The 71,428-nt window shown below is 46.7% G+C and overlaps 2 protein-coding genes across 3 annotated transcripts; one reads left to right on the forward strand and one right to left on the reverse strand.

The window, feature by feature from the left end:
- Positions 1-10,918: 10,918 nt before the first annotated feature.
- Positions 10,919-15,219, forward strand: MNX1 (motor neuron and pancreas homeobox 1; the record flags this gene model as incomplete). The annotated part of the gene is made up of 3 exons (XM_080936067.1): positions 10,919-11,609; positions 14,161-14,321; positions 14,854-15,219. 3 exons carry the CDS (start codon positions 10,919-10,921, stop codon positions 15,217-15,219), a joined length of 1,218 nt encoding a protein of 405 aa, XP_080792193.1.
- A 19,224-nt stretch (positions 15,220-34,443) lies between these two features.
- Positions 34,444-50,941, reverse strand: NOM1 (nucleolar protein with MIF4G domain 1). Of its 2 annotated transcripts, XM_080936473.1 has the most exons (11): positions 49,994-50,941; positions 49,577-49,704; positions 48,057-48,252; positions 45,841-46,164; positions 44,591-44,701; positions 43,404-43,571; positions 42,591-42,712; positions 40,524-40,656; positions 39,962-40,093; positions 37,455-37,564; positions 34,444-36,444 (listed from the first exon to the last, which is right to left on the reverse strand). In XM_080936473.1, the coding sequence occupies exons 1-11, from the start codon at positions 50,915-50,917 to the stop codon at positions 36,270-36,272; spliced, it is 2,523 nt and encodes an 840-aa protein (XP_080792599.1). In that variant the 5' UTR covers positions 50,918-50,941; the 3' UTR covers positions 34,444-36,269. The 2 variants fall into 2 exon arrangements, with proteins under 2 accessions (XP_080792599.1, XP_080792600.1); XM_080936474.1 differs by lacking the exons at positions 34,444-36,444; positions 37,455-37,564 and having other exon boundaries at positions 39,973-40,093; positions 42,581-42,712.
- Between the last annotated feature and the right edge of the window lie 20,487 nt (positions 50,942-71,428).

A 71,428-nucleotide genomic window follows, 5' to 3' on the forward strand; every position in this document is an offset into this window, starting at 1 on the left:
ATCACCTGGGGCTATTTTGATGTCTGGGGTCAGGGCAACCTCAGAGAGCCTTGTCTGGGTCTCTACGGACTGAGATAGTGGTCAGTACTGTTGCCAGAACCTGTGTGGAGGTCTGCGCTCGGTACTCCTGCAGACTGTGAAGAACAGAGAGGTTGTTTGCTGTAATATGGGTGACTGAAGATACACAGCTCCGAGAGACAGGGAAGGCTTCTGTGACACCCCCTACCCCCACCTCCACCCCCACCCCTAAGAAGGTAACAGTATAGACTGGAAGCCACTGAACAGAACAACTGTGTTGGGGTGTGAGGTGTAGCTGTCCACATTGATGCCTTCTGGAGGGAAGCACCCAGTTCTATTTAAGGGGCAGGCCACTGAGACTTTTACCATGTCCCAGTGAGTAAAGAGATAACACAAAATGGACTTGGTTTCATTTTTTAGTTTTTCTTATTTTTATTTTTTACATTTTGAGGGGTTGGGGGATATGTCACAAGAGAATGCACACATAAAAGTACTGGGGAGGGACTCTCTGGAAACTCCCCGAGAATCAGCAAAAATATTATTCAGGAAAAAATGTGATTGTAGAAAGTTGCCAGTACACAGGCACACACACACACACACACACACACACACACACACACACACACACACACACATACACACATACACACATACACACATACACACATACACACACATACACACACATACACACACACACACACACACACACACACACACACCTACTGTTTGTAGAAGGAGCACCCAGGGGCCTCAGGAAAGAGGTCTAAGTCTGGGGAGTTCACTAACCTCATTGTCTACTGCCAAGATGCTTGGAATGTGCAGATTTTGAATAGTCAGTGGGCCTGTGACAGCAACTAAGGACAGATGTCTTCTGGCCTAGCGCTGTTGAGGGAGAGGGGGCATCTTCCTGGATCCACAGTAGGTCTTTTGGGACATAGGCCTTAGAAGGAAGCCTAGCCTTTGCCGAAGTAAATTCAGGTAAAATGACAAACCACACTGCTTGGGCATGGTCCTTTCTACCCTAGGAAGATAAAGAAGCTGAGGACCTGTGAGATGTGAGAGGTGATTCTAACCCAAAGTAGACATTTTCTTAACTTCGTGATCCTCGGGATGCGGAGAAAAGAGGCTTTTGGCCTCTGGTTTGACAGATGCCATACTCCAAGCCCCTCCCCCCACGGGCACCTGAACTAAAGGAGAGCAAATAAGGAAAATGTGACACCCCCTACCCCCCTCCCCACAACGTCTCCCCGCCCCAGCCCCCCACTCCCACCCCCTCAGTCTGACAAACAGCCGGCTGTAGGGCCCGGGAGGGGTGTTGAGGAGGCCACCTGCTGCGGGCAGGTAGTCAGCGGGCCCCCTCCTCCTAAATCACCCTGCAGCCCCGCACAGGTGGAACTGTGCAGCACAGGAAGCAGCCCTTGGGCTCAGGAGGAAGGCAGGGATTGGTGGCTGGTAGCTAGCCTGTGCTTGCGAGCCCCGTCGAGGCTCTAAAGCACGTGTATGCCCCACCACAGCAAAAGCAAGGGGACAAGATAGGAAAAGGCGGCGCGGGGTGGGAGACCTAAAGCCATATATTTAAAAGTAAGTTTATGAGAAGTGATGGCACGTGCTTCTAACCCCAGGGCAAAAAGAGAAGAAACACAACTTTTGAGGCAAACCTGGGTTATGTAGTCCAGGTTGGAAACTACCCAGGGATATAAAGTGGAAAAAAAGGACCAAAGAGGACAGGAATCACCGCCACCAGCATCCTCGTGTTTCTCCACGTTGGGGGAACATAACCCTTCAGATATTGAACTGCTGGTACCTTCGGCACATCTGTTTGTCCCGGACTCAATAAGATGGACGCGTTTAAAATAAAAATTTCCAAAGGCTCTGGCAGCTGGCCTTTCGGACTGAACTGTGCATTTAGGATCAGGGAAGCAAAGAGGAGCCATGGGGGCCCACCGACCCCAGGAAGGAGACCCAAGAAGGCCAGGTGTTTAAGACAAATGGGGAGGAGTAGTTAAAACCCACATTATATAGTTCTGTCGAGTATAAAACGGAATGCGTTGACCCATATATTCTAACTGGAAACGGACTCCAGTCGCTTAAAATATTGCAACGTCGATAGGACTAATTAATTGGAAATAAGAAACGAAAGAATACAATTAAACGAGAAGAGAATCATTTTCTAATTTAATAGAGGGACATTTATAAAGATCACAAGCTAAAAGGCATCGAATGATTCTATCGACATTCTATTAAATCAGCCCCGCGACCTGCAGGGAGGAGGAGTCTGTGGGTCCGCTGCGGCCCGAATAGCTTGCTCGCTGAACCCCAGGGCTTGCTTGGGAGCGGACCTGCTGCTTGCAGAATCTTGCCTTCACTCCTGTGTCTCTGACCCGCCACTCTGACCGCCCTGGCCCTGGGGGATCCTGTCTCCCTGGCCAGGAGTCCGGGGTCCGCAGATATATTACAACAAAATTACTAATTGGAAAATGAAATTGTCAATAAAGCACAGCCCCACGCGTGTACTATATCTTTAAATATTATGATGGCTTATTAGTCCCATTTCCTTACAATAATTTATTGCAATAAAACAGACACTGCAGGTCCCCTTAAATTGTCTTTTCATAATGAATAAATTTAAGCAGGCTAATTAATATATAAACTAGCCCAATTTGTCAAGTTGATTTGTATTTTAGTTAATTGTGAAAGTAATTACCACATGGTCAAATTAACAGCTTTCTGGAAATGACCAAGCCTGAGGTTTTATTTCCTTCCTGGGTGAAGAAAATTCATTTTTCCAAGCTCTTGATGTGATGAATAAAAGTCATAAATCTGGGTGATTGGTGCAGGCAGAGTCTAAATGGCTTCATATTTCATTTTAGGTTTAATAGAAATATTCATGCTCTGTTTTAATGAAATTAAATTGAAGGGGGATGGGGCCCTGGAGGCAGCCCTGGCTGGGGGCTTAAAGGGACAGTACACGTTTTTCTTTCTTCACCCAAGGGCCAGGGCTGGAGGTCACTGGATTCAGCCAAGAAGCAGAGAGAGCTGAGGGCAGCCTGGAAGGTACTCCTTCTCTACCCAAGGAAGCACACCTGCAGCCCTGATTTAAGGAGGTGAGAGGACAATTCACACCCGGACCAGGTGTATTCTCACCAGGCTGAAGTTTCTGGTTTCTTTACACACCCCCGCCCCGCTGAAAAATCCTACCTTGGCCTGGAGAAGTGAGGTGGTCAGCCTGTCCTCCACCTGCCTAATGGGTCTGATGTCCTACACCAAGCCCTCCCTATTCCTTCTCGGGATGCATGGGAGATGAGAAACATTTTCAGAACCACAGTGGGACTCCCCTCTACTCCCCTGCAACCCTCCTCCCAGGCTCCGTCCTGCTTGAGGATGGCTCAGTCCAACCCTCCTCTCTCCAGATTGGAAAGAGCAGCCCCGGAACCAGTCCACCTGCAGACCTGGTTGAGGAAGGAAGACTCTAAAGGCCCCGTTTTACCTGCCACACTCATTTTAGAGTTCCCCGGGTCAGAGAATGCCTGACGGACCTCCCTAAAGCAGGTCCTGACCAGCCCGGCCCCTGAATGGTGCTGATCTGTGACTGTTGCTTCCGTTGAACAAACACAGCTTTGATGTGTTTCCAGCCAGAGTGGTTCGCTGATGAATTGACAAAAACTAATCAGCTTTATTGGGAAACAGGTTTAAGGGCACGGGCGTGTCAATAACGCTCAGCCTGACCCCCTCTTCCATTAGCTAGGCAGGCTGATTAGAGTAAGAAGACCCTCTCGCCGATCGCACCGAAATTGCTTTCATAAACTCACATTATTAGCAGTCGATGTGAGCAGCTAATTTAGAGAAGACATCCAGGCCCGTCACATCGATCATGGGGTTTATGTATCATTATCTCATTTACAGAATGTCGCAGTGTAATACGTGTTTTTGGCAATAGGCTTGGCCGCGCGCCGGAGCCAGGGCTGTTCTTTTTAGCTACACTGCTTTTAGCTACACTGCAGGGGACTTCCTCAACTCTATATGCCTGAACAAGGAGCCACTTTGCACACACGTGCACCCAGGCTCTCAGTGCGCGCTCACTCAGTGCACACACACACGTGGACACGTGTTCGGACCTGCTACCTGAGCTGCCTGTCCCCAGTCTCCAGCAGGGATGCTGAGAGTCTCAGCTGTGACCACCGGGACTCGCACCAACCTCGGAGTCAGATGAGGGCCCGAGGTTCTCGAGGTTCGATTCTGTCACCAGCATACAGAGACCCTGGGTAGCGGCGCAATCTGCCTCTTTCTCCCAAGGCCTTGGCCACCCAGTTGGCGGGTGTCCAGAAATCCACAGGCCTGCGGAGGCCCTTCTCCGCCCTCCTAGGCTCCAGCCTGACCTGCCCTCCCCTGGGCGGGCCTTTCTCTTTCCTTGGCCGAAGCAGTTCCAGGCCCAGCCAGATGCGTCTGGGCGTAGGGAGTGGGCCACCTGTTCCATTGGGTAATTATTTTAATGTAAGGGGCCTAGAGTCACCACTTCGGGCCTCTTGCAGTGACAGACGGCAGTGGAGCTGCAAAGCGCTCTCAGCCTTTCAGTGGAATTTCCCAGATGGGCCAAGGGAAGGCCAGGGCGGGTCACCAGGGGCCCTTTAACGAGTTCATTAGCCAAATTATCTTGCCCGCAGCACAGGGCCCCAGAGACTCTAGGTGGAGGGAGTAGGGGGGAAGGTGGGTCTTTCTTCCTCCCTGCTAGTCTGCAAGAACAGTTGTGGGGGAGGAAAAAGAAAGGATACCCTCCCCAAAGGGGCGTAGGAACACCAAAGAGAAAGATGGCATCTCTGGTGTGCCTGTAATGGGCCGGACCAGCGGGGTAGTGGGGTGGTGGGGAGGTATTATAATGTTTAGGAAACACGGGGGTTCTAACAGCCACTGACCCACATTGTGGTCCAAACCTAGTGCCCCTGAAACTTTATTCTGTGCTTCTTAAGCAAAAAGCCTAGACATCTTGGAGCCTTAATTTGTCCGTCTGTAGAGTAAGGAGTAGGTATGTTTCCTTCCATAAGTTTGTGAGATCATTGCCCTAAGAAAAATATCTCTTGGGAAAAGCTTCCGGAGTGACCCGGCTGGGTCCTTCTGGCAAAGGCACTGGGCCCTCGCTTATTCCTGTGGTAGGAGGCTTGTCAGGTTGAGATGAACCTGATCCTAGATGTAGGAGTCTGAGCTGGAAAATAAACCCAACTCCCACCTGTCGTCCCACCGGCTCCCAGCTCTGAGACGCTGCGCAGGAGGTGGCTCAGCATCCCGCTCAGCATCCTGCCCCTCCTCCTTGTCCTCACTCTGCCTCCTGCAGCCTTAGCTTCTGCCACCTCAGCAAGTAGTGAATAGACCAATTAGCCAGGACTTCCTGCTATTATCCGCTGTAGACTTGGGCATTAGTACGCCCTGATTCACCATAATTTCAAGTCAGAACACACTAAAAAATTCACTCACCGAGGCATTAAAATGTTCCCAGGCAACATCTGTGTTTGTGTATCTGGGTTTCTTCTCTTCGTGTTTGATGCACACAGGCATCACATAGGTCAGTGGTGGAGACTAGGCTGACACTGGCTAGGCAGACACTTTTTGTTGCTATTATTATTATTATTTAGTTTTGTATTTTTAAAGTATAAAGTGCATTGTTTCCAGGAGTTATAAACTTTGTTTCTAGGGCATTGATATTACCAGCTTCCAGCAGTGTAACTGTCTCCTTCTGCCGAGAAAGTTGTGGGAGTGCCCTAAGAACAGCGACCAGAGCCTTTACAGAGCCAGGCTTTGTTCCGTAACCTAGCATCGCCCAGAGATGAGAAGCTGGGTTATCACGAAGTTGCTCTCACTTCAAAGCAGAGCCTGTCTGTGGAAGACTTACCCAACCCTGCAGGTGGGCAGTCAAGGATATGACGTTCCAACACAATGAGTTTGCAGTAAAATGAAATAAGATCCTGGAGCAAAAGCACAGGTTTCCTGAGAACTCCTTCATTTCTTCAGAGGGGGCTGTTATACACACACACACACACACACACACACACACAAATGCACATGCACACATATGCACATGTACACACATGTACACACATGTACGCACATGCACATGCACACACATGAACACACTCTTCTCTGTGTTCTAAGTACACAGCAAAACAAACAGAAAAACAAGCCCTTGAATAAATTTTCAAACATAGGATACTGGTATGTTGCTGGGGTTTCCAAGTTTATATCTTTCTCCCTATATCCCTTATAGCCCAAGACTTTTATTATTTCTTTATTTATTTATTCATTCATTCATTCATTCATTCATTCATTCATTTGCTGGGAGGAATGGGGCTAGTGGGGAAAGACAGCCAGTGAGGATGCCCTAGGGAGGGTGGCAGGAAATCCAAGTGTGCTGAGAAAGGCGGAGAAGGGGGGCTGGCAAAGAAAAGAACTGGCTAGTAGTGTCCTTGGCAAGAGCAGTTCACCTCAGGTCGGAACACTGGGTCTTCAGGTCACCTGCCTTCTGAGCCACCTTTGCAAACCACCCCTTTAAAAGCTGAACTGGGAATGGAGGTCTGAGAAGAGCCTGGTAGATCAAAGGATGGTGATAAAGGGGTTGATGGTACTTTTGGGCTCAGAAGGGGCTATGATGAGTGGGGGGAACCCTCCTGATCTCACCTTCCTGTGACCCCAGGCTCCCCATTGGAGTCTGTGTGTCCTCCTACTGTGCTACTTATACAGCCTTGGAAAATACCAGCACCACCACCACCACCAGCAGCACCACCACCACCACCACTGCGGGCTTGTGTCCTGGCCCTCACTGGCTTCACTACATCCTCCAGCCTCATTTTCCTGAAGGGAAGCCTCATTGTTGATGTGGGTTAACTCTCATGGAGATTCAAAAGGTCTGAGAAGTCCGCCTTCATGAACCTTTCTCCATAGGCTGCTGGGAGCAGGGGGTTGCTTGTTTTAGTTTTGGAAAGAGCCAGACAAATAGCAGGTGTGTGGAGGGAGGTCCAGGGAATGCTGCCTCCGTCCAGTCACCCCGCCACGCCTACAGGCTCTTAGCCTTTTTGTTAATGGCTATTGTATATTGTACCTGCTGCATTCCACAGAAAGGGAAGCATTTGTAAGTGATGGGGGGAAAGATCAATGCTGGCCTGACTTCGGTGAACATGGGCACATGTAGGTTTGTATAATATAGCATGAGTTCTTATAAAATTCTAGGTGTAAAAGTTGTAGATCTTTATGTTTTAATTGTGTGTCTTTGTGTCCATTTATGGGAATGCAGGTACCCAAGGAGGCCATAAAAGGGAGTCCAATTTCCTGGTGCTGGAGTTACGGTGGTTATGAATATGAGTGGGTGGTGGAAACCCAAAGTGGGTCCTCTGCAAGAACCCTACTTACGCTTAAGCACTGAACTGCACTGCGGAAGCACCGCACCCCCACCCTCACCCCAACATCGGATTTCCTTGTGGTTGTTTGTATAAATCAACACGCCTTTCTCAGTAACAAGAGGAGGCTCAACTGCAAGTTATATCCAGTAACTAAATGCAAGACCCAAAAGAGAGATCCTGGCTAGACACAGAGAAAATGATTGGGAACCAGCTGATTAAATGTTCACCAGGTCTTAAATCCCAGCCTCTTTTGGGTAGGAGAGGTTTTCCTCTCTGCTCCCCAAGAGCCTCCTTTGGCCCCTGGGGTTGTGGGAGAAGGAAGTTACCAGGAGGCACAAGATTGGGAATGCTTCTGGGACCAGACCTTTGATCTCTTACAGAGCCCCTAGTAAGCCCCCAGCTCAGTGCTAGGCTGCCCAAAGCCAGCTGGGCTGGGTCAATAGACGTTGGGAACAGGAAGAATCCCAGCACGCTCACTTCACACATTGTAAACCACACAAAGATCCTAGTTCCAGATAACTCCCAGTCTCTCAACTCCTACCGCTCAGGATACAAGTCACTGGTCACCTCACATGTGTATTAATTTATGCTCAGACAGGGGCAGAATCATATTCAAGCCCTTCGACTTCAGAGACTCTATTGGCTCAAACCCCCCCCCCCCCACCTTGTCAGACAATGAAATTATCATCAAGTCTGGTATGCATAGTTTTCCCCTCACTGAAGGGGCTCTTGATATAAACTCACTTGGCCCACCAGAAGGGGACTGGTGTGGGTTAGGGCCTGGTGGATTCTCAAACTCCAGATAAAGTGGAAGAGTTTGAAAGATTTAAAGGCTTTTGGATCACATCCCCTACAAACAGGCAATGAATTCCTCTATTAGGAATACTTACTAAAGAAACCTGTACCTAAACTCAGTAAACCTAACACCCAAAACAACCCTGTAGTTTAGAGGGAATTTGGGTCCACTGAAGTCCACTCCAGGAAAATCTCATCTGCAGCTATCTTCCTCCTCCTCTTCCTCCTTCTCCTCCTCTTCCTCCTTCTCCTCCTCTTCTTTCTCCTCCTCCTCCTTTGTTTTGTTGTTGTTGTTTCAAGACAGGGTCTCTCTGTGTAGCTTTTTTGGTTGTTGTCCTGGACCAGGCTGGCCTCGAATTCACAGCAACCCACCTACCTCTACCTTCTGAGTGCTGGGATTAAAGGCTTGCACCACCACAGTTAGGTTCTCTTTCTTCTTTCTCATCTGAAAAAGACCCATGGGCCTAAAACCCAAACTTCTTATAAATGCAATGGGTTCAAGACTGTACCCTGGGGAGTGGGGGAACATCCCAGCACCCTTACTTGCCTTAGTTGGGCTTCTAAGGTGGGAGGAATGGCAAGGAACCCCAGCTCTCCTCTGCCATGCATCTTGCCCACAGAGTCAGATGAGATTAAGAACTAGGGCAAACACAGTTGAGAAGTTCTATGGGCAGCAGGTGGGATCTGTGTGGCCCTGAAAGCCAGACCTGGTTCTGGTTCCTTTGAACTTGTGTTTCACAAGAAGAGAAGACAAAAACCCTCCTTGTAGCATTGTAACAAAGATTTAGGACAGCACTTACAGAAAGCACATGGAACATAGTAGGTACTCATGGAACATAAGTGTTCCTTTAACCCACTTAGAGGCAGAGCTGCATTTTAATCACCCCAAAGAGACACCTAAAGACAACACCTATGTACTTGGACTATCCCCCCCCCCACTAGCTGTAGGCCTTTCCAAAGCTGTGGTCCATTTATTCCAAGGTGCTCCCTGCTTCATTCCTGACTTTCCAGCCAGGACCACCCTGTTATAGTAAAAAAAAAAAAAAAAAAAAAAAAAAAAACCCACCTATCCTAACAGAATCACTACTGTTAAATCTCTCCTGAACAAAATCTCTGGAGGAGAAAAGTATAGTCCTTATATTTATCTCTGCCCCCCCTCCGCCCCTGCCACCCAAACTCTTGAAACAGCTTTGCCTGCTACTTTAAAATTCACCCAACACGGATTGTCTTAGGGATCTCTAGTCCCTCCCTGACCCATCTTTTATTAACCTCTCACCTGGTTAGAAACCAAGCTTCAGAGACCTGAAACTCCCTCCCACTTTCCCCTCATGTTTGGGGAAGATACCTGACAATGGAACCAGCGAGAAAGCCCTGTTAGTGACTATTTGATTTCCCAACCTACTTATTGATTCGTTACATTAAAAAAAAAAAAAAAAAAACCCTGGAAGCGCCTTTACTGTCAATATTTGATGTGTGTACAGGGTGAGAACTGGATTCACACTCTAATACCTTTCTCTTGATTTTCCTGAACACGGCCGGCAGGAGGAGGCGAGAGCCTGCGGGACCGGCTTCGTCTGAGGGTTCAGCCCTTGGGCAATTCTCGCAAAGCCTTTTCCCCCCGCGGCCACAAGGCCAGGCTCCAATAGACCCTGGTCTTCACCCAGGTCCGACTCAGTGGCACCTTCAAGTCCATGTGCTACTCTCAGAATTGGAAAACTGCTCTCTCTCTCTCTCCACTCTGACTCAAGATTTGTGGGCCTCAAACTCTCACCAACATCGTACTTAATTCACACCGAAACCCTACAAACAAACATTTGTTGGATACTTTTGAGAGAGGAGCAGGTTTAAGAAGGTTCGACCTGCTGAGGGTCGATGGCAGGGACGCAAACCACTCTGAGTATTGATCAATACTCGGGATCGCCAGAGATTCTGGGAAACCGAACGGTCTTCCGCGTAAGCTCGGGATCCCGTTTTGGGCACCTAATGGGCTTTAGGGATGAGGAGCCACCTAGTTCCTCAGTGCAAAACATTCCATAACTCCTGCGTAGCTGGAGGAAGATAAGGCGTTGGCCTCTGGAGGAACAAGGTGTCAAAGGGACTCCGGGCCACTCACTGGGACCCGTCTACTGGCGCTCTCCACCATCTCATCAGCAAGAGAGCGGCGGCAAGCTTGTGTGCAGCCTCCAAACTCTCCAACCTGCCTCCTCCGGCCACCTCCGCAGTTCACCACCGGCTGCTTAGGACCTGGGGGCGCAGGGGCGGGGCGGCAGGATAACTAGACCGTGACAGGTGTGCCCCTCGGCCAATCGCCGAGCGGACACCCCTCCTCGGGCCCCCGCTGAACGCGCCAATCCCAGACCGCGCTGAGCTTCAAGTGTGCGGAGGGGCGCGGGTCCCCACCAGGCGCCAGTGGCCTCGATGCGGTCGCTTGAGCGCTTGAGAGCAGAGAGCCGGCCTCCCAAACCCAAACTCACAGGAGCGCTCGCGTGGAAGTTTATACCAGTGAGTGGAGCGCGGTCCCCACGAGGACGGCAAGGAGGAGGCGCCTGGACCATGGTCGCTCTCGGCTGAGTTTCCGGCTGCGACTTTGATTATTGGCAAAATAATCGCAGTAACAATACCGGCCCCAAGGCTGGCAACCGCCACGCTCAGTCTCGACAATCTCGCACACGACCGCATCGCCCACCCTTGGGCCCTGACCCTCAGCTCCAAACGAGCCGATGGAAAAATCCAAAAATTTCCGCATCGACGCCTTGCTGGCAGTGGATCCCCCGCGAGCCGCCTCCACGCAGAGCGCGCCTCTGGCCTTGGTCACTTCCCTCGCGGCTACAGCATCTGGTCCGGGCCGCGGCGGCAGCGGTGGCGGGGGGACCAGTAGCGGGGCGAGCCGCAGCTGCAGCCCCGCGTCCTCGGAAGCCACTGCAGCGCCCGGTGACCGGCTGAGGGCTGAGAGCCCGTCGCCCCCGCGCTTGCTGGCTGCACACTGCGCGCTGCTGCCCAAGCCCGGCTTCCTGGGCGCCGGAGGAGGCGGTGGCGCGGCGGGTGGGCCGGGCACTCCACACCACCACGCGCACCCCGGTGCCGCCGCCGCCGCGGCTGCCGCTGCGGCTGCCGCTGCTGCCGGCGGCCTGGCACTGGGGCTGCACCCGGGGGGCGCACAGGGCGGCGCGGGCCTCCCCGCACAGGCGGCTCTCTATGGACACCCGGTCTACAGTTACTCGGCGGCAGCTGCAGCGGCCGCGCTCGCGGGCCAGCACCCGGCGCTTTCCTACTCCTACCCTCAGGTGCAGGGCGCGCACCCCGCGCACCCTGCCGACCCCATCAAGCTCGGTGCCGGCACCTTCCAACTGGACCAGTGGCTGCGCGCTTCTACCGCGGGCATGATCCTGCCCAAGATGCCGGACTTCAGCTGTGAGTACCTGCGCCGCAACGGTCCAGTCCCACGCGCATCCTCCTCTCTCGCACCCTCTTCCTTTATGCCCTCACCTGCCAGCGAGCTGTGGAAGCGCAGCGAAGCTGCCGTGGCTCATTCCTGGGCCTGTGAGGCCTCCCGTGGGCCGCACGGCGTGAAAGGAGCCACGAATTATTAAGATGGCCACGAGCAGGCCTTGCCTTCTCTTTCTCTCTCAATGGGCAGGGGAAGTTGGAGGTGTGAGGCTGAAACCTAATGATTAACCTGCAAGCTGGAGAAGGAAGTGCACGGGAAGGTTAACCAAAGAAGGCCAATTGGGGAAGGTTTGGGGGGTCGCCGAAATAGGGGGACTTATCATGAGAACATGAACTCGGACAGCGGTTCCATTATAGGCTACGAAGAGACACATCACTGGGTCCAACAGTAGCTCTTCCCTGGTCCTTGTAAGAATTCTGCCTTCCTCTGAAGGGCAGGGCGTTTTTTTGTGGCGCGTGTGTGCGTGTGCGTGTGCATGTGTGTGTGTGTGTGTGTGTGTTGTTGGGATGGGGGGTCCCTCCATACAATGTCCAACTGGTCTGTTTTGAATACAGGGTCGCAGGGACTGTAAATAGAAAGTGTCTGGCTGAGATCTCCAGGTGCCTAACACCTTAGGGAGTTCCTATCTTAGGTGAGGGTATAAAGAAGGTCCAGCCTTCTGCATTCTCTCTTTCACCCAAGAGGGACAACCTTGCAGGGGCCATTTCAGACTTCCCTGGCATACGCAGCATCTGTGTAGGGTACTTTGGCTCTCACTCCTGCTCCGTGCCCCACGTGGATAGGCGCAAGCTGCCTTTCCATTCAGGATGGAACAGAAGACGTATATGGCTTTCTCCTGTCAGCCGCCCAACACCCAAACAAAGAGACCCCATTGTTTCCGTCTGAGTGGGTTTGTTTAGACTGGGGAGATGCAGGCACTGGAGGGGAGAAAAAGCAAAAGAGAAAACAGAAATAAACACTTGCCAGAATTCAGATCCCTCTGCTGGAAGCGGAGCGGTGGTCGCGACTAAACAGAGCTGCGGAAGTAACGAGGTGGTGCGAGAACCTCAGCCTCTGCGCTTGTTTGCTCGAAGCCACCCGGGTTCTTCCCAGCTGGGCTCCAAGAAGGCCAGCCTTGTTGATCTCAGCAGAGAGGAAAGGCTCCCATTAACCTCGGTTGGGCTGCAGCTCAGGCATCCCTGAAATCATTCCTGTCCACTAAGTAAATCCCCCGGCAGGATCCAGGTTTCAGATGGAAAGCTGCCCACGGATGTCCACCATGGCTGCACTTCCCAGGCCTGAGAAGCTTAGTGGTCCAGAGAAGAGCTGGTCAGTGGTCAACAACATGGCTGGCCTCTATGGCTCTAGATTTCCTAGTGGTCTCTGGGAGAGAAGAGGTGTTTTGTGGAGCCCATGGTCACTCAAAATCCATGCAAGTGGTACCCCTTTGCCAGCACCCCCAGCCCATGTCTGTGTCTGCATTTAAAGTGTGGCCAGGCCTACATTAGGAAAAGGAAGCTGAGCGCCAGAACCCAATGGATACTAAGGAATGCAGCAGAGGGTGGCTGGACATGTTCTGTTCCTGGGACTTCCTTCTCATCTGGGAAAACTAGCTTGGTTTTCTTTAATTGGTTGTTTCTACTGGATGGCATTTCCCAAATGATCCCTTCCAAGTCAGCATTTTAATTAGAGTTCTAATGTATTGTCAAGTTGGGAATTTGTAGCCTTGTTTAACTAAAGCAGGAGGCGTGGACCTTCCTATAAAGCAAATTACCCATCCCAGGGGAGCCTGAGCTCATCCCAGCCAGGGGCTGGCCTCTTTCTTCCCTTTGCTTTCTTTCTTTTATTGTCTAACACTCTTCAGACTCCTGGGAAATCAAGGGAAGTTTCATTTTGAGGTCATAAAATTCTCTGTGATGTAACCGTGCGAAATTATGTAAATAAAGCTGGACAGATCTCCCGGAACACACAGAAAGCCAGATCCACTCAACCTTTAATTTGAGTAATGAGAATCATCCCAACAGGCTTCCAGTCCCCAGCCTTTGCCCTTAGGAGCAGCAGGAGGAGGGAGCTTGCCGAGACAGACGTGGAGACGCCCCATGAATGCACGTTTAGACTCTAGCTTCAGTCCCTAGCCTTCCTTTTCTCCCTCCCCCACCGTTCCTGTGCCCCACGCCCCTTTACTCCTCTTCTGCTTTAAAGTGGTGGTGGGGCGCCTTGGTCTCTTGCTTGCTGGTCCAGCCCAGCTACCCAAGCCTTTAGGCCGACCCTCTTCCTACCAATGTTAATTCAAGTGGCCACTGAGTGCAGGCCCACTTTAATCACAATGAGATGATCTCTCCACTTCCACTTGGTGTCTTAGATGTGGGCCATGGGGAGTAGGCACTTATGCTGAAGATATCTGTAAGGTGGGTGCTGGAGGTTGAATTATGGGAGGGAAAAGGGCAGCGGTGGGAGGAACAGTCTCCCACCTCCCATACCCCCACCCACACAGTAGACAAGCTTATAGAGGCCTCTTTCCTTTTCTGTCCACAGCCCAGGCACAGTCGAACCTCTTGGGGAAGTGCCGGAGGCCTCGTACAGCCTTCACCAGCCAGCAGCTGTTGGAGCTGGAGCACCAGTTCAAGCTCAACAAGTACCTGTCGCGACCCAAGCGTTTCGAGGTGGCTACCTCGCTCATGCTCACCGAGACCCAGGTGCGCGCCCCACAAACCCACAAACCGGAATGTGGGAGCAGATTTGGAGAACTGGGTCCTTAGCTTCTTTATCTTTAGGTTGGGTATTAATTTTCAGCGGGCGAGGTTCTAGGATGCCCCAGAGCATTTTGCGCCTGGAGGTTTGATTCAATTAAGTTGGGGAACAGGCTGAGAATCTGCTTTTAAGAAGCTATTCTGGAGGTGTCCCTCAGGCCACATTCAAGGTTCTTTTTCTAGAAAGGTGCAGACTTGAGAGTTTAGTGACTTACCAGCTGCCTTGGTGCCTAGGTAGACCGAGGGCCTGAAACGGGCCCAGTTGGGGAGTTAGGGACACCACATCCATGGGGTTACTGTTGAACTGGGTAGATTTAGGGGTAAAGGAGTGGAGAAGCTGCTGCCCAGTCAGCTTCTTAGTCCTCTAACCCCTTCTAGGATGAGGGTGGGCCGAGGGGCAGGGGTCCAGGGGTGCTCACACCCTCTGGATTCTTGGGGATGCAGGTGGCAGGTTTCTCACGCTAAATTGTGCCTGCAGGTGAAGATTTGGTTCCAGAACCGCCGAATGAAATGGAAACGCAGCAAAAAGGCCAAAGAGCAGGCTGCCCAGGAGGCGGAGAAGCAGAAGGGCGGCGGCGGGGGCGCCGGCAAAGGAGGCGGTACCGAGGAGAAGACGGAGGAGGAGCTGCTGGGGCCTCCAGTTTCGGGGGACAAGGCCAGCGGCCGTCGCCTGCGGGACTTGCGGGACAGTGACCCGGATGAGGATGAGGATGATGAAGAAGAGGACCACTTTCCCTACAGCAATGGCGTCAGTGCCCACGCTGCTTCTTCCGACTGTTCATCTGAGGACGACTCGCCTCCCCCAAGACCAGGCGGGCCCGGGCACCAACCTCTGCCCCAGTAGTTGCCCCAAGAGTGGCAGCAGGGATGTGCAAGATGTGGGCTGCGGGGGTTCCAACCCCATCCTATGGCCTGCAACCAGGCTAACAGCCTCTCTCTAACCATGCAGTCAGGTGCGGGCTGGGGTGCGGATACTTTTTGGGCCCTCGAAGGACAGCAAGAGAGTATGAAAGAAGGGCTCCAATGCGAACTTACGTTCTTTTACGTTTAATTTCGGGTCCTGTTGGCCAGAGGTGTTTGTGAGAAGAACCAACCCTTTCTAGGAGTGGCTCCTGCCTGACTCTTCCTTCATCATCGGAGAAGGGGGAAAACAAACAAAAAACCCGACAGTGTTAAGTGACCTAGAAACTTGAACCGCCTTTGCAGACAACCATTCCGCTGAGAACTGAAAACAGAGGGAAGACAAGGTGTTATGCCTGTGTGGGTGGGGGGGGGGGTGGAGTGGGGGTTATGTCATGAGCTCAGTTATGCTGAAGAAAAAAATCTCAGAATGGTAGTGTATTTTTGTATATTGTATTTATATATAAAGAAAGAAACGTCTACTTATGCATGCTAAATTATTATTTAGCGTCCCCATCCCCCAGGGTGGAGATGAAATGTAAAATAAATTGGTTTTGTACTAGATGAGAGTGGAAAAAAAAACTTTAATTTTGGAAGGAGGGGGACTGAACCTTGTGAAAGCCAAGCGAATGCTCTGCCACTAGCTTACCGCCAACCCAGAAAATGCAATTCTTGTGAGATCTGTTTTGGTTGTGGGGTGATGTCTATTTCGTGATTATCAGCAAAGAGTAAAAATCAGAATGGCAAATGGGTGTCAGGACCACCTCCGTACCTGGGTCCCAAGACCGAACGCGATTCCGGAGGCTGGAGGTTCAGCAGCGGGTGGGGGCGGGGGTGTGAAATGTTGCTAAAAATATCTGAGGCCAGGTGTCAGAGCTAGCCCGGTGCCTGGCTTAAACCCTGTGTTGTGCGCGACTCTTAGCGGGGTGATTTCGGACAGTTTCTTTCCCATTTATTTGCTGGATCTTTTCGCTTCTTTGGCATGGGAATATAGTATTCGAATGTTTCAGAAAATAAGCTGCCAGCAACTAAGTGTTAGTGGCATTAGGGGTCCTAGCGATCGCGGGAGCTAAGCAAGCACATTTCCGGGAAAAGCGCTTAATGGTGTAGCTCATTCTCCTTTTGACCTCGGCCCCTCCTCTGGCACTAAGTCCCTTGTGCTAGCCAGGAACAATTTTGTTGGATCTGGACAAATGTCTTCTGAGAGGACAAATGCGGGCGGCAAGAAAACTCCAGGACGGGCTGCAGCGACTCTAGGTTAATAAACCTCTGCAGTGAAGGCCATCTATCTTCCAGCCCCGACCATGTGCGGCACACATGCGGGGACAAACCCTAGGCGTGCCGAGCCTCCGAGTCCTGACTCTGGTCACTTGCTTGTGGCCCGCTCGCGTTTCCCCTTGCCCATCTTAGTGGCAAGCCTCTGCCTGAGACCAGCTGAAGAGGGATGCTTCTCAGTCACCCTCCCTAGTGTCTGCCTTCTGTTGGTCACTTTGTCTCCCACACCTGGGTGAGGGCGAGCGACCCCCTACCATTGCTTCTGCCTTCCCTCCCTCCCAGCGGATGAGAGTTCAGAGGAGCCTGGAGTTTCATCTGGGTGATTACAGCGGGGGCAGCGGGGCACTCCTCCATCTCAGAGCCGAGCCAGATTAATATCCTCCTGGCAGCTCATTATCACCCAGGGCTCCTTCCGTAAACTTGTAGCAGGCCTAGGCGGGGCGCGAGTCTGGAAGCCAGGCAGAGCAGCTGCAGAGAGCAGCGCGCACGACCGGGATTCTAGCGGCTTTCTGATCCAAAAGACGTTTTAGGACGAATCCGGACTGGTTTCACAACTGGCAGAGAAAATAAAGGGCCGGAGGAAAGAAAATGGGAAAATCTGAGAGCAGAGGGCGAGACACATAGAGAGAAGAAGGGTCACCTTTCTTTCTTCTAAAAACGCTGTGTGTTTTCCTTTTAATTTCTAACACCTTAGTCCGCAGCAATCTGGCTTGCTCCTCATTTGTGGGTTATTTTCCCTCTGAGGATGGCCTTCCCAGTCTTGGAGCTCTAAATACTGAGTAAACAGAAAAGGGGAAGGCCTGAGCCTGGGATGGAAAGGTTACAACCTACCTGGGAACATAGGGTAACCCCCAGCTTAAGGGGACACTCCCCTGGAACAAAGGCAAGCGGAACGCTGAAGGAAGAAACAAACACAAAGACACCCCCCCCCTTGCATTTCTCCCCTCTCGGGTACAGCAGGGCAGCAAATCTTCAGGTTGGCGCGCAGATCCACTGCTAGCCTCAGTGTCTCAAGCCAGCAGCTTAATCGCGGCGGAATTTATCTCACTAATAAATTTAATGATCAATTCGTTCTTGTCACTGTAGCTCTTCCCCAAATCAATTATAGCAAATTTAAATATAATCACCGGCTCATCCTAGCTTACTCCGGGCACGGTGCACATTCATTCAGCCTAACGAACTGCCCGGAGGCCTCCTGGCGCGCATGGAGGGCCGCGCCCCCACTCCAGGCTCCTGCACTCTGGGTCACCGGCTTGGCTCTGCCACTGGCAGGGGCCGCCTTGGACTTCTCCTTCGTTCACACTCTAACCTCCGCTACCCCAGGACAGTAAGTGGGGGTCGGGGGGGGGCTAGAAAATGGTTTTGCAGTCTTAAAAGCTTTGGGCTCCTAGAATCAAGCCAATCGGGTCTCCATAGTGGGCATCCTGATGTCCGGAGTTTGAATTCCAAACTTCATATGCAGATATCCTTAGGTGCCCCCAGCCCATAGCTGGCCAAGCCTGGTCCTTCTACCTAAATGTGCTTCGGTAGCGTCCTGGGTGGGATTATAGAACCCACAACCCAAAGCTGAACTGGGTTCCTACTCCTCTTCTCATAACCTCAAAGTCTGACGCTGAATACTGATTCCTTTAGCGGTAGAACAAGCTACAACAACCCTTGAGGCAGACAGAGATCACGGAGCAGTTTAATAGTAGAGGGTCTGGAAGCACAGAGCAGGCAGAGAGTGGAGAAGATGGGCCTGCTCTTCTCACATTATTCCTTCCCCGCCCAGTGTCCAGATGGGAGTCAACCTGTACCTTTATGGCCCACAAAGTACAGACAATAGAAGCAAAAATAGTCCATCGCTGAAAAATTTCAAAGCCACCTAGAAAAGACATAAAACACTGAGAGCCAATGGTTAACATGAAGGATAAAGAGCTACAAAACCAAAACAACACAACTTAAGACTCACAAAGGACTTGGCCTGGAAGAGAAACAGCAGTCAAACCCTCAGGATGAGGGTGCTCTACACAAACACAGAAGAGCATTGGTGAGGAAGTGGAGGAATTTGATCCATTGTGTACTGGATGGTCCTCTACAGTGGAGAGCAGTCCTTGTGGAAAACAATATAAAAATGTCTCAAAACAAAAAACAAAACAAAACAACAACAAAAACAAAGCTAGGCTGGGAATATAGCCCAGAAACAGAGTGGAGCATTTGACTATTATGTGTGAGGTTCTAGGTTCAATTCCCAGTGTCACCAAACAACAAAATAAACTAATGTATGAGTCAGAAGTTCTAGTTCTGAATATGAATCTAAAACAGTGACAGCACACTCTGAGGGAGAAACAAACACACATTTTTCTACAAGATTGTTGTTCAAAAGAGGCAAGAAGTGGGAGCAACCTAGATGCTCAACTGCTGTTCAAGCTATGAACAAAATGTTCATGGAGGACAGAAAGAAGGCTCTGCCACATGTCTCTGCATGGAGGAGTCCAGCTATGTACTGCCTAAGGAAACAAACCACCCCAGGGAAACAAATGCTATATGACTTCACTTGTGTAGGCACTATGTAATTAGATGTATACACATATGTTTCTATGTGTGTTCATGTAGGCGCAGGTGCCCTTGGAGGTTAGAGGTAATGGATCCAGATCCCCTGGAACTGGAGTTACAGACAGTTAGGTGGGTGTGGGCACCAAACTCTGTAAGAGCAGAAAGTGCTCTTAACTCCAATAGCATCATTTTAGTTCACTGGGGTTGCCAAAGGGTAGAAGGAGAGGTTGTGGGGCAGAGGTTCTCAACCTGTGGGTCTCGACCCATAGAGGTCATTTATCAGATATCCTACAAAATTAGTTATAAAGTAGCAACAAAAATTAATTGTGGCTGGGGCACCACCATGACATGGGAACTGTTTTAAAGGTTTCCAGGTACGGAAATCCTCTGATCCAGGGAGTTGTCTGCAGGGACAGAGCTTCAGTTTGGGAGGAGAAACAAGTCTTAGAGATCTACTAAGGACAAGAAGCATTTAGTTAGCTTTATTGCACCCCACACTTAGATGTGGCGCTGAGGAAGATGGGGGCATATGCCTGTCATCCCAGCACTGCAGAGGATGGCCGGAGCCAATCTGGTCTACATAGGAGAACTATATCTAAAAGATGAAGCCGGCGATGACCCAGTGTCTGGAGTCTAATCCCACCACTCTGAAGGCTCAGGCAGGAAGATTGTCCGGGGCTGGTGTGGGCTGCATTGGAAGACCCACTCTAAAACAAACAAACAAGCACACGAACACCTCCGAGACAAAGACCTGTTTTACATTTTCACTTCAAGCCTTTGCATTTTACTCTCCACGTCAGCTTACCCCCGTGTCCCCTCTCTCTTTTAAAAATTGAGGCTGGAACTCTGTAGAACCAGCAAGCCAAGCCCGTTGCTTTGTCCTTTAGCCTTAGAGCTGAGTAGCTCAGTGCCAGGCAGGCCTTGTGGTTCTGGGTGGTTCCAGCGCACACCTCTCAGGATTATCAGTTGAGGGAGCCCAGGAGTCCTCCCCTATCGCCCGGGGTGCAGGCGAGAGAGCATCCTCCAATCAGTCTTTAGAGTCTTCCCGAGGGCTGGAGTGGGAACCCCGGGAAGAGAGTGGCCCTGGAAGGCGGCCTGGAGATGTTGGAGACCACTCGGAAGGGCCTGGGAGCATTCTTGAAAGCTTTGCAAGGTGTGGGTGCCATGAAGAATGCTCCCCGCCCCCCACTATCAAAGTCCCGCGGTACTCTGTGTCTCCCTCAATAAAATTAATCCTTCGGAGGTGTGACCTGCTCCAAGAATGCCGCAGTGTTCAGACTACAAGGGCGAATATGTTTTTCAGATTTGGATTTTATGGTCGGATTAAAGTTTATTTTCCATAATAGGACACCTAATAAAACGTATAAAGCCGCCCCGGGCTCCAGCTGGTGGCCTCGTTTAACACTTTCACTTCGTAAATCACTTTAGGGCGCGCCAGGTGTGCTGCGCGGGCGCGCGGGGCCGGCGGTGGCAGCTCGGGTCCGCGCCCGCACCTCCTCGCCTTCGCTCGCTTCTCCCCGCGTCCAGAAGGAGGCGGCGCGGCGCGGGGTGGCCCGCCCGCCGGGTTCCTAGCCGCTCGGCCCCGCGCCGACCCCGCATTCCGCCGCCCGCGCACCTGCCGCCCCGCCCCGGGTACACACGGCGTCTGACAAAGCGCGTCTCCGATCCATTGTCCCGGGCGGCGCAGGGGCGGTACGCAGGGTGACACCCCCCTGCGGGCGCGGCCAGGGCCAGAGCGCGGTTTACCCAGCTGGGGAGAAACAAAGCCGCGCGCCTTATCTCCCCGGCCCGCGCAACCGATTCTGGGCAGCGCCGCGCGGGGTCAGGCCCGGGGCGCGGGGCGGGACCCTAGACTGGGACTGCTAAAGGGAACTACTTGCGCGGGGGGGGGGGGGGGGGGAGCTCCACGAAGAAGCGACCCGGGGAGTCCTGGGCTGCTTAGACCAAATCCCCAGGACCTTCTTCAGCAGGGTGCTAAAAGAGGCCCCAGGGGCTATTGCTCCTTTTGCCCGGATTCGCCCCTAGATTGTCCCCTGCTAATCATAGGTGCCTGTAAGAGTTCTGGGTGCCCTCAAGAGAAAGGAGGAGGTGGAAGGTGGAAGTGAACGAGCGAACGGGACCTGCATTGGCACCCCTGGTTAGTGATGAAAGCCTACCTAATTTCACCAAGATGCTTGCAGGCTTTATATTTGTTATGTATTAATTTTCCTGATTAAAATAGTTCTTTTAGCCATAATATAATTTTTCTGTGTTGGAATTCAAAAAATAAAAAGAAAGGAAGGAAGGAAGGAAGAAGAAAGAAAGAAAGAAAGAAAGAAAGAAAGAAAGAAAGAAAGAAAGAAAGAAAGGAAGGAAGGAAGGAAGGAAGGAAGAAAAGACAAAATAAACAAAAATCCCAGAAAAGGGGCAGGGAGTGTTTGAGGCAGCCCTGAGCTTAGGTTTGCTCAGCTCTCAGCTTGGGGCTCCCAGGTGGCAACAGCCTGTCTGGGTTAAGCCCTGGCTTAGCTGCCTCTTGCAAACCAGGCCTCAGCTAGTTTCAGGGGCCCTTTCCTGCAACCAGGGGCACAACTCTCAGGTCTGGCTGGCTCTAACTCTTCAAGTCAGAGGCCAACAGAGACAGGAAACATGCAGTGTGTTTAAAAAGCAACAACAATTTACCAAGGAAACGTAGATTGTGTCTTCACACTGCAGCATGCCCATGCCATCTCTCAGCTCCTGCCAGTCCCGTATGCTGGGACTTCTGACTGTCTTCCTGCCTTCAGACTGCCCAAGAGCACTGGCTCATGGTCCATTTCCTCCTTCCTATTACACTGTTCCTCTGCACCTTAGATGAGGCTGTGACTGGTCAGTGAGACACTGGCACATACAACAGAGCCAAAGTCTTAAAACACCTCTGCCACTCTGCCTACTGCTCTTGGTAGCCAGTAGGCATTTGGAGAGGCTGGCTAGAGACAACCTTTCCAAGATGTCAGTCAAGAATGGCAGTCATACCCATTAGTCTGACCAAGTCCCATCTAAATTAACAATTATCATGGAATGATTTTAAGCTTCCCCTTGGGCTGCACATTACCCAGAAGCTCCTTTATACACAGCGAGGGCCTTGTTGGCACAGCTCATATTTTCTAGCCAAGTCTTCATGATGTGTCACTGGTCCGTTTATAGTTCCCTAGACTGCTGCCTTATTACCAAGCAGTTTTTATCCAGTGTTGCTATTTATCCAGGCCGCTGATACTGCCAGGCAGAATACATACACTCTATGTAGGCATATGAAGAAGGGTGAGCCTCAGCTCACAAAGGAGAGATCTGTTAAACCATTCCCCATGTGTGTGAAGGAACTGTCTTGCAATCTACTTGGCTGTGTGAGTTCAAGGAGCATGTGATGGTTTGTATATGCTTGGCCCAGAAGATGTTGTCCTGTTGGAGTAGGTGTGTTACTGTGGGTGTGGGCTATAAGATCTTCACCTTAGTTGCCTGGAAGTTAGTCTTCCACTAGCAGCCTTCAGATGAAGATGTAGAACTTTCAGCTCCTCCTATACCATGCCTGCCTGGATACTGCCATGCTCCTACCTTGATGGTAATGGACTGAACCTCTGAACCTGTAAGCCATCCACAATTAAATGTTGTCTTTATAAGACTTGCTTTGGTCATGGTATCTGTTCACAGCAGTAAAACCCTAATTAAAGGCAGACCATGTCTGAGAATATGTCAGGATTGGGATGGCTTAAAAGCCAGGGATTACAGGTTCATAGAAATTTATTTCTATCTCATGTGAACATGTTGTACAGGGTGACCTCATCCTCACTGATGACCAGACTTTTATCTGGTGACTTTCCTTCATGGGTTGGTACCCAGCCAATATGGGGTTGTGGTTATGTTGAGTTACTTTTCCCTGGCTGGAACCAAACACCTGACAAAAAGTAACTTACAGGAGGAAGGTTTTATTTGGGTTTATGGTTTGAGAGTGCATTATCCCACTGGGTTTCTCTCTGTAGCCCTGGCTGTCCCAGAGCTCGGTCTATAGATCTGGTTGAACTCAGAGATCCACCAGCCTCTTCCTCCCAAGTGCTGATTAAAGGTGTGCACCACCAGGACAGGCTGCTGAGTCCACAGCTTCCTTTTCCTTTTTGTTCAGCCTGGAACCAGATGTTGCCTCCCACAGTCAGAATGTGTCGTTCCTCCTTAATAGCACCTCTTTGGAAATGACAGCACAGACATACTAAGAGGCGTATCTCCTAGGTGATGCTAAATTTAGTCTAGGTGACAGTAACAATTAACTCTCACAAGGGATAAGGGCTCAAGACTTCAGTAATGGATCCTCTCCATCCCACTGGCTGGAACTCAATACACAACCACACAGAACCTCTCAGGACAAGAAGGGAGCTTCTAGTTTTGGTTCACATTGGACCTGGCTGAACTGTGCAGCATATATGGTGGATAAGAGAATATTGAGAAACAACACATTCTATTACCAGTAACTGGTCTGGATCTTTTGTTATTGTGATAAATTTTAACTTGTCTTTTACTGTGAGGGGTGTCTTATGGCACTTTCTAAAACATCAACTCTAGGATCTGCACCTCATGCTCTGTGGGGCTCAGGACCCTCTCTGCCTTACTGCCTGTCTCAGGAGTTTGGCTCCTTTAAAAAAATTTTTGAAAAAAAAATATTTTTTTTTGTTTTTTGAGACAAGGTTTCTGGCTGTTCTGGAACTTGCTCTGTTACCACACTGGCCTTGAGGCTCACAACTGCCTGCTTCTGCCTCCCAAGTGCCAGGATTAAAGGTGTGCACCCCCCCCCCCTGGCAGAGCCTGGGTTTCTCTTTGGTTTTTGGAAGCAAAGCCTTAGCTGTCTTGGACTTAGCTCTATAGAGCCAGTCTGACCTCACACTGGCAGAGATCAACCTGCCTCTGCCTTCTGAGTGCTGGGATTAAAGGTGTACCTGCCACCTGGCTCTCCTTCCAGTTTTATGTGGATTCTGGGGATTGAACTGTTTCAGGGGATCTGGCTCCCCCACACAGGAGGGCAAAACACCAATGTATATAAATGAGTAATACATTATATATGTATGTAAATGAGTAATACATTATATATGTATATAAATGAGTAATGCATTATATATGTATATAAAAGAGTAATACATTATATATGCATATAAATGCATACGTATATGAGAAAATGCCCCATCCCCAGACAGCAAGCTTTTGGTGTCTTTAAAGTTTCAGAAAGACCTGGAGACAAAAGGTCTCAGAGACCCTAGGTGACCCTCTCCTGCCCTCCAGTTGCAGGTGGCTGTGTCACCCAATTCTAGCTTAGCACCCAGTACCCCAGTTGCCTTTCTTCAGGGGTACCCTCTCAGTCTACATCTAGAGTTTCAAAGACCTTCTCTCTATCTTCATAAAGCAACGTAATTTACTTTTAATGACTGCTGGTGTTTTCTTTCCAGTTCTATTGGAGCAGATAATGTCTGCAGCCTTCCCTGCAGGTTAAACCACGGTGACCTTCATAATCAGAAAACAGAATTATATTTGCTCATACGTGTTACTCCGTCTCAGGGCCTGACTGCCCCTAATCGCAGACGGTGTGATAATGTTTTGCTTTTATCAGGCCTCTCCCTCAAAGGTTACAAAGCATTTTATTACACCATTAAGAGGGGGGAGTGCCTTGGCCTCAGTTCCCACCGCGGCGACAGTGACACTTGGACTTCCGACCCTGGAACTCTCCCACGATGGTACCAGGAGAGGGTGAGCAGAGCTCCGTACCAACTGTCCAGTCCATGGGACATAAAGCCTTCAGAACTGGGTGGCATGGATTTAGACTCGAAAGGAACAGCAGCTAGCAGGGAAGTCTACTTCCTGGGCTCTAAGCTGAACACTGGTGTTGGGGCCAACTCCTGACCTAGACCCCCTTTGGCTGAGCTGAGTCTCTGCTTGGTGGCAGGAAGCTGTTCACAAGTCTGCTCTTGTATGTTCTGTTCCTTATCTGTCTTAGGAGAGATAGGCCAGGGAGGGTGTGGAATTCTGGAGGGCAGGGTCCATGGAGACCACTGGGTTCCTTGTTTCTGGGTAAAGCAGCTCCTAGGGAGCTTGGAGGTGGTATGTGGCTCTGTTGAGATGTTCCGAATGGTGACTGATGCCACCATAGTACCAGGACATTCTAGGGATGTATCTGGGTTCTAAGGCAGCCTGGACTTGGACAGAACCTTCTGGAGGAACACATTTGCCAGCCTTGTGGACTATTTTAGTACCTCTTTGAGGGAGCAGAGGGTCCTCAAATGTCCACACAAGAGTGCCACCTATGATGTAGCATGTCTGATTTGTGGTATGTGAACCATGGTACCTTTCCCCAGGTAAGCCATGGGGTAGCAGATCCCTGTACCTTCCTTAGGCCCAGCTTCCTGCTCCGGTGAGAGGCCTGCACCTACCCACAGCCTAGTTTACCAGTAAGCCCTGCTACTGCTAAAGTGGAAATGCAGGCCTGTCCTCTGCTAGGCTTAACCAGAAGACTGAGGGGTTCCAGCTCACCCTCAGCATCCACAGAGTGCTGGTGACCACCAACCACAGTGGGGTATCAGCCATTGGGGTCATTAATCAAATGGTGGAGGGCAAGGACAAAATTAATCACAAATGATCGCATTGTGATTTTGATGAGTTAATTGAGTATTTTATGCCCCGAGTGTAAGCCACCTGCTTTTCTGTAGTCTCAAGCTCTGGATAAGTACTTACAGGAAGTCTGGTTTGTTTGTGTGGCTTCTATATCCTGTCTGATAATTTATACCTTTGGGCATTTGGGGTTGTTTCTTTCTAGAAAATCGGAGTTTTGGCCATGGCTATGCAAAATTAAATAATAATATTATTAATGGTTTTGATTCCAGTTTTGTGATATCTCAGATTCTGCTCACTGAAATGATGGTGGTCAGGCTCGCCTACGTGCCTTGGGTCTTGTCATAAATGTTTGAGAGCATTCTGGACTTTGCCTTACTCTCTTTAATAATTATTTTCCTGGAATGAGAAAATGTGTCCTGGATTACCTGTCAGGTTTTAAGGATTATAGCATAGACACCAGGTCTACAGCTGTAGCTTATGTAGGGTACTTATATATGATACTAGGTTTAATCCTTATCACTGTGTAAACTTGGCATAGTGGTAAATGTCTAGAATCCAGCTCTCGAGAGGTGAAAGCAGAAATTCAAGATCATCCTCCTCATTTACCCATATAAAGAAAAATAGAGGGCTGGAGAGATAGCTCAGTGGTTAGGAGCACTGACTGCTCTTCCAGAGGTCCTGAGTTCAATTCCCAGCAACCGCATGGTGGCTCACAACCATCTGTAATGGAATCTGAGTCCCTCTTCTGGTGTGTCTGAAGATAGCTACAGTGTACTTATAATAAATAAATAAATAAAACTTAAAAGGAAAAAGAAAAATAGATACTAATACAGACTCTTGCGATGACACAACAAATCAGGTAGAGAACTTGAGGTGGCTTAGCAGATAACATGCTTACAAGAGGTCCTGAGTTCAATCCCAGCACTCACATAAAAAGCCAGGTGTGATGGTGTATTTTCATACATAATAAATCCCAGGACTAGGGAAGTAGAAACAGAGGGATCTGGGGCCTGCTGGCCAGCCAGCATAGCTAAATCAGTGAGTGACCCCATCTTAAAAACTAAGTAGACAGCTCCTGACACCCAAGGTTGATCTCTGCTCCATACACCCCAGGAGGGAGATAAATAGCTAGAGACTCCTTAGTAGCCCATGAGAAAGAGAACCAGGCTCTGTTCTCAAACCATAGTAGACAACTCCTTTCTGTGGATCAGCACCTACTTAGAGACCAATAGTGCACCAGGTCTTTAGAAAGACAGAGCAACGAGGAACATTAAAGCACAGAGTGCAGTGCCAGGGACCTACAGGTCGTCAGGTGACAGTGACAGAAGAACCACATGCAGTCTCAGGAGCCGTGTGCCGCACAGCTTATTCTGCAGTAGCTCCCATTTCCCACCTTGTCCACACAGATGTCACTAGCTCTCTCTTAGTGCCAAGTGTGTCTGCTATGGCAGACTCCCCTAGTAGCTCTTCATGATGGCCAGATGACAAATCCACTTGGTTGGTGAACTTTCTCCTATTCTGAGACAACCACACCCAACCACAGACAAGCTAGGGCTGGTCATTACCTTACCAGTCTGTCAACGGGAACTCTGACAGTGAAGAGCCATACAAAGAACTAAGAACAGCGTCTTGGCTGCTATTACAGTAGAGGGTAGTATCCCTGGGAGCCTCAGCCCCGTTGAGCAGTAGGGAATACAAGGAATGACTGATCTCATAGGCCAATGTAGTTTAAGGATTCTGTGGCCTTGAGTTGGGCCTCTGATCAATACAGCCTAGGTCTGATGTGTTTGGTCCCCCCTGGCCTTGAAACTGCCCTGTGGCCCACAGTCTGTCCTCTCTTGGCTACAGTGGCACCATGCATGCTTCAGGCTTTCCTTTCTAGTTACATAGTAGCCCATAGACAATGGAATGCCTTTTTACTAATAGTGTGCAAGACCACACCTCAAATATAGGTCTTGAGTTGCAGATGGTAACTCTAGGACCTCAAGATGGCGCTGTTGGTTGTCAGAGGTAGGCAAACCACACACACCTCTCCTCTCACCTGGCTTCACCAAAGCAGGACTAAGCCTCTGGAAAAGACAATAGCCAGTCCTTCCTGTGATTGCTTCATTGGCCTGAGATCAGTTGAGCTTAGTCTTTGCTGTGAGACAACAAGAGTATAGGAAGATGTGTGTGTGTGTGTGTGTGTGTGTGTGTACACACGTGTTTTTGTATATATGAGTGTGGGCATACATGTGGTGGTCTGAGGACAACCTTGGATGTTAGTTTTCACCATCTACCTTGTTTAAAGCAGGCTCTTCTGTTTTTAGCTTACTGATTATACCAGGCTGGCTGGTCTCTGAGCATCCAGGGATTCTGTGTCTGTCTCCCATCTTGCTATCAGAAACTAGGACATCAGATGTGAGCCATCGAACCCAGCTTTATTGGGTTCTGGGCTTCCAACTCAGGATCTTACATTCCTCTGAGTCCTCTCCCCAGCCACTAACTTACCACTCAGGCTAATGAAGTAGGAGAAATGACAGATAAAATGCAGCTGTCCCAAGACCCCAAGTGACAGTAGACACCGATGAGGTATCTATAGCATTAAGCAAGCTGGAATGGAACCGAATGGTTGTTATATGTTTTCCCACAGGGTTTGCCTTACCTTTTGCAAATGAATTCCCTTCAGCCACCCTCCAGATGAGAACCAAACCTAACTGCACCACCAGCTTAAGTTTCCTCTGAGAGAACACAGATGCTCAGAATGTGAGGAGCTTAGAAGTACTAAGCAGCAGCCTTTCCCAACATGTTTAATTCAAAGTCATGCAGACACCGAGAAAGAGGGACATCAGAGTCATAGCTGATCAGGGATCTTAGAGATTCCCAGTGTGGCTGAGCACTTGCTGCCCTTGCAGAGGACCTGGATTTGATCCTCAGCACCTGCAACTGTAATCCCAGTTCCAGGGGGTCCAATGCCCTCTTCTGAACAGCACATGGTCACATACACATGGTGCACATACATACACATGTGCAGGCAAAACATATAAAATAAATATATCTTTAAAAACATTCCAGGGTGGTAAGATAATTTAAAATGTGGGGCACGGTGTTCTATTTAAAAGAGAAATGAAAAGTAAACATGCCATCGAACCCCATTTGCTCCTTCTTAGGGAAAGTGGCTCTATGTGCAATTCAGGCAGGAGCAGCATGGCTGTTCCTATGACTGCTGATGATCCAGTGCATAGGCCCAGGTGCTATGATGACAGAGAGTACAGAAGTCTGTAGCCAAGGAAGGGGCAGGCTAAAGGTCAAGGGTGAAGATAAGGGACGTCTGCTCTTTCGGGAAATAGCATCAAAATGTATATAAACTTGCATAAGTAACTTTATATACAAGCATATAGAAAGGTGACCATGGTTAGCACTGCCGATTGTGGGCAACCAGAGAACTAAAGTTAATTAACAAATAAAGGCAGCAAACTGCTCTTTGCTTGGAAACACTTCAGAGAAAGTAAAATAAAACAAATAGTCCATTATCAAGAACCAGCAAGACCTTCAAAACTGCATTTGAGCTTCTTTCCTCTGCTGCTGTTGCCAAGTTTGCTGTTGTCCTTGCCTCTCTCCCTCAGGTGCTGGGATACTTTGACAGCCAACAAGAAGGCTGTCAAGGAATGACTGACAGCATGTTCACAGGGAAGGAATCAGACCATAGCCTGAGGTGGTCATTACCTTCAGAAAGAATCCCTGATACTGTTGCAAACATGAGCTGAGGACCCAGAGGTTGGCAGCAGCCATATCCTTCTCCGGACGTGACTTGTCCAAGGTCACAGTCGCTCAGCATGGGCTAAGCTGCCTTCCAGTGGGGCACATACTACACTGGTATCGTCACATGCATGGGAGCGACAGCCCTGAGATCACCCTTCAACATGGACCTCATCACACCGGACCCAACGGCCCCCTTTGCCATCTCACGCGAACGCTATTTCTCACGATTATCCTACACTACTCAAGGTAAATGTACCCTTCTCTTGAGTTCTACCTCCAAACAGCCAAGTCCTTACCACCATTGTGCTATAACCCCATGACACAAGGCATAAAGGGGAGAAAAGGCCAAGTGCCCCTGGCCTGTCATAGGAATCTTTAACTCCTCTGTGGTCACATGGACTTAGCCCAAGCATTTCAACAGATGTGTTTTGCTTTGTTTTCTGGGCAGGGTGCTAATGAGGTTCTAGAGAGCACATAGCTAATTCCTCCCATCCTGGAACCTGCACTGCCAGCATGTGCCTCACTTGATTGGACAACTGTGGTCTATGTCTAGCTGCTAGACCTGTATAGAGGTCCACTCACAGCACCCTTTCCTCCTGACTTTACTCTCCTTCAGGGGTCTTGGATGCTGGAGGCCCACAGGCTCCTCCCAGAGGCGGAGTGGTGAGGTCTGCCTGGCCCTGACCATCATGGATTTCTTAGGTGTGAGAAAATGCACACCTAACTAGCCTTTCTCCACATGCCCTCTCCTCAGCCTCCAAATTCTGAGCAGTGTACATTACTGCAGGGGTGTGGTTTGCTTCCAAGATCTGTGTGTTGGGAGCTGGGCCCCAGGGTGGCAGTGTGGGGCCTGTAAGGAATTTAAAGGAAGGGTCTTATGGGACGTCATTGAGTCACAGGGCGCTGCCCTGCGAAGGCACTGCCGCTGGTGATACTCTTGGTGAGTGGGATGCTAGGACACCCATCCACTTTGCATTTTCCTAATCCACTGCTACACTGATGCAGCCAGCAGAGAAAAAGCAGAGCAAAAACAGAGCAGAGATCATTCCAGTAACCTCCAAGAGAATGTGGCTGCTGAGCAGAGGCCACATGCTCCCAGTCTTTACCATCTCATCTCTTCAGGAGCTCCTGTGGTTTCAGCGAAAGCAAGTTACTGCGGGGGAGGCTGCAAGTATCTCCACATCTGGCCTCAGGGCTGACTGGTAGGATGACCTTGGGAAGTTCTAAAGGTCAGGCTGGTGTATTGGAAAATGTGCCGCCAACTTCAGAAGAGCTGCCGGGGTGTGAGAGCAGCAGGCAGCCCATGCTCTCGAATCTGCTTCCATAGTAGGATTCAGACGGACACGGAACTCTGGGTGTCCCTGACCTTGATCTCAGGTGGGGCAATGGTGAGTGAGCAAGTCTGCCCCACCTTCCAGCTGTGTGGAAGCTTGCAGCTCTCATCACACATGGAGCCCTTAGTGATCAGGAGAACCAGGAGGGTGGGGCGGAGCTGGCACACCCAGGCATCCACAGCTCCTAGACCGAATTACCAGCTGCCACCAGCAGACGAATTCTGTATTCTGTGCAACGTCTCTTTGGCTGGTGTAATTCTGGGAGTTTGAAGTTGGGTGCCTTGGGGTCCATCCTGACCCAGCCCAGTTAGCCATGGTAGGCCATAGAAAGGAAGCAAAGCTGCCTTATGGTGAATGTAGACAGCTCCACGGTTATGGGAGACGTCAATGGCCTGAGGAGATGCTTATACAAAGAACAGAATGGTGCTGTCAGAAGACACGGAAATTGGAAGACAGGAGTCCTGCATCTCAGTCAAGCCAGGCAGAGGCAGGCAGTCTTAATGTGGTTTCTTATGATAGGTCAAGAGAACAATGGGGGAAACAGGAAGACCCCGGGGCACATGCGTCTCACTCCATCTCAGCAGCTTACTGAGATGGCAAAGAGGCAGGCCTGAATGCTAGGTGAGGTGAGGGTCCCTCTGAGAGCCACAGCCAGCTGGCTTTAACCTACGGTTCCACCACGAAGCCACACGGCAGCTGCCACTGGCAATAAGCCATACTTCCACAGCTGCAGCACACCAGAGACACATCTGGTTTACTGATAAACAGGGATATTTGGAATTTCAAAGGTGCCTTGTCTGGAATATGTCAGAAGGACACAGCACACAGTAAAACTTCATGGATATAATGGTTTGTTAAAAGCAATTTACAATTCATAAATCAGGAGGATGGAGGGAGGGCTCAAGTAGAATACAAACAGAAACAATGGTGTTATCTACATTTCAGACCAAGGAAATGAGAACCAATCCCCGACTCAACATCAGGTGCTTTGGCTCTGCCCCCTTTGCACCAATCCCAGAGGACTTAGTAACACATCTTGAACTAATCACAAAGCTCTCTACAGACTTCCAGTCAGCCAACCTAACAGCACTTTGTGCAATGAGCGACTGAGCAAGTGTATGCTTATCACACAGAAGGAAGGGAACCAGAGATACAGAATGGGAAGAGGTGACTGCTAGTGTCGGGTGTCACCCGAGTCATCTATGTGAAGCCAGGCTTAATGCATCCATAAATGCCTTGCACAAACATACGGATACACATGACATTCACAAAATTCCCTCCCTGTTCTGTAAAGGGGACAGGAAGAAAACCTGGTCTCTCAGAAATGAGTGGCACAGCATGCCAACCTGACAAAGCTAGAATCATCTGAGAAGAAGATGGTGCTGTAGCTGTGCACAGCACAGAGTAGGCAGAGGCAGATAGATTTCTGAGTTCAAAGCCAGCCTGGTCTACAGAACTAGGTCCAGGACATGCAGGGCTACACTAAGAAACCCTGTCTCAAAAAACCCTGTTGATGAGGGTGGGAAGCCAGGGTAAGATGGCAAACAAGCGGGCATTTTCCTAACCAGCCAGTAAGCTGCATTCCCTCATGGCCTGTACCTCTAGGTTTCCATCGTTTGAGCTCCTGCCTCGACTCTCCTCAGTTCAGGTTTATGTAAGCTGAATAAACCCTTTTCTCCCAAGTTGCTTTTGATTGTTATACATAATCACAGCAACAGACACGCACCTATGGCCCATCTCAGAAATGAGTGGCACACTTCCATACGTACAGCTCAGTGGTGGAGCGACTGTCTCTCATAGGCTCATCTATTTGCATGTCCCTGAACCTTGGTTAGGATAGGTGGTGAAGCTTTTCCAAATAAGGTTAGTAAAAGCAGAAGGCATCTGCTTCCTAAAACACAGGACAGTGATGCACGGCTTGAGAGCGCAGACTGCAAGCACCGAGGGAATGAAGCTGAGCTCCAGAGGCATAGCCCGAGACAAGGGGAGCTGCAATAGGCCTAAAGCAGCCACTGAGCTGCAAGAGAGCACAGTAGGAGCACCAAGCAAGGAGAGCAGCACTTGAACAAGGCATCATAAAGAGAATCGTCAAGACTCTCAGAAATTCGGAACCAACCTACACAAACATGGGAACTATGAATTCCAGGGAGCTTCAACAGTGCACGTAGTCTAATGGAAGGCCTGCAAGCTCTCAGCAGGCATGGAAACTATCTACACACTGAAAAGAGAATAACAAGAGCAAAGAATCCCACAGGAGCAGGGTGGTGGCTCACACCTTTAATCCTAGCACTTGGGAGCAGAGGCAGGCGGATCTGAGTTTGAGACCTGCCTGGTCTACAGAGTGGGTTCTAGGACAGCCAGGCATACACAGCACCCTCCCCTCTATAAGACTGTGGAAGTCCTTGGCAGATAGTATGCTAAAAGTACTAAGACAGTACTAACAAAATAAACCAAGACACTAGCCTCTTGGTTCTAATCTCTGACAAAAGCTGGGCAAAGGATGTAAATAAGCTTTTCTTCAAAGTAGATATAAAATGGCCTACAGGAGTGTGGACTCAAAGCCACAATGAGGCTTCACCTCACACCTGTCTGCATGGCTACTGCTTAAAACAAGAGAACAAGTGAAGACAGTGAACAAAAGGGAGCCCTTGTGTAGGCTGGATGAAAACTGGGACAGACAGTATGCAAAACAGTGGGGGAAGTGCCTCAAAAAGCTAAGGATAAAAATGCCATAGGGTACAATGAGCATACTGCTAGAACTGAGGTCGGAGTGCCAGAAACTGCCATTCCCAAGTTCACTACAGCAGCACTCACAAGCACCTGACTGTCCAAATGCACTCAGCACAGGAATGAGATGGGTGGCACCACACTGAGTGACATACACAGAAAGACAGTAGACCTCACTCACCTGCCCACCATCTATAAGACAAACCCACCGCACTGAAGGATAGTTCTGGCACTGTACATCACAGCATGGGGACTACAGCTCACAGCTGTGTCGTGTACTTATGCATACTTGACATTAAGTGACTACCCAAACCCAAGCCACAGTAATAAGGGATAGAAGTGGTCTGGAAATATAGAGGATATATAAGGTTATGACCTTAATGATGGTGACAGTTTCATGTGGGCATACTCACCCCCAAACTCATCAAACTGGACACACTGAAACTGCATAGCTTTGTTTGTCAACCACACAAAGTGGACTAAAATAAGAGATGACTAAACAAGAACGTTTGCTGCTCTTCCAGAGGACAGCTTCACAGCGCTCACAGCATACATATAAGCAAAACACTACACACATAAATAAACCAAGCCAGTTTCTTGACTACATGAAGGTAAAATGGGGATCTAGAAGTATACAGTGATATCAAGTGGTTAAAACAGGTTCTGCTTCCTAATGTAGAGAAATATTAACACATTAGAAACTGTCCAACCTAGAGTCAACACGTGTGTCCTCCATTTGAACATGACCATGGCTTCTTAGTATGCAAAACATTTTGTGTTGTTCAGAAAAGTCACACGATGAAAGGAAGAGTCTGGCGGTGAACCAAGTATGAACAATCTTACACTGTGTCAGCAGCTTCTGGGATGGACCCAAACCAACATCCCATACAGACGCAAGCCAGCCTCTGTGTCAGTGGCAGTGACTCACTACAGAAAATAGCTTCTAAGTTGTTTATTTTTACATAAAATTTACATCTCTATTTTACAGATGACCCTCCCCACTTAAAAGTGATTCTATACGTTTGCTGTTGTTTGAGACAGGCTCTTTAGTTCTAGTATTTGCTGAGGACTGGGCTGGCTGAGAACTGTCAGTGATCTGCTTGTCTCTGCATCCAAAGTGCTGGGGTGAAAGGTGTGCACCACTGCACCCACCTTCTACTTTAGTCCTTAACCTTTGTTAAGAAGCACAGACACACACACACATACACACAAACATAGAATTGGGGCATGACATGGTAACATACGCCTTTAATTCCTTGGGGAATGGGGTGGAGAGGTGAATCTCTTTGACCTCTAACTCAGGACAGACAGGTTACAAGGAGATCCCTGGTGGGGAGGGGGAGGAGATCTAGCTTGGAGAGAACTTGCTGTTCTCCTTAGAGGACCTTAGTTTGGTTCCCACAACACAAATTAGGTTATCTCCCAACCACCTGGAAGTCTAGCTCCAGGATATCCCCCTGTGGCCTTAAAGCACTGTACACATGTCCATACACCACACATTAATAAAACTTAGAAAAGATTAAAAAATGTTTGTGTGTGTAAAGCTGAGGAGACTAGGGTTTGAGCAAGTGTTCTACTACGGAGCTTTACTCCTAACCCCCAAATCCACACACACTGTCCGCTTGATAGAATCCAAATTACCTAGGAGGCAAACCAGAGGGAGAGGCTGGAAGAGTTTCTTGATTGGGCTAATTTAGGTAGAGGCCCACCCTGAACATGGGTGACACCATCCCATAGGCTGAGGGCCTGGACTTAGTGAAGAGGAAGTGAGCTGAGTTCGTGTCTATCTCTGCTTCATGACTGCAGATGCAATGTCACCAGATGCCTTGAGGTCTTGCTGCATGATGCCCCACTATGATATGCATACATAGTATGAGCCCAGGCCACCCTTCCTTACGCTGCTCTTGTCAGGTTTTGTCATAGCAACAAGAACATCAGCAGACACTGCTGGCTCACATGGGGACCTCCTGACTGTTCATGGTCATCTCAAAAACACTGCTACGGGGATGTGCTGTTCAAAACTCTTAACAGAAGGGGTGAATCACACAGACAGGAGCAGCATCCCTTGTCTGTGCCTGCCTGACTGGAAATGACATTCTGCACAGAACACTGCTGGGAGAAAAGGCTCTGATTTAGGATTTTTCTAATTCTATCTAGTTACAATTGCAGGTCAGCGTTAGCCAAGTCCACAGCATTTGAGAAAGCCAACTTTAAGGCTATAAAATTAAGAGGACTCATGGAAGCCTTGCATCCAAGACCATTCCTTCTTCAGACTGTGAGCCTGTGTTATCCCTAACACAATCATTTTATCTCTGTTCTTATCTCTCTTCCTCCCAGCAAGTACAAAATATCTGCCTGAGATTAGTGGGATTGCTGAGTGCAACATAGCAGAGTCTAAGCATCACAGTTTCTTAAGGGGTTTGAACTTTTTTTTTGAGATAGGGCAGCACAATTTGCTCGGGCTGTCTTACAACTCACTCTGTAGACCAGAATGGCCTTCAACTCAGAGATCTGCCTGCCTCTGCCTCCCAAGTGCTGGGATTAAAGGCACGTACCACCATGTGCCCAGCTTAATCCCCATCTTCTCTCCTCCTTTCCTCTGACCTGCTGTATAAATACATATACATTTGCAGTACACAATACAACTCTGGTTCTAAAACTCTGAAAATATAATATTTAAACCATGACAGAGCATAGATTAATTCCTCCTCTTCTTACAGAGGCTGGATGGCCTTGAATTCACAAATCACATCTCTTGATCAAATGTTCCCTTATCCTTTGGCTACATTCTCAGGGTGGCTTTGCCCTGTAAAGACTTAGATGCAAGGCCTGCCCTCTCTCTCAGCAGACTGGCTTCCTCAGCACTCTGGTGAGCCTGTGTGTGCTTCAGTAAGAAGTGGGTAATGAAGAGCTTTAGGCCTTCTCGCAACATTCCGAGCTTTGGGTTGTCAGATACTCTGAAAAGAAATTGAAGACACACAGGTCAGAGAGAAGCTTTTCTTTAGTGCCCAGTGCCCCAAGAAGCAGGACAAAACCTACTTCTAGGCATTTCTTTTGTTTTGTTTTGGGATGATTATTTAAAACCCAGGGTCTTGTATAAGACAGGCACGTGCCTGCTACTGAGACACTCCAACCCTGTGGCTTACTAAAGAAAAATCTCTATTTTTAGGCAGAACCTTGGTATAGTGTCTAAGCTGGGCTCAAACTCCTGGACTTAAAGAATCATCCTTGGCTCAGCCTCTAGAAAAGGTGTAACCACGAGAATGTCACTACACCTGGCTTCTTTTTTTTAAAGGAGAGGGTAACCCAGGATGGCGTCAAATTTGTGACCCCATTGCCTCAGTCTCTGAGGTACTAGTATTGTTGGCATTCGCTGCCATAACTGGTTACATCCAGAATCCATCCATCAATCCACCTATCAACATATCTAGCCATCTTTTTTTTTCTTTTTTCTTTTTCTTTTTGGAGACAGGGTTTCTCTGTGTTCTGGATGCCCTGGAACTTGTTCTGTAGCTCAGGCTAGCCATGAACTCAGAGATTCACTTTTTTTTTCTTTCTTTTTTTTTTTTTTGAGACAGGTCTTACTCTGTATGTTAGTCTGGTTTGAAATTTACTGGGTATACCCGCTTGTATCTTTCTGAGGGCCAAGGATGAGTCTCAGTGGTAGAAGCATATGCTGAGCTTGGGCTCAAGTCTCAGCACCTCATAAGAAGATGAAATGAGCCCAAAGAACAGCTTAGCATATCTATATCTACTCGTCATAAGTCACTGTTCTGTGTCAGGAAAGTCTTGCATTTCTTCAATCTCGTGCACAAACATTAAACCTTAGAATTAGACTGAAACTGTGTACTAGACACAACCCTGGCTTTATAAACCAACAGTAGTGAAATGGGAGTGACCTTCATGTAGGCTCACAGTGCAATCTGTCTTTTTCCCCATGTCCAACCAGGGAACACGAGGCATATACCTTGAAAAAATTGTAGCCAGGTCGTCCTCTTCTGTTTCCATCAAGAGCGCAGTCAACACTCTCCGTAGGAAGTGAACTCTGGGTTTATCCAATTCACTGAATTCAACTACCTAAGGGTCAGGGGATAGGAAAGGATCATCATGCTGATTCAGTTCTACCATGGTTTGTGGACCTTCCTGCTCTCTACAACACTGGCTGTCAGAAGCCAACTGCTTGAAATGGCACAGTATTGTCATTTGCAATTATTGGCAAGGTGGGCGGGTTCCCAGGCTGTGAGCTACAATTCAGTGGGGATCATAGCAACAGGTTATATACACTCCAAACCCAGGGTTGAGTCTTCAGTCCTTCCAAGTAGTTACTCTTCAGTTACAACTCCACACAGAGAATTAGGTTAGCACACAATAAATGTGTTTTCTAGAAAAGCATCAAAAACTGAGCAAAGCATCTCATTTTTAGCAGCAGGACAAACATACTATACTTAGATAAGCACAGCCACCAACAGAGAAAACACAAACTCAAGGTGAATTTGAAGAGAACTTCACAGTGTGCTTTCCTTAACACTTTGGAACACATTCCATCACAAAAGATGTTTTGTCTTGCATCTGACTTCCATTCCAACTTAAATGGCATGGTCATTTTTCCTTCTCTTCTCCAGCTGCTGAGGTTTTAGAGCTTGCCTGTAGTTTTTCCTTCTTAAAATGCTAATAAACTGCCCTTCATCTTATTGGGGAAAAGAAAGAAAGAAAAGCTGCAAGGAGACAGAGTATGGTGACATGGTTCTGCCCAGAAAGGCTGGAGCAATGCCCACATATGCTCTGCTTGCAGATATAGGAATAGGAAAAAGCCTATGAGCAAGGATAAATACTGTTGCTTACCTGAGAAGAGCTGAGGGGTACAAACAAAAGCCCAGGAACAAGGTCAGTGATGTGTTGTGATAGCTACACCTAGTTGTCAACTTGACTACATCTGGAATTAACTAAAATTCCAAAATGGAGGGCTCACCTATAAGGTGTTTTTTTTTTTTTTTTTTTTTTTTGCTTAATTTGAAGTAGGAAGATTCACTTCTAATTAAAATTTTTACTACACCTTTTACTCAAAGCCTATGTAAGGAGGGATCTTTTGCTTTTTGCCTTCATGCCCTGCCTTGCTAACAAGACCATTCCTTCGCTGCCATTAGAGCCTACTTCTTCAGGATTCCAGTGTACACTGAAGACCAGCTGAGACACCAGCCTTGTGGACTGAACAACTACTGGTTCCTGGACTTTATATTTTCACAGATGGCCACTGTTGGACTAGCTGGACTGCAGCCTGTAAGTCCCCTTTCTATATATCATTTGTTTTATAAGTCTGTTACTCTAGAGAACCCTAGCATAAACCCTGCCACACACAACTGGCTCCTGTCTAGTTCTCATGGAAACTGGGAAATTGTGAGCAGAAAGTGTGATGAAAGGCAGGAAGGTCAAATGCACAGGACGCTGCCCTGCAGACCAGCAATGTCACAGGACTCTGAACTTAGCATCTTGACTTGTCTCTGTTTATCTTCTTTAGTCTTGTCAAAAGGGCAGGAATCCCCACCTCCTGTGCTTCACTGTCTTCTGTACTGGTCCCTCAAGGCTTTGAAGGCTCCAAGTGCAGGGGTGGGGAACTCCAAGCCTTATGGTATTTTGCAGTGAAGACCCACAGCTGCATCTTTATATGAAAGTTTGTGCTGGCTCGGTTTATGTCAACTTCACACAAGCTAGAGTCATCTGAGAGGAGGGAAGCTCAATTGAGAGACTGCCCCTAAGATGGACTGTGTGTCAAGAAAAGGAGAGAAAAAAACCACGGGCTGCAGTGATGTAGGAGGGCTCCGCCCATTGTGAAGGAGGCTCTTAGGCTGGCTGTTCTGGGTTCTATAAGACAGCAGGCTGAGCAGAGTACCATCAGGGCCTCTGCATCACGTCCCGTCTCCATGTCCCTGCCCTGACGTCTGGTGACGATGGACTGTGACTGGAGGTAGAAGAGAAACCCCTTCCTCCCCAAGCTGCTCTTAGTATTTGTTTTATCACAGCAACAGTAACCCTGAAACAGAGCTCTACTCCAGGCCATGCTCCCAGATGAGCATGCTAGTGCACCCCTCCCCCCAATGTAAAGCAGAACAAAACAAAATAATCCAAACCTAACTGGACACTACAACTCTTAAGTAAATTTGTAGAATGTGTTGATTAGATATTTTCTGTGATGACTACTATAATAAAAAACACTTCATAGCTGGTGTGTGTATGTATGTGTACGTGCCTTTAATCTCAGTACTTGGGAGGCAGAGGCAGGCGGATCACTGAGTTCAAAGCCAGCCTGGTCTACAGAGCGAGTTCCAGGACAGCCAAGACTACACAGAGAAACCCTGTCACCGCACCAACCCATAGCCCTCAAATTTCAGAATCTCAAAAATTACATTTTAAAATCTAGCAAATAAACTAATTTATACTGTCTTAGCTGCTTATACTAATTTCTTATATTATACAAACCTTTAAAACAGAAAGTGGAAGTGATTTTGTCTTCAACAAGTGTGCCAGCAGATGAACCAGATTTGAGAACTTAGTGTCTGGTAAATTTTCTAAGTCCCGAAATTTGTCCCATATGCTGAACTGGAAAGTCATCTGGTTAACAGTAAAGAAGAAAAAAGTTAAAATGCAACAAATCATTGGAACAGCTTACCAGACTTGTATTTTAAGGGTACTCTACTTCTTAGTCACTTGTTGTCAATAACCCAGTTCCTGGGAATAGGAACAACTTCCCTGTCTTCCTGACATCATCATAGAAATCAATTTTGAAGTTTTGTCCCACATGTCAACACAGCTTTGAAGAAAGGCTGTTAGTGCCTTAAAACACCAGAGACATTCAGCTAGAAGGCCACAATCGTTCCAGCTGTGACAGACAAGCTGTCTTGAGCTGGATCCTTGTTACCTTGCCCCACTGTCCCATCTTCTCTTCAATGCAGGTCTGGCTGCTAGTATGGATGTGACCCATGATAGGGACATGTGACTCCTGGTAATGAGCCTGGCAGATGTACCGCTGATCTTACGTTACCTGGAATCTCCTTTCATAGCCACAGAACTTGCTAGCCAGGAAAGCATAGAAAGGGTTGTAGGTTTTCTCTTGCAGGCAGCAATCCATGAGGATATGAACTATCTCTCTCTCCTGCTGGTCCTTCAGCCCAAGCCTGTAGACAGACAAAGAACATATTCTTTCAATTTTTTAAAACATTTTATTGATTCTTTGTTAATTTCATATCATATACCCCAATTGCACTCATCTTTTCATCCCTTTGTCCAGCCCTTGCGATCACCCACCCCCCCAAAAAAGAATTAAACCAAACAAACAAATCATCTTGTGGTTGGGGCTGCAGTGTGTCATGGTCTGGTTCCAGCACTGTTCTGGCTAGATCACCCAATGAACCAGCTGTCAAGGGGCAGGGGCAGCTGTCCTGTTCTTATGTCCTGTGGCTGGCTCACATGTGTCTTGGTCACTAGGATCAGCTCTACTGTGCTGTCCAGGAGAGGTGCAGAGCCTACTGAGTGCTGAGGCTCATAAGGAGCAGGCCCAGCTCTCCTACCTGGTGCAGATGGTGAGGGGTGGGTGGTGAGGTCTGATTTTAGCTCTTCCCTATCTTGAGGAGACCAGTGGCAAATGAGTTGGTCAAGATGATGGTGGCAGCTACATATTGGGCCACAGTCCAGTTTTGTTCCTAGCTTCTTCAGGCCTCAGATTTTTTTTTCAGTAACATGGCCTAATGTGTAAGGCACAACACAACTTCCAAGCTGTATATTAGTTACAAAGCTAAGGACTGGTTTATACTGTTACACAGCTGTGAAGTTCAAGACCAGCTTAAGCTGTATAAGGAGACCTGTCTCAAACCCCCAAAATACCCCTTTCTCCAGGTAAAGCTCACAGCAATATCCATTCTGTTCCTTGTACAGTCTTGTGAGTGTGGACAGTCCCACAGTGTTTGCTAGCAGACACCACAGTGGAAACACAGCAAGTTCCACAGCCACTACACCTCCTTCCTTTCTCTGCAGTAGGCACTCTCCTTGAAACAGAGGCCACCCAGGATGTATTTTCTGAGCCTCTAGGTCTGCTATATAAACATGTCAACAGTCATGAAGTGAAGACTGACTCCTTGTCCTGGGCAGAGAATCCTTTAGAACCACCTGTGCTGGTGTGAGTCTTGGTGCTCAGTCTTCTATGGAAGTTGATTAACAAGTATCCGAGGCACCAAGAGGACCCATAGCTGATGTTTACCCAACAGTGGAAGAACATATAGCCTTTGAGTTTTTGGCAATTAAAGCAATTGATTTGCCTTTCTTCCTGTGACGGAACTGGGGAGGCTTATTAAGAGTAGAACCAACCGCTCTGTGCAATATATTTCAGCTGTACTAATCAATCCATGGGGTTAAATATCCACAAGAATAGAGATTAAATAAAAGAAAAGAAAACAAAATTGCAATGCTGGAATGCTGGACTCCGGGGCCTCACACTGTTGAGTTACAGTCCCAGCTAGGCTAATGATTTTTCATGAACAGAAGTTGGGTGGGCAGGGAGTTGCTAAGTGTGGTATGCTTTTTCCTAGCCTGCTTGGAAGCACGATTCTCCAGCTTTAGCCTCCCAAGTGTTAGGGTAACAGGTTGCACCACCATGCCAGCACTGATTAGGAAACTGTATACATTCAGCATACAGTAAGGTTTCAGAAACAGAAGCTTGAAGTTTTCAAATCAACAAGGCCCAGCTCAGTAACCCAATCATCAGACCTGCACTTATTTCTAAGTTTGAACCAGATAAAGGAAGCGGTTAATATTCAATTGTTTTAGAAAGACAGAGATAACAATTCTCAACAACCAACAGCCCTAACAGAGTAATCAGGTGGCTGGCTACCAAACACTACGAGTCAAACTCAAATCTTGGCACTACACAGCACCATTTACCAAGGACATACTAGTAGGAATCAATGTGTTATGAGGGTCACATGGGACCTGAAACCCAGGTAAGAGGGCAGTAACAGGAAAGACTCAGTTGCTCAAATTATCTAAAAGCTAAAACCAAGATCAACTTCTGTCATGTCTATTACATAAAAACCAAAATGTTCCCACCAATGCGTACTTCAGCAGCTTCTCAAAGGCGTCCAAGAAGTCCTCACTTGTCATTATAGTGCAGAAGATGTTCCTCCTGACATCAGTGTTCATTCTCTGCTTCCTTGCGAGCTCCAGCATCCGAGAGCTGACCTACAAAGAGAAAGGTCAATGCCCAGACCGTTCCACTCAATGAAAGCAGTCTCCTCAGAGACAGGACACTGTTCTAGCATGTGTCTAGACTTGAATTTCTGAAGAGTAACATTCACATTTGAACACATGTGACTGTAAATTGTGTGTACATATGTGCATGTAAATACCAAGTCTGTATGTTTGGGGAAAATCTGCAAAAGGAGAAAAGCTCCGTGCAAGCCTTTTTAGGGGGTGGGTAAAATCTGTGCAACAGATGAAGACAAAGTTCAGATACAAGCTACTGCCAGAGCCTGGGAGCCACAACTACCAAGTGAGATGAGGGTTCCCAGGCAGGAAAGACATGGACACTGGAGTTACAATTTGAATCCACAGTAGGGCGTAGAACCTATACCTTTTGGGAACAGCATGTTGCAAGTTCAAACAACAGCTCCTATCAAATGAGTTTTGCTTTCATATCTCTCATTCAATTTCTAGATTTTGTTTGAATTAGGGTTGAAACTTAAAAATTCTTAAGAAGCAGAGAAACTAAATGTCACTCATAGGTTGACATGAGTTATTTCTATGAAGCTTCCTAATAATCCTGTGTGGTACATTTCAAGAACACTCAGGATTAATAGGAGCTACTTTAAGCAGAATAGACTTCTGATGCACCAGGGTACCCATAGCCAGGCAGCCAACAGAGACTTCATACCGTGCCTGCAAGTGGCTTCTGCTGCTGTGTGTGGTGACTGTTGTCAATCATTGGGGTCCCACTCCATGCAGACCCCACAATCCACCAGCGACCAGTCTGCTCTGCATTCAAAATGCCATCCCAGGAGATGCGAAGCTGAGTCTCAGAACCTGAGCAAGCATTTCGAACCTGATTAAAAGAAAAGGCTTCATGAAGTGCTTCAGCTGATTCACACCTGCACGTCTGTCATGATTTGTTTGGTGTACTATGGAAATGAATCAGACAACTGATTGGAAAAATGCCAGAAAGAGCCATCCCTTATGTGTTGTGTGTAAAGTCTGTGGGTTCACCATTCAGCTGTGTGTGACTTGGGATCTGCACTAATGACTATGCAACTAGAGACTCAGAATGACCATGACCATCTTGTGCTATCAGGACTACAGGCTGACCACTCAAGGAGAGCTTCCTGGTTCCTGGCCTTCTGAGTCCAACAGAAGAAGCCATCAAACAGCCTGAGCTTAGCACCTCAGGAGACTCAAACTGGGTACTCAACTAATTCGATGGAATCATCCCTATTGATGTACAGCCCCACCCCACCCGACCTTGGTTGTCGTCTCCTTCTCCTTCTCCTTCTTTTCTTCTTCCTCCTCCTATTTTTTTGGTTTTTCAAAACAGAGTTTCTCCGTGTAGCCTTGACTGTTCTAGAACTCACTCTGTAGACCAGGCTGGCCTCGAACTCAGAGATCTACGTTGCTTCTGCCTCCCAAGGGCTGGGCTTCAAGATGTGTGTCACCCATTGTAGCAGATGTGCAGCCTTGTCTTTATGTAGGTCCCCCAACAACTGGAGCTGGGCTGTCCCCGAATCTGCTGACTGCCTGTGGATCTTGTTCCGTTCCCCTAAGACACCTTGTTTGGCCTCAGTGAGAGAAGATGTGCCTACTTCTGTGCCATTACGGGGTGATACTCAGGGGTGCCTCCCACTTCTCAAAGAAGGGGATAGGGGAGGGGCTATGTGGAGGGAGCTGGGAAGAAGAGGGGGCTACAACTGGAATGTAAAGTGAATAAATAAATGGGGAAAAAGGTGTATGCCATTACCGCCTGGCTAGATGTAGTTTCTAAGACTTGTGCTGAACATAGCCTAAACCATTGTCATGATGGGTCCATAATGGCATGGAGGTTCAGGACAAACCAGAATAGGTGTCACTCACCAGAGTTCTCTGTAACTTCTTCAGCTTCTCCACAGGCTCAGGATTATAGCCAGGGATTTTACGCATGTCATTGTTCTTCAGAGCCAGCATTGTTTCCAACATAAATCGTACCTTAAGGGAAAAGAAACCCACCAAACTCATCACTAACAGTCACTGATAAGTGAGGTTGGTAAGGAATCCGTCACAGCTGAAGCAGAGACACCACTGCTGAGAACACTGACAGCTGAAGGCTGTGTTACCTTCAACACGGCATTCAGGGATAGTTTTTAAAATGGTAGGGTCTCAAACCATGGCACTATCCACAGGCTCCTCCTCCACTCCCACAAACAACCCTAAGGTATGACGGTGACCCACTATCCTTCATGGCAAACCCTCCCTCAAGACTTGATCTAGATGCCAACTTGACTATTCAGAAGTAGGGTCATCTTCCGTTCCAGCCTCACCTCTTCCAAACTCCGTGGCAGGAAAGTTACTTCTGGATCCTAAGGCTACATCCACTGCCACCATACTCACACATGCTACTTTTGTTTCAAGATTCTTTCCAGGCTCTGGACACCTCCCACCATTCTACACTGGGGTCAAAGTGGGCCAGCACAGTACAGTATCTGCCAATCAACTATCTGGGCAGATCTTCATCTACCCACAGACAAAACCTGGGTCCCTGGACCCATGTGTGAGGCTTTGGACCTATCTTCTCTCTGGCAAAGGCTCCAGGCTCTCACACTGGTGCTCTTCAATAGATCTCTTTCTTTCTGACGGTTTCTCAGGTACTGTCCTAACCCCTCACGTGAGGTGGGACCTATTTTACAGGAGGGAAACTGGCTGGTAAGACCCAAGTCTCTGCTGCTCAGAAGCAGTGCCACACATCCAACCCAAGCTGACACCCAAGCCTCCTGGGAAATAACTTCCAGGAGGACAAAGAAATCCTTTATAGTCATAAAATATGTATGAGTTCTTAATGAAGAAACAAGGTTCAAGCAGGGTATGGTGGTACACACATGTAACCCCAGCACTCAGAAAAGGATCATGAGTTTGAGGCTAGCCTGGGCTATATTGTGGGACACCCATTTCAAAAATTCAAGGAAACAAAAACAACCCCCACCAAACCAAGGTCAGTTTGCAGAGTAAGGACAAAGCCACAGCAGCAGATAAGGCAGAAAAAAATGGAGCACTGGGCACGGATGCTCTGTCCAGCCAGACACTCCTTTGCATTCTGTCATCTGTGCTTCATGGACAAGCAGCGCTCCTACCCTGTTCTGGTCCTGAAACTTGCTGCCTGCACCACTGGCCTGGGCCTGGGCTTCTGTGATCAGTTCCTTAAGTGACAGGGCGTCATCTTTTCTCAGTGCAAAGCCCACAGTCTTCAGCATCAACAGGATCAGCTCAATGTCTTTTTCCGTAAAAGTTCCGACAAGCTTCTTTAAAATGTCAAAGATGAGGAGAGACTGTACCACGTGGAAGTTGTACAAATGGGCAATCATGGTAAAGAGGTTGTCCAGTTCTTTCCCCTCACCTCCATCCCTATAGACATCATCAAACTTCTTCACCACAGCCTCAAGGAAGCAAGCACCAACCTAAAGAAGATGGAAGAAACATCATCATGTCCTCCTGGGATCTGCCTAAAAACTAGAATACCTGCACAGTGCAGCATGAATACAGGTAGGACAGGAGCTCCAGCAGGCTTCACATACAGATGAGAGGATTCTGGGTAACACACATAGTACTGAGTGCTTGCCTCAGCACACAAATCTTTTCTGTAAAGATACTTTCATTTTTTTAGAATCAACAACAAAGTGGTTTTCAGCCAGACTGTGACTCCCTAGAAAAATTATAAAAAATGTGCCAGTGAGATGGCTTGGCATAGAGGAGCTTGCTTCCCACCTGACAACCTGAGTTTGATGTCAGAATCCGTGTAAAGATAACCAGGCTAAGAACTAGCAGAGGCCTGATGAGGTTGGACAAGGCCACTATGGTAGTCCCCTTGATGTAATGTATGTTTTGGGGAAGGAGGAGGCCAGGGCTTGGATCTGTGATGGTTCTGATCAAAGGCATGAATCCTAAAAGCAGAAACTGTAGTGACTGACCCTCCTGCTGGTAGCATTATCTTGTGACTATTTTCTTTTGCAGGACATCCAGCTTTGAGATGAGTGAGGGATCTGGACAGACTGGCAGGGAAGTATCACTGGTATGATTCCCAGCATTTGGTCTGGGTCTCCAGGGTAAGTAGGTTGTAGGCAGCTGGTCAAAACCTGGTTCAGTGTCAGTAGACGTGCAGAGTGACTGTAAAATTCAGATTAGGTATGACACACAGGACAAAGGAGGGCTGAGGAGATCCACAGGCAGCTCAGAGTATAATGGGCAAGTCCACACAGTATTGTTGGACCGTAAAAGAACGGAGCTGAAGAACCCAGAAAAGACACAACAGACTGGCAATACTGATTTCTGGAAGCCAAAACTAAAGGCTTGAGGCTTGATTCCCACTTCAGGTTTTCTCATTTTAGAAAAACCTAAGAAATCCCTCCTACGGCAGCATGTCATCTTATGCTCATGCACAGTGTTAACCAAGACAAAATTCTGCAGAGAGCAAGAAGCACTGAGACACTAATTCAGGTATGTTTTCAGCACATAAATAGGTCAAATTATATAACAGGCCAAAACTTAAACTCTATTATTCCTTTAAAATTAAACATATTATTATAACTCAGAAATGTGAACAAATATCATGTTGTTAATACTGACTCTGATACGTTTATTTCAGCACAGATCTGTAAAGGCCTGGATGTTAAGTGCTTGAGGGAAAAGTAGCTGAGAATATCTTTAACAATTTTTTCCCTTCCCTGAGTTCCTGAGAGCTTTTTCTCAGCACAGTTTAATGGAAACCAGCATCCTGAGAGCATAGCATATCTGGCACAAGCTTTAGTGAATGCCATTAGCTAAAGTACTATAATGACTTCCCCTCGAACAAGTTATCTCATTGTCCTTCATGCTATTAGCAAAGGTTTAAATGGGAAGTAAGACCAATAATTTCAGGTTTTCAAATCAAGTAAATTCCTGATGTGCTGTGGTGGTCACATCTATGACTTTTAAAATAACTCACTGAAATGTCATTTGCACTAAAATCACTTTGATGAAGTCTGCGGAACTGTCCCAGTGTGGTAGAGGATGGGAGAACCACCACAGCAGTCACAGACCCGTGTCAATTACTGTGATTATGGGGCAGCACAAGGAGAGCTGTCCAGGCATCCATTACGCTTTGTAATGGCAAGAAAATGGACTCAGACATTCCCATGTAAAAATAAGCATAGCCCTTGGCGGGGCGTGCTGGGGGGAGATGACCACAGAAGCACACTTCCTGAGGTAGCCAGGGCAGATCTTGCACAGCAAGGTTGCTGATGCAGTTGGGCCACACTGTCCTACATTATTCTAGATGACATAGTTAGGGTGTAGAGAAAAGGCGCAGATTTACCTCTATTCCAACCGTGTGGTGGAGGATGCTGACTAAGAAGACATGCTCCATCATCAGTCTGCTGGGCATGGCTGAGGCGGTGACACAGGCATCCATGAGGGCAGCGGTCAGGGTATCGTTCATGTGCTTCCTGCTGTGAGTCATGTATAGCTCCTCTAGCTGCCCACTTATAGAAGCCATGTTTGGTTCACTCAACCTGCAGTGGAACGTGAGCAAAGTGTTACCAGTGCATTCTATTTTATGTGTTTTTCTGACTTTGCCATAAAAACCTGGTGAATACTGCTCATAACACACTCTAGAATCCTGGAATAATGTCCGTTGTCTTTTAGCAGAAGGCAGTCACTGAAGCATCCCCTGGGACCCTCCCTCAGTCTGTACATATGCCCACAGGTAGTCTCAGCTAATATCGCTTAGAGGCAGTGATCACTCCTAGGTGGTGAGTTAAGAAAAAAGACGAATTTGTTTCATTTCATTTCATTCACAACCACACACAGTTCCTAAATCCATTGTGTACTGTGCTTAAAACTGAATCTGCTGTCAAAACAACAGGTAATGGAGAAGTTACAGGATATCACGGCTTTAATGAAGAAGAAATAAAAAGCAGAGTAGAGAAAGGCGATGTGACAGAACAGCCACGCACCCTGATATCAGTAGCAGTGACCTAAATCTTCAGGCAACAAACTGCAGAGACTCCGTCTCAATCTCTCTCCTCTGGGATTCCAGGCAAGTACCACCGCCTCTAGTTTATGCAGTCTAGTAAGCAAGGGAGGGCTTTGTGCATGCTTGATGAGTACTCTATGAACTTAGGCGCACCACCAGCTCTCCCTCTGTTTTGTTTTTAACTGTAGTCTAGCCTGGGAGAGATCCCTCTAAGGACTTCCCTACACTGTCTTCGTAATTCCCAGTAATCTACAATAACAAGTTAAGCAACAAAAGAACAATAGATATTTGAAATCTGACAAAATTGGATGAGATGCTAGAGGCCAGGACAGTGGTCATGGGGCTTGGAAGAGGAAGCTGAAGGAACCTGAATGAGGGACATAAAGAAGTGGAGTAGGCTTTAGAAAAGTGATCCCAATTCATTTGTTAAGACTAGAGAGCCAACAAGGAAAGGTAAGTGACAAATTCCCACCTGTGTGGCTTCTAATGAACCTTCTGATGCTTTATTTTTAAAAAGAACAATTAAAGAAAAACACAGATGGTGACTCAAGGGCTGAGGACCCTGTTTACCACTAGATGAATTCACTTCTGCAGGCCAGGCCTAGAGACCCCAGCCAGGCCACTCCTAGGAGGACAGAGTCATGACCTGTTCCTTCCTGCTTCTCAGAAGGACCCTGTGGCCTGTCTTCAAACACGGAAAGGGCAACATCAAACAGCTGAGCATCCTACCTCTTCAAGTTTAAGTGCGATTATGTCACACCAAGAATAAGGATCCGCATAGTCCTAAGCCCCCCGTCGTTTGCTTTTCGTATAGTTTCTAGAGCTAAGTGATAGAGCTCATCACGTTTCTGTAAGTTTACCTGTTAATTAAGCCTTTGACATGTTTCTTGAGCCTGTCTAGCTCTTCTTTCTTGTGGACATCTACCGTTTCCTCACTCCTCAACCGAGGAGGGATGTACTTTTCACCACTTTCAACACAGTGACTCTCCTTGAAAACAGGAATAAAATTGCAAACAAAAATTTACAGTGGAAAAAATCCAGTATTTGTTGCTGTTACTTACTCCAAATATGAACCCATTACAACTTGGAGTGGCTGTCATCACAGGATACTGCCGTTTAACGAAGTGAAGCTCTTTGAATGCTTAGAATGACCTGGGTCAGCCTGTTCCTCAGCAGGCTCTGGCTGCCACTGTGTTTATGCGAACAGTTTTCTACTCTGCCCCTCCACTCCCTTTGGAATGACAGCCCAGAAGGCCTACAGGTTGGTTGTGCCGTACCTGATGTTCTATGTCATCTTCCGAAGAACTTTCGCTCTTTTCTACAACTTCTGCAAAACGCACTTTCTTATTCCCTTTATTTCCTCGAGTCCCACTTTCGGCTTCGCCTTCCCTTTCAGAGGTGACATCTTCCTGGTCCTCCTGCTGCACTTCCGAGTCTGGGTCCTCCTCACTTTCTTCAGAATTGCTCTCTAGCTCACTCTCCAACACTGTCTGTCCCGTCTCCACCCTTTCTTCCTCCTCTTCCTCGCTGCTTTCGTACAGGCCGCCGCTTTTCCCACATTCCAGGGCCCCCAGGATGTAGTCCAGACCGTCGCGCGCGAAGCTGAGCGGCACCGAGCTACCATTGCCCTTCTTCTTACGCTTGTGGAGGCCGAGGCATCGTTCCAGCTTTCGGATCTCTCGGTCCTCCTCCTCGTTGGCCGCTAGAAGTGCCCGCTTCCGGGCAGAGGCGGTGGCGGGACCAGGCTTTCCGGGAGAACCTTTAGCCTTGGTCTGAGTGGAAGTCCCTGTAGCCTTGGCACTCTTAGCCTTAGGCTGGGTCGCCGAGGCCTTGGTGTTGGCAGAGGGAGCATCGGCCTTGGCAGGGGTTGCTGTGGCCTTGGCGGGGGTCGGTCTCATCTCAGTGGGTGGTCGAGTCTCCCGGCCACCGTTAAGGCCGACACTCCCCTCTTGATCCCCTGACCCGGAGCCTACCGTCCTCTGCAGGCGCCGCGCTTTCCTCAGATGTCGCTTCGCCTTACGGAGCTCCTTGCGGCTTTTTCGGCCGCCGGGCCGGGAGCTCGCCACAGCGTTGCGGCTCTCGTAGGCTTCGCTCTCGGAGGTAGCCCGCACGAAGCCCTCCACGGCCAGTCGCAGCCGTTTCAGCGGTCCCTCCCCGCCGCCGGGTCCGCGACGGACGCCGCTACGCTTCGGGCGAACCATGATTCTGTGCTCTACACCATAGCCCGCATGCCTCCGGACGCCGCTAACTTCCGGGATGCTCCACGGCATCACTTCCGGCAGGGGCGGGACTTCCGGACGAGTGCTCCTTTAGACTAAAAGCTGAGGCTGGGGAGCTCCCCTCTGCTGGTCGGAGGGCTACAGTCACAGACACTAATAAAGTCCTCTAAAATCTGAAGCTCTTGCACTTTGTTCTAAGGAAATCACCCTAGGTATGGCTGTAGCATAAATCTTCACACATTCTTACATTTTAGTGCATGTATCTGTATCCAAGGGAAGGCAGTCAAAGCTGTTTCTGTGTGTGTGTGTTCTCCTTGGAGATATTTTCTCAGTTTGTAGCCCAGGCTGACCTTGAACTCTTGGGCTCAAGAACTCTTCAGCTGAGTGTTCCACGTAGCTAGAACTCCAGGTCCACAGCATTGCACCTGGCTAGTAATTTCCAATATTTTTATATTAGAAATGACGCTATAATAAATATCTTTGAATTTATAGAATGTTATGTTTTAAGAAGAGAACCTTAAGGTCACATGTTAAGAAGGGTTATTTCTGAAGTAAAGAGTCTGTCTTTTTGTAATGAATGTGACGATACTGCTGACCTTATAGGGCATAAATGAAGATTAGGTGGGATAATGGGTGTAGAGAGCTTAGGAAAATGATTGATCCATGCTGAATACATGTCTATAGAGTTCTGAGCTGACAAGGTTACTGTTATCACTGTTTGCAATAGTGCAGATCACGTTTGAGTTGCACAATTTGTGAATATAGGGAAGGTACAGCCACGGAGTCTTCACCAATGATATCAAAGAAGAGAGTGAATTCTCTAGAATCTCAAGTGATCCCAAGAGAATTGCTTGAAGGGGAATGGGGAAGGGTGCTGACTAGAATGGGAGGGCAGGTCCTGTTTGGAAAAGTATGAGCTGTGGTGGTCGCTGTACTGGATGGTCTTTTGTAAACTTGACACAAGCTGGGATCGTCTGGGTAGAGGGAACCTCTATTCAGCAGACTGGCCTGTAGGCAAATCTTTGAGGCATTTTGTTGTTGTTAAATATTGGTTTAGGAAGGTCTGCCCCACTCTGGGTGCTACCATGCCTGCCCAAGTGATCAGGGAGAGGTATAGAAAGTATAAGTGTTATGGAATTTGTGACTTCTGGGAAAAGGCCATAAACTCAATCAAAATAGATTTATTAATTATTTGCTAGCAGGATGAACACTCTCTAAGCCATACTTTAAATTGCTGTGAAGAATGGGCATGAGAAATGTTTTTTTAAAAGCTAAAACCATAATAAGATCTTCAATATCTATGAAAGCAAGCAAAAAACAAGACTGTCCTGCCTAGCTAACTGGTAAAGGCAACTCAAAACCATCTTTGGATATTTGTGTAAGTAAGTTACAGGAGCAAAAACAAAAGCAGTTAGTCAGATCATAACAAATAGATAAGTCATGGCTGCACATTTTTTTGGGTGGGAGTGGGGTGTGTGTCACAGATTCAGGGCTACCAGGAACTTATCATCCAGGGATGGCCAGTGGTACTAAGATGGATGCCTGGCATAAAAATGAAGTTTCCTTAGCCATCACATAGACATGCTAGCTGAACAGAGCCTGAGAGAGATCCAGCAAGCATTGTTCTTCCACTTTCTGCTTCAGTTCCTACCTCCAGGTTCCTGCTTTGAGTTCTTGCCCCGATTTACCACAGAGATGGATTGATGTGAAAATGTAAGCTAAATAAACCTTTCCTCCTCAGTTGCTTTTTGATCACAGTGTTTATCACAGTTACAGAAAGCAAACTATTATGGTTACTTTTCATTGTCAGTCGGCTTGAATTTACAATCACCTGAGACACTGAGGTTCCTTTTCAGCTTGTCCATGGGGCCATATCCAGCTGGTTAACAGACAGGAAAATACCCATCCCAGATGTACTTACAATAATTATCTCATGGGCAGGGTCCAGATGAAATGAAAGGGAAAGGAGAAAGCCAGGGAGCATTGGAATTGCTCTTGTCTCTGCCTGGGCAACTGTAGTTGCCACACGAACATTCTATAACATATGTCCCTGTTGACATCTTTTTAACCACTCTTCCAGACCTTTCTTACCATGATGGACAGAGACCATCTCGATGATCCAAAATGCATGTCTTCTTCTTCCTTTCTTCTTTCTTTCCTTCCTTCCTTCCTTCCTTCCTTCCTTCCTTCCTCCTCTTCATTCTTTTTTTTTTTTAAAAAAATATTTATTTATGAGTCTCTTGTCTTCAGACACCATCTTTTGTCACCAGAAGAGGGCCTCAGATCCCATTACAGATGGTTGTGAGCCACCATGTGGTTGCTGGGAATAGAACTCAGGACCTCTTGAAGAGGCAGTTAGTACTCTTAACCACTGAGCCATCTCTTCAGCCCCTCCTCCTCATTCTTTATTTAATGTACATGAGTACACTGTAGCTGTCTTCAGACAACACCAGAAGAGGGCCTCAGATCCCATTACAGATGGTTGTGAGCCACCATGTGGTTGTTGAGAATTGAACTTAGGATGTCTGGAAAACCAGTCAGAGCTCTTAATCTCTGAGCCATCTCTCCAGCCCCAAGTGTGTTCTTCTATAGCTTGTTTCTGTCAGGCATTCTGACACAGATACAAAAGCAACGAATACAATCTGTTGAGAGACAGAGTGTCTGTCTGAAGAAGGGATGTCCTGGCTGGTTTTGTGTCAACTTGACACAAGCTAGAGTCAACTGAAAGGAAGCAGCCTCAGTTGAGAAGATGCCTCCATAGGATCCAGCTGTAGGACATTTTTTTATTAGTGTTTGATGGGGGAGGGTCCAGTCCATTGTGGGTGCTATCATCTCTGGGCTGGTTCTATAAGAAAGCAGGCTAAGCAAGCCATGATGAACAAGCCAGCACTCAGCTCCCTTCCATGGCCTCTGCATCAGCTCCTGCCTCAAGCTGTGCTTGAGTTTCTGCCTGACTTTCTTCAGCTAACTATGATGATATGGAAGTGTGTACACAAAATAAACTCTTTCCACTCCAACTTGCTTTTGGTCATGGCATTTCATCATAGCAATAGAATCCCTAACTAAAACAAAGGACATGGGGGCCCTGTCTGAAGAAACATAAGTGGGGGTCTTATTCAGAGGAGGAGTTAGATATAAGTTCCACATAGAGGAAGAGGGTACTGGCTCTGCTTGGAGAAGCTAGATGAAGGACTGTCCTGTGATCGGGATCAAAATAATGGATGCTCTGGTTCACCCAATGTGGTGTGACTTAGAATTTTGTCATTGTTTTACATCATGAGGTATCACTTTAAACATTGTTCTTACCTTATGTGGTCTAGCTATGTGATGCCTCACTGGCTTCTTGGAGAGAGGTGATGATGGTGAGGAGGAGAATGGAAGGAAGGTTAATTTGGAAGAGGTTGTAGATTATACTGGAGGAGGCTAGAGCACTCTTCTGAATAAGCGAGGTGTAGACCCGTTTTCAATGAGCTTTTCCTGACACTCTAAGGTGTTGAAAGGATTTTCATGGACAATGTGTTGGTACAGAAGTGGGTTAGGTTTGTATCAGGGAACAGTGAAGATCAATTTGCTGGCGTGGAGGAAGGCAGGCACGGGCAGGAGGACCACCACAAGACTAGGACCGGAGCACCTGTCTTCCTTAGTCACTCCCCTGTTTCAGATCTTTAGCAGGTCTGTCTCTAATCTACAAAATCAAGTGTTAAGTAGGACTGGAAGGAGAAATGAGTTCCTCTCAGCCTTGAAGCCCCAGTGTGTTAGGCAGGTGCCACCATCCTCTGCTTGGCCAGTCTTAGCCTTCTAGCTTCCCCAGTGGCGCCCCAACCTATGCTCCTCCTTGAGGCAGGCGCTCCACTAGGGGTCCTGCTGCACTTTTTAGGATTGGCTATCTTCATGCCACAGTCTGCAGAGAGCAAAGCTCAGATTCAGTTTTGCTCCACTTTTACAGTGCAGCCATCTTTAGTGCTGGAACACAAGCACCATTAAGGGCAAGTATCGGTGTGGGATGGTGGAGCATCTTTTGGGTATATACCCAGGAGTGGTATAGCTGGGTCTTGATGTAGAACAGTTCTCAGAGAAACTGACAAATTGGTTTCCATAGTGGTTGTACAAGTTGGAACTCCCACCAGCAATGCAGGAAGGTTCCCCCTGCTCTACATCCTCACCAGCATGTGTTGTCTCTTGATTTTTTGATCTTAGTCATTCTGATGGGTATAAGGTGGGATCTCAGAGTCGTTTTGAGTTGTCTTTCCCTGGTGACTAAGGATGCTGAACATGGGGCTGGAAAGATGGCTCAGTGGTTAAGAACACTAACTGTTCTTCCAGAAGTCCCGAGTTCAATTCCCAGCAACCACATGGTGGCTCACAACCATCTGTAATGAGATCCGATGCCCACTTCTGGTGTGTCTGAAGACATCAACAGTGTACTCACATACAATAAAATAAATAAATATTTTTTTTAAAAAGATGTTGAACATTTTTAAATGCTTCTTGGTCATTAGAGATTCCTCTGTTAAGAATTCTCTGTTCAGACCTGCACCCCAGTTTTCATTGGGTTATTCGGGTTGTTAGTGTTTAATCTGTTGACTTCATTGTGTATTTTGGATATTAGTTCTCTATCAGATGTAAGGTAGGTGAAGATCTTTTATTAACCTGTATGCTGTCCTTTTTTTCCTATTGACAGTGTCCCTTGCCTTGCCGAAGCTTTTAAGTTTCAAGTGATCCCATTTTAAAATTGTTGATCTTAGTGCCTGAGCCATTGGTTTTTTTTTTTCAGGAAGCTGTCTTCCATACCAGCGAGCTCAAACCTATTCCCCACTTTCTGTTCTATTAGATTTAGTGTATCTTGGTTTTTTTTTTTTTTTTTTTTTTTTTTTTTTTTTTTTTTGAGGTCTTAGATCCACTTGGACTAGAGTTTTATGTAAGATGATATATATGTATTGATTTGCATTTTTCTACATGCAGACATCCAATTAAAGCAGCGCCATTTTTTGAAGATGCTCTCCATTTTCCATTGTATGGTTTTTGGTTTCTTTGTAAAAAAAACAAGTGATTTTGTCAAAGGCCTTTCCAGCATCTAATGAGATGATCATGAGATTTTTTTCTTTCAGCTTGTTTACATGTGGATTGATTATTTTGATGAATTTTTTCACATATTGAACCACGATTGCATCCCTGGGATGATGCCTACTTGATGATAGTGGATGTTGTTTTTATGTGTTTTTAGATTTTGGGGGCTAGTATTTTAATGAGCATTTGTGTATCAGTGTTCATAAAGGGTATTAGTCTAAAATTCTCTTTTTTGTATCTTTGTGTGGTTTGGATATCAGTGTTACTGTGGCCTCATAAAATGAGTTTGGGAATATTCCTTCTGTTTTTATTTTGTGGAATAGTTTGAGGAGTATTGGTATTAGCTTTTCTTTGAAAGTCTGGTATAATTCTGTGCCAAAATCACTTGGCCATGGTTTGTTTGCTTTTTGGTTGGGAGACTTTAAATGGCTGCTTCTATTTCCTTAGGGGTTATAGAACTATTTATATAGTTTACATGATCTTGATTTCACTTTGGTAAGTTGTATCTATCGAGAAAATCATCCATTTCATTTAGATTTTTCTTTTTTTTATTGGATGTTCTCTGTATTTACATTTCAAATGTTATCCCCTTTGCTCTCTCATTTATATTTTTCAATTTTGATGCTGTGAATTCTCTTAGTGTCTATTATTATGTCTCCCTTTTAATTTTTGATTTTGTTAATTTGCGGTATTGAAGTCTTCCACTATTATGTATATAGTTCAACATGCAGTTTAAGCTTTAGTAATGTTTCTTTTAGGCCTGGGACATATTTGTTCAGAAGTGAGATGTCCTCTTGGTACATTTTTTCTTTAATTAGTTAGAAGTGTCTTTACCCATTTCTTTGAATTAATTTTGGTTGAAAGTCTATTTTCTTGCATATTAGAATGGCTACTCCAGCTTGCTTCTTGGGTTCATTTGTTTGAAAAACTTTTTTTCCAGAACTTTATTTTGAGGTAATGTCTACTCTTGTTGCTGAAGTGTGTTTTGTTATGAATAAAAATGATGGATCCTGTTTTTACATCCATTCTGTTAGCCTGTGTTTTTATTGGGAAATTTAGTCCATTGATGTTAAAAGATACTAGTGACCAGTGAGTGTTACTATCTGTTATTTTGATGTTGGTGTGTGTGTTTATTTGTGTGTGCTTTACTTATTTATTTTGGTTTTGCTGGTGTAGAATTATTTGTTTCCTGTATTTTCTTATGTATAGTTAATCTCCATGGGCCATAATTTTCCTTCAAGTATCCTGTATGGCTGGACTTGTGGATAAATAATTGTTTAAATTTGGTTTTGTCTTGGAATGTCTTATTCTCTTTATCTGTAATATTTGAGAGTTTTCTGGGTATAGTAGGTATAGTAGGGTATATAGGGGTATAGTAGGTTGACATCTGTGGTTTCTTAGAGTCTGTAAGACTCTTCTAGCCTTTTGTGTTTATGTTGAGAAGTCAGTTGTAGTTTTGATAGGTTTGTCTTTGTATGCTACTTGGTCATACATAATAATCAAAACACTAAATCTCCAGATTGAAGAAAGAATATTAAAAACTTCAAGGGAAAAAGGCCAAGTAACATACAAAGGCAGACCTATCAGAACTACATCTGACTTTTCAACAGACTCTAAAAGCCAGAAGAGACAGATGAATGGAGTTCAGTGGACAGCAAGGAGCTAGTTCAGGGCATATGGGCATGCCACAGGGGACAGGCAGGGGAATGAAATCTAACCTGGATGTTTCTTGTTTGGTGGACCTGGTGGAGGACAGTAGTGGCCAGTCAATGGAGCTGTCTTTGACTCGGTTGCCTGTTATTGGGTCCCCTTCCCCTAACTGGACTACCTGGATTGGCCTCAGTGGGAGAGAATGCACTTAAGCCTGCTGTGATTGGATGTCCCAGGATGGGGTGGTAGGTAAGGTGGGGCTTCTCCTTCCCGGAGGAGAAGGGAAGGAGTAATGGACAGAGGGATTTTTATGGGTGGGACTGGGAAGAGAAGAAGGATGGAGGCCCCAATCAGGATGTAAAGTAAAATAATAATGATGATGGTGGTGGGAAAGGGATTGTAGGCAAGGCATTCCTAGAAATGTTTATTTTTCTTCTAGAGAATTAAAAAAGAAAGCCTCTACCTTCTGGACTATGCCAACAGTGTAGCAAAGGCTGACCCTGGACTAAGAATGCAGATCAAGGGCAGAACAGCTTCAGTTTTATTATGCTGTTGTGTGGAAGGCTCTTGTGTAAATTCCTCTGACTGTCCAAATATTTTTCTTATTCTCATTTCTAATTTTTCTTCTAAGGTTTGTGTGTCTTATCAACCCACTTTTTCTCTGAGTGGGTACAGAAAGTCACCATGGCTATTAAGAATAAAGAATAAAATAACAAAATGATAACAATTATAATCAGCCTATTGCAGTAAAGTTACTTGGCTTTTCTTTTTCTGCTTCTATTTTCAAGCCATCTAGAATAGCACTCTACAGGGTCTTAAACCTTCTAATATTATGCTTCTCTTCCTTATCTATCCTTGAAGACTTCCCAGGTGACTTACCAAATCTTATGGCCTCTCAGGTTGTCCACAGCAGGAGTGATCTCTCTGTCTGAGGAGTCTTGCCATATGTTGGAGGGCCAAAATGTTGTTTAAAACTGAAAATTCCAGCCATTTAGTTTTACCAATGAAAACTCAGGAACCAGATGCTGCGGTGAAAAACCTGCTAGCTCAGAGAGGCAGAGAAAGTGCCCAGCTGACTTTCCCACCAATGGCCCTGAAGAAAAGCCTTCTTTCTTCTTCTCTATCCTGTTTTAAATACCCTTCAACTCTTAAATACCCTTAAAGACTCTCCTTTCTGTTTACTTATGTTCACTCCCTACATCTGGCTACTTGTTCTGCCTCTTGACCTGGGGTTGACTTCATTTAGATCTTGGGTTACAGGTGTGACCTAGTTAGTGCTGAGCTGCACTACAGGTTTTTTTTTTTTTTAAGTAAATAACACAATCTTGGGGTTCGCAGTTGATTAAACATCCTGCAACATAAGTCAGGAATATTCCACCCACTATGCAAATTAAACTATCTGAGCACTGTTCTGGTTGTTTTTAGGCATGTCTGAGTGCATCATCATGGGAATCCCAAGGAACATCAGAACTGAGCTCTTCAAGCTGCTGCACATAGCCAACAGGGACCCAAAGCCACCCAGATGCCACTAATCCTTAACCACTTGTCACATAGACTATGATATGACATCACCATTGTCCTAAGTGCTGCTGAATGGAAGAACTTTGCATGACCTTACCATGATCAGACAAGTTCCATGACCTCACCAGAAGTTCCTTGGATGGCGAATAGAGAATGTGTTTGTTACCTGAAATGAGAGGCCTCAGTACTGTTCAACCTGCTCAGGGCACATTCTAACTCACTGAAGAAGATCCCAACTTGTGCCCACATCCGCCTGTGAGTCAGGTCTAGGCACACAAAGGCCAGGACACAGTGCTGGTTTTCTGTGTGCATGTGGGTGAGTACCCATGTATACATGTTTGCATGTTTATGTGACTCTGCAGACTCTGAAATACAGGGGTCTGTGTTTGGCCACAGGGTTTACATGCATAACAGTTTCAAAGCAATACCAGTGCTGAGGTCTGGGAGTCACACTGCTCTTGGCCTACGTGGTCAGTCACATTGTCAGCACAGTTGAATCCCTTGCACAGTTTATAAAGTTGCCCTGATGTTGGGTCTCATCCCCAGGATTAGGTGCAATGTCTGTCACTGCAGTATTAGTTAGCCAAGATCTAGATTCCTTGCTGTGAAAGTAGGAGAAAGATAGTCACAGGGTTTCTGGTGGGCCAAGACCTGTGGCATAGGTTCCTGAGAGCATAACAGGTTAGACTGCCCCACCAGGGCTACTGAGTAAACTCGGCCACCTAGAGCACCCTCCTTCTGGACGCCTAGCCTCTGCTGTCCTGGAGGCAGAATAACAAGTTTCAAAAGCACCAGAAGAACCCAGGATTTAGAATCTAGAGTGTGGCATTCTCTGGGCTGGGGCCGTCCTCATGGGGTTCTATCCTCCCGGGACCAGACCCTACCTTAGGCCTTTCCAAGAGAAAGTCAAGTCAGCATCAGCAGGTCATGTCAGACACCCAGTATTTGGAGCCTGAGAACACCCAATACTCAGAGAACTTGCAGGAGCTCAAGAAGGAGATGGGCTTCTATCGGTAAGTGCCTGTGAGGGAGCCCACCAATGTGGAATGGCCATTTGTTTTTGGACTGGAGATTCTGCAGCTCTGGTTCTATGCTTTCTCCTTTCTAGCCATCAGTGTGTCTTGGGCCCTTTGGACTCAGTTTTGCTAAGTGTCGCAGACACTGTTATTCCTCCCTACATTGTCCTGCCTCCTCAGGAGGCTCTAGATAGCATGAGAGGGTTATTAGACAGCCCTGAGCCTCTGGTGCTCAGGCAGGGTATTACATCCTGAGTGTGATGGAACACATAGACAGAACATTTTCCCCATGATTCTACCTTGAGGTTACTTTTTGATGTTTCTCCAATACCTTAGAAAGTCAAGGACAGGGGGTGAGTCCTCTTTCTTTCTTTCTTTCTTTTTTTTTAACAGTGGGGTTTTTTTTTGTTTAGTTTTTAAGATTTATTTATTTATTTTATGTATGTGAGTACACTGTTACTGTCTTCAGACACACCCTCGCATCAGGTTCCATTACAGATGGTTGTGAGCCACCATGTGGTTGCTGGGATTTGAACTCAGGACCTCTGGAAGAGCAGTCAGTGTTCTTAACCGCTGAGCCATCTCTCCAACCCTGAGAGTCCTCTTTCTTTTGGAGGGACATGGATCCCTATTGGTGTTGGGACTTCGTATGCCATTTATTCTTTCCTGAATCTTCTGTGCTCCATGTTTAGTCTTCTAAGTGGAGCTGTCACGGCTGTACTGTACTGGGCTCTTTTGTGGGTATTGATGGGAACCTGGGGCCTGGTGGGGTTAATGGGGCCTGGAAGTAGGAGGAGAAACTACAGAAGCCTACTATGCAGAGGGTGTTTCCAGCAGTGTTCACAGCCGGCTCTTGATGGGGCACACTCAGCTGGAGAAGAAGGTGGGCGTGCTGAGGCAGGAGAACAAGAAACTGCAGGAGGACTTGCCCTGATACAGAACCACTTGTGGGATTTGAAGCTGAGTAATTAAGTTGAACAGGAGGAAACCAGTGACCTCCAAACCTAGCAACAGCGGGTAGGGTCAGGCTAATGTCTGGCACCATTTGCACTTTGGATGGCCTGCCTGCTCACACACCCACCTTTGCTTCCACCTTAGAAGTTCACACTCTCAGCCGCCACTTCATGTGCTGTGATTGTTCATTTCTCTGTCTATGCACAAGTATTCTGGAAAGTTAACCTTTTGTGAGAAACCGAATTATTTGCAAGCACACCCTGCTGCTCTTCTTGAGATGGTAGGAAGTAGCAGCCTGACAGCTGACATGGCAGGTCCCCACCAAGCCTGTGTCTTAACCACCTTCCTCTCCCAGGTTTGAGAAACTGAGGCATGTGCTGGAACTAGCCACAGCCCAGGAAGAGAGTCCTGCAGAATGAGCTGCTACCTCAGGAGCCACCTCAGAGCCCCATCCCCAACAACCACACACTTCCATGGATGAATCTTTTTCCTCATAGTTTGCTTCCTTAGTGTGAATAGGCCCTAAGTTTAGGTAACCACTGAGCCAACCAGATTGCTTCTGGGTCTTTACATCCTTTACTTTTCTGACAACATCCCTCGAGAGAATTGAGGTGACTGTTCTGCCACCAAATGTCCAGCACCAGCCACAGGCTGTAGCTCTGTGCTGCCAAGCTGCTATAAGAGGATGCTTCAGAGCATAATTTTCTGTTCAAGTTTTTGTTTGGGTTCTTGCTTTTGGTTGTTTTGTTCTTGTTTTTGTTATTGGAATGTTATATGCTTTTGTTACTGTTTTTCATATTTGCTAAGACAATTCAATCTATATATTAACTGCTCCTTTAAAACCCCCTTTTAAAATAGTATTTTTGTGAATAAAAAATTGATTTGTAACTCTTCACTCTTTTTAAAAAAGATTTATTTATTTATTGTATATAAATACACTGTAGCTGTCTTTGGACACCAGAAGAGGGCATCAGATCCCATTACAGATGGTTGTGAGCCACCATGTGGTTGCTGCGATTTGAACTCAGGACCTCTGGAAGAGCAGTCAGTGTCCTTAACCACTGAGCCCTCTCTCCAGCCCCAACTCTTCACTCTTAAGACCATCTTTATTTAGTCTGGTGTGCTGTCCCAGACCTGTAATCCCAGAACTCACAGACAGAGATGGATCTCTAAGTTCCAGGCAGCCTGGGCTACACAAGGAAACGGTGTCTTATGTGCAGATAACGTGGCTTACTCTATGGATACTTTATGATGTAATCACCACTATACTATATCCATGCTGTCATGTATTTTGCTATACCTAAAATATATTACTCTAGGGAGCTGGAGAGATGGCTCAGTGGTTAAGAGCACAGATTGCTTTTCCTGAAGACCTGAGTTCAATTCCCAGCAACCACATGGTGTCTCACAACCATCTGTAATGGGATTTGATGTCGTTTTCTGGTGTGTCTCAAGAGAGCAACAGTGTACTTACAAAATAAGATAAATCTTAAAATAAGTAGCTTTTTAAAAATATAGTACTCCTTAACACACATTCATTGTTGACCCTGTGGACCAAGTATTAAAAATGTACCTGCATTGCTCTACAGCTCTTCAGGAAATATAGTCACAAAGAAATATAAAAAAAAATCAGGAAAGCCAGAGCCAGGTGCCTCAGTTTTTCTTGCAATACAGGATCAGTTATAACCACACAAAAGAGACAATGACCCTCCAAATCTTGGGACATAGCTGTTTATAAATCCAGTGGGTCTTAACCATGCCTCTGCTGTGCTTTTCTTGTTGTTGCTTGGATTTATTTTCATAAAATAAAAGCAATACACATCAAGTCAATAGCCAATATGAAATTAATTAGAGAGAAACTTAAAGCAATTCCACTAAAACCAGGGACAAGACAAGGCTATCCATTCTCTTCTTATCTCTTCAATGTAGGACTTAAGATCTAATGGAGAAATAAGACAGCTAGGGATCAAGGGGACACAAATTAGAAAGGAAAGAGTCAGAGTCTGCTATTCTAAGTGCTATTTATAATATGAAACTCTGAGAGAAATAAACCCTTCCTTCCTTTTGGTGGTTTAAATGAAAATGTCCCCCATAGACTCATTTGGAGTGACATTATTGAAGGTGTGGCTTTGTTGGTGTAGGTGTGGCACTGCGGGAGGACATGGTGATTGATAGGGGGTTCACTTTGTCACTCTCTCTTCCTGCTGCTTGCTGACCAGGATTTAGAACTCTCAGCTTCTTCTTCAGCACCCTGCTTGCCTGTATATCACCAGTCTATGATGAGAACAGACTAGACCTCTGGAGTGTAAGCCGGCCCAATGAAATGTTTTTCTTTATAAGGGTTACCATGGTCATGCCGTCTCTTCATAGCATAGAAACCCTAACTAAGGTACCCTGCAACTTGCTTTTGGTTATGGTGTCTCATCACAGCAATAGTAATCACAACTAAGACAGGAAGTGAAGGAGAAAGGAAAGATGGAAGAAAGGTCCTTCATGCAGTGGAGCTGGATATGAGGCACCTGGCTCTTCTGTCTTTTCCTCTCAGAGTTAATTGTGAAATTGTGGCTTGACCGAAAGCCTGGGGTTCAGTTTTCCTCCAGGATCCTCGGGGAACACTTGCCTTCACAGTGTAGTTACACTGGCCTCAAAGAGACGTTGTTGGCCCTGTGGTAGAACTTTGGTGTTCTCACCAACTTGTCAGAGGACCGAACTGTTGCTTTTTAAGAGTTAGCTGTAGGCTGCTCATCCTTTGACATAGTCATCCATTCATTAGATGAGTAAGGAGTTGTTCTGGACCAGTGGCCTTGCTGACATCTCTCACACAATGAATACAAGGAAAAGCAGCTGCAGTTATATGTAGCAGTTTTCAGCGTCTTTAGTTTACAAGCCAACTGTTTATCATGTTAGGACACAGACCCATAAATAAAGTTCAAAGTGGTAATACATTTGGGTCATTGCAGACCTCAACTTGAGTCAGTAGCTTGTAAATATATTTGTCTGTGTCATTGATCCCTTTATTATTAATGCTGTGGCTTTCACTGTAGTTATCAATCTCTCCCAATTACCAAGGTTCTTGAGAAACCTTTGTTCCCAGCGAAGTCCCCGTGGACCAGTCCTTACCCATCCGAGCAGCAAAAGGTTGTATCTGATTCTGAAGGGATTTCAGATGCATCATCCCCTCCTGTTAGTGATTTAATTTTTTCTTTACTCTCCTCCTGTTTTCTGTGTGTTTTTCTATTATCAAGCACAGAGCTTCCTAAACTGTGGCTCACAAGTCTACACTGGAGTACATAACCAAATGTGGGTGTTAGAAAACATTTGGGATGTGTAAAAGGTTTCTGAATGTGCAACAACAAAAAACAAGTTTAAACTTAGATACTCCACAAAGTCAGGTGTTCTGGCTGCGCTTACCTGTGCTGTCTCATGGGACTGCACCACAGGTCTGGTCTGTAACCCCAGTTCTGTTTTGTTTTGTGAGACAGGGTCTCACGATGTAGTCCTGACTTTGTATTACATGTGCCCTCATGTCACAGGATACAGACTAACCCTGAAACAGAGGTTATGAATTATAGGGGTTTTTACTGCACAGTACATGTAACATTTTCTGCTCTGACAGAATTAACAGTTTATTACAGAACATAGGGACTTAATGTTTTCCTACCATTATTCCTCAATATACAAGAATCAAATGTGTACACCTTTGAATTATATTATGTTAAAGACATTAGTTTTAAAAATTGCTCTTTGAGATAGCTCAGGGGTTAAAAACACTTTCTGTCTGTGCAGAGGACTCAAGTTGTCAGGGATTGGAGTTCAATTCCCAGCACCCATGCTAAGTGGCTCACAAACATCTGTAACTCCAGTTCTAGGGCACCTGATAGCAGTTTCTGCCCTCAGCTGACACCAGCATGCACAGCACCCACTCATACATGTGAGTAAAAATCAAATAAATCACTAAAATATAAAAAGAAAGACAGACTTATACAGCAGTAAAGTCAGAAAAGGATTTTAATTGCCATTTGAGATGCTGCAGTGTTGCCTAGAACAAAACTCCCTGACAAAAGCAATGTGAGAGGAAGGGTTTATCCAGAAGTCTGCTGGGGGTTGGAAGGCATGGCTGCAGGAATACTGGGCTGGTCACACTGCAGCCACTGGACACAAAGACAAATGTTGGTGCTTAGTTTACTGTGTCCTTTTTACTTATGCAATCCAGGGCCACTACCCACATTTAGGGCCAGCTCTCCTTGCCTCAGAGAATTCCTTTCTTCCCTCTGAGACAGTGACACCTATGATGACAGCTGCAACAGATATCCATGGACACTTTCCCTTGCAGCCAGCCATGGAGAGTATCTCATGCGCTCTTGATAACCTATGTGAATAGGCACTGGTGTGTCACTACCCCATATGGTATTGGGGAGGTTTGAATGTTTGGCCCAGGGAGTGGCACTATTTGGAGTAGACATGGTCTTGTTGGAGTAGGTGTGTCACTGTGGGTGTGGGCTTTAAGACCCTCATCCTAGCTGTCTGGAAGCCAGTATTCTGCTAACAGCCTTCAGATGAAGGTGTAGAACTCTCAGCACCTCCTGTACCATGCCAGAGGTCATGCCCCAGCTGTTCTTCTTTCTTGGTTCTCTTGAAGGTAAGCGGATGGGGAAGAGCATCCGTGGAGGAGGGATATTTAGAGTTGCTGCTTGATAATAAAATGTTTACCTACCTTAAGTCTAAATTACTTTGCTTCGGTAGCTGACCTGCCCGTCTGAGTTCCTCTGAGTCCAGAAGCCTCAGTCTCTGGTGTTTAGCACCTCATAGTAAAATGAGGGGGATTAAGTAATGTAGCGTTTGTTCTGTCTCAGCAGGAACTGTAACACTTTAACTCCCAGCCTGCTAGTAGAAATCACAGGAAGAAGACACACTTTGAAAAATGAGTTTAATATTTATTTCTAAGTTCTCTCTAAAAAGTTTCCTATGAACGTTCTCTAAGGAAAGGGGATCAGGGACCTCTCCTCTTTTATCCTCAGCACTTATACATCTTTCAGAATACATGATCACATGGGAAAAAAGTCTACCACAAGTTTACACATAAATTCAAAAATCATAAATTGAATAAAAAGTTTACAATAGAGAATGTTTACATGCATATTTATTAAGGGTAATTATCTGTCACTAGTGCAACAGGGTCATTGAAAGTTAAAAACCAAAATTTTTGTGACTAAGTTATTAGTGAAGTTTTGTATAGATAAACCCAGTCAATATTTTAACTTCTGTCCTTGCACCTACAGTAAATCTTTGGTTCCCTTCTTATGACCTTTGGTTAATTGTTTTACAACCTCTTGGAATGTGCTCTAAGTTGTAGATGCTTATTGCTATCTCAGAAGCAATTAACTCAGGACACTTGAAGACCCACAGAGTTCTCTTTGCAGTTTTGACTTCAGTAGGACTTAATAGCAGTCCTATTATAAAATATATGTCTTTGTCAGGGTTTCTATTCCTGTACATGACCAAAAAGCAAGTTGAGGAGGAAAGGGTTTATTCAGCTCACACTTCCACATTGCTGTTTCACCAAAGGAAGTCAGGACAGGAACTTGGAGACAGGAGCTCTTGTAGAGGCCATGGAGGGATACTGCTTACTGGATTGCTTACCCTGGCTTGTTCAACCTGCTTTTTTATAGAAGCTAGCCTAGGGATGGCACCACCCACAGTGGGCTGGGCCCTACCTCTTTGATCACTGGTTAAGAAAATGCCTTACAGCTGGATCTCATGGAAGCATTTCCTCAAGGGAGGATACTTTCTCTGTGATAACTCCTGTAGATTTATATTACAGGATATATATACAATTATATATGATTGGACAGTGGAGAGGTAGGTGGTGAAAAGGTAGAAAAATAGAAGAGGAGCAGAGATTGAGGGGGAGATCAAGATGGAGTCGGAGAAAGCAGACCTGGATCCTGGTGGCCGTAATTGGCATAGGTAGAACTGAATAGGTTAAGGGTTTCTGTGGGCCATTTTCTCTCATATAGAAGGGCAGTTTGTGTTTTTGTGTGTTGGATGTGATCTTACTGTATAGAGGGTTTGTGGATTGAGAATTGAATATATAAGCCTGTATAAAAAGTTACCTGGCCATAGAGCCTTGTGTGGGGCGGTGGGGTAAAGAAACATGCTGGGGCAGAAGCACCAGGGTGGGAAGGGAATCTCGTGGAGAGTGTAGCTCATGGATCGAGTGACAGAGTCCATGTGTTTGGCTCCAAACTAGAGCAGCATCCACAGAGTGAGACTGCGGGGGGCCAATAAAGAGACAAGACTTTCCATTTATAATATTTATTGCAACAAACTCCAGCTTATATCAAGTTGACACACAAGACCAGCCAGTACAGGATCTTAATAATTTCTAATATAATTTTAGGAATCCTTATGGGATCATCATTAAGAATTAAGAAATTATTTGCCTCACTACAAGACAGTACATCCTCATTGTTCTGCAGAGATCTGCTCAAAAGGGTGGGCTAATGACTAGTGGTTGATCTCTCTCTCTCTCTCTCTCTCTCTCTCTCTCTCTCTATATATATATATATATATATATATATGAAAAGCATATTAGTGACAGGAATATTTCCTAGCTATCTTCAGACACACCAGAATAGGGTATCAGATCTCAATACAGATGTTTGTGAGTCACCATATGGTTGCTAGGATTTGAACTCAGGGCCTCTGGAAGAGCAATCAGTCCTCTTAACCACCAGGCCATCTTTGCAGCCTGGAATCTTTCCTAAAATGAAATTCTTTGCCTTGCCTAAAGAAGCAATTCTGTCATTAATTTTAACAGAACATGGTACAACCATCTCAGGAAGCTCATCTGCTAGTTTTTAGCTTCTCCTAGATGATTCCTGGCAGTGCCATGCCTGTCTGGACGCTGCTATGATCATAATGGACTGAACCTCTGAACCTGTGAGCCAGCCCCAATTAAATGTCCTTATAAGAGTTGCCTTGGTCACAGTGTCTGTTCATAGCAGTAAGACCCTGACTAAAATAGGTACCCGTGCAGTGGCGTGCAAGTATCAGTACAGGACCAGGGACCAGGCCACGATCCATTCCTCTCATCCCTGTGCCCAGAGTGGGTGCTTGATTGTTCTGATGAGTACACAGAAGTGGGAGTAGCTAGTTCTCACCTAGTTATTGATGGCTGGGGTCTAGGCCAGGTATTTCCAGGTCCTTTGACTCACACTCAAGGAACTGAAATAAATCTTTTCAAAGCAAAGTGGTAAGAAGGGCAGATCATACTGCAAGAGAGCAATGGGTCATAATAGTGAAGCTATTTGAGGACTGTGATTACAAATTAGGTTTCCTTTTGCAGGGATGGAGGACTTTTGGCTACTAAGGGTGTAGTGAGTGTGGTTCTGTTTTGATTGATAGATTGACTAGGTCACACAATTATATTTCTACTGCTTGTGTCCCTTCCCACAATGTATCTCATCTTAATCTTACAAAATCTACTTATGCATAGGTATAAGATCACAAGTAGGAAATACTCCTTAAAAGTTTACTGAGTACACATAAACTTAAATGCTGTTCAGACTAAATTGGCCTGTATATGTCAAATTAATTAATTAATAAATCCTGGTGTGGGGTTGCTACCTGCCTCAACAGTTTATGTTCCTGAATGAAAGGCACTCGCACGTGCGCGCGCACACACACACACACCTTTACATTTTAATATGTCTTAAGCAGACAATAGCTGGAGGACTGCCTAGCCTCCCTGCTGCTAGAATCTACCTCCCACCAATAATTCTGAGTTACTACTAACTTTTATATCTCAACTTGACTGCTCTAGACCCGTTTGTGGTGCCCTGTGGGCCGGGTTTTCTTGGCTTGGAACCCAGGGTGCTCTCCTCCTCCTCTACCCCTAGGTGGCCTCTGTCTCTCCTCTCTTGACACTCTCCTAAAGCACAGTGCATCTCTCGCCTCCTATTCTTTTGGTCCCAAGTTCAGGAAATCCTAAAATTCTGCTTCTGTCTGTTCTCCCCAACTGGTAGCTGCTGGCATCTTTATTTACCAATCAGAATCAACTGGGGGCAGTTCCCAGAAGCTACATGAAGACACTCTTGTGTAAACAGTTTTGGAGAAAACATAATTAGCATCCATAATACAAACAGTTACGTGTGTGTATTGAGTACATGTGATGGTTAGAATAGGTATGTCACCCACAGACTCATGTGTTTGAATGAGTCTTGGTCCATAAAGAGTGGCACTATTAGGAGGTGTGCCCTGTTGGAGGAAGTGTGTCACTATGGGGGCAGGCTTTGAGGTCTCCAATGGTCAAGCTATATCCAGTGAGGTACACAGTCTTACTCCTCAAGATGTAAAACTCTCTGCTTCTTCTCAAGCACCATATCTGTCTGCGTTCCACCATGTTTCCCACCGTGATAATAATGAACTAAACCTCTGAAACTATAAGCCAGCCCCAGTTAAATTTTTTTCTCTATAGGTGTTGTTGTGGTCATGGTATCTGTCACAGCAGTAAAACCCTAACTAAGACAGTATAATTTGAATAGAATGTGTCCAGGTTTGATGGTTGTCAGGATAAGAGAAACTTATCTCATTGTTTAGAGATGGGTATATCCACAGTCCCTGCAGGCAGGAGTCTGAGGCTGCTAACAGGTTCCTAGAAACATGACAGAAGTATATATGCACAGCACATTCACATAAAAAGGCTAGGCTTCCATGTGGATTATTAGAAGAGGGGTGTACACAGCCCAATCCAAGTAGAATCCTAGTTGCTAAGTGACTATTCATGCTTTTCTGCCTCAGAGCCATCCCCCCAAACAACAGAACCTGGCTGACACTCAGCTTGAACACAGTACCATGCAGAGCGGGAGATCCAGCATTTCCATCTGTAGACAGCCAGAGCTGACCTGAGGGACAGTGACCTGGATTTGGAGAGCACTGCTACAGGTGGGACCTACCGAAACTCCCGAGGGAGAGCTGCAAAATACTCTGTCAGAGTGTAGAGTCACCAGATGGCGAGACTTGCCTTTGATCCCAGCACTCCGGAGGAAGAGGAAGATTGATCTCTGAGTTCAAGACCAGCCTGGTATGCAAGAGCAAGTTCCAGGGCAGCCAGGGCTACGCAAAGAAACCCTGTATAGAAAAAAATGAGAGTAGGGTCTCATGTGCATCAGCTGGGCAGCCAGGTGTCTTGGCCACACACACAGTGACCACTTGGGGCTCTTTGTAGAAACTACTCTGTATGCAGGGTTGGAGCATCTGCTTTGCTGCAGAGAATGAAACCCAGGGACCTTCTAGGCCAGTGATGTGAAGGGTCTGGTACTATGAGTCATTGAAGATAAAGAAGCAGAATGTGGGATGGGTGGTGTTGCTGTGTTGGAAGGTGCTTGCCCAGCTTCCATGAAGGTAGCTCACCTCTAGATTGGGCATTGTGATGAACACCCACAATCCCAGCACTTGGGAGATAGACACAGGAAACTCAGGAGTTCAGTGTCATCACTGGCTACATAGAGAATTTGTAGTTGCTCTGAGCTACATGAGACTCTGGGAGAAAGAGAACCTCATGTGAATGTGCTTTGATTTTAAATGTTGACAAATGTCTTTTTCACATAATGAACCAGTCCCTCAAATCCTCTTCCCCAAAAGAAAGACAGAAAGAAAGCAATAAGAAAGGGAAAGGAATCAGAGTCCACAGACATGCTCTGCACACTGGTATCACATCTGTTTGTGTGTATAACTTTAATGTGATGCCGCTGGGGACATTAAGAAGCTGCATTAGGACTGGCCAGATGGCTCACTGGTTAGTGGTATCTACACCAAACCCAATAACCTGAGTTCAAGTTCCAGGTCCCAAATGGGGGAAACAGAGAACTGATTCCCACATGTTGTCCTCTGACCATCATATATGAACTGTGGTAGACATTCATGCTTGTGAATACTTTTGCCCACACATGTACCCCTCACCCCCAAAGATGTTTTAGGAAGCTTTGGTGTGCAGTGTTTTGGAATAATCAGGCCAGGAATCAACCTGGGGAGCCCTTCATTCCTGAGTGCTGCACAAATGAGCTTATTACATGCATTTTCATCATTCTACATAACCACAGCCACTAGCCCCTGGTCTTTGGCTTTACACATCTATAATGTTTAAAGATGAAAAGTTCTACATGGTTCTATTCATTCTGAGACATAGCCTAGGATGTGCTTGAACTTAGTATGCAACACAAACTAGCCTTGAGCTTCTGACCCTTTTGCCACTACTTCCCAAGTGCTGGGACTGTAGGCACGT

The sequence above is a fragment of the Micromys minutus genome, assembly GCF_963924665.1.
Source record: "Micromys minutus genome assembly, chromosome: 23".
NCBI lineage: Eukaryota > Metazoa > Chordata > Mammalia > Rodentia > Muridae > Micromys > Micromys minutus.

Coding starts and splice junctions, on each gene's coding strand:
- NOM1 (XM_080936473.1), bottom strand. CDS start 50,917: ATGGTTCGCCCGAAGCGTAGCGGCGTCCGTCGCGGACCCGGCGGCGGG. Junction 40,657..42,590: donor GCCTTTGAGAAGCTGCTGAA/GTACGCATTGGT, acceptor GTCTGTCTACAG/GCTTGGGCTGAAGGACCAGC. Junction 40,094..40,523: donor GCTATGAAAGGAGATTCCAG/GTAACGTAAGAT, acceptor ACTGTTAACCAG/ATGACTTTCCAGTTCAGCAT.